Source organism: Lithobates pipiens, unplaced genomic scaffold (assembly GCF_037356315.1).
Source record: "Lithobates pipiens isolate NorthernLeopardFrog02 unplaced genomic scaffold, aLitPip1_a1.2 Scaffold_28, whole genome shotgun sequence".
NCBI lineage: Eukaryota > Metazoa > Chordata > Amphibia > Anura > Ranidae > Lithobates > Lithobates pipiens.
Window position 1 is genome coordinate 137,300,925 of NW_027507789.1, and position 72,089 is coordinate 137,373,013.

Consider the following 72,089-nt stretch of genomic DNA (forward strand, 5'->3'; position numbering starts at 1 on the left):
ACAAATAGGAAATATCATTATTTTATGCAGGTTGTTAGTATACGTGGAAGTCAGATTTTAATACGTGAATTTTTACCATAATGAGTTAATTAACGGAGACAGGCAGCAAGTTTGTTTAATTAGAATTTCAAATATATTATATCTTAGCCACATAAATATATAATGCCACATATACATGTACAATACATAAGCCACAACGTCGCATGTAAGGTAGATTGAGGATAGCGGCACTGGAAGTAGCCAATAATAGTCATAAAAAAATTTCCGTCGCATCACAAAGATTGTACCGTGTATAACCCACTCATCGTATCAGCGATGGTTTTAATGGGAGGCTCGTGATGGACGGCTCGCCTCTTTCTGCATGAAGAGCTTGGGAATATAAGTCAGTGTCAGTTGAGGCTGTTGCTTGATCTTATTATCAGAAAAAATAGGAGACAGGCCATAAAAGGTTGCGAATCCTTTTTCTTTATACATCTCCTGTATAATAAAGTTTATCGTTTAAACTTGAAGTATCTAGATCAACGTGACGGGAATCCCCTCGTTTAAAGAAACACAAGTGATTGGGATATATGCGCCGGATTTTGTAAACATCATGATTGTTAGCATATCAGCACATTATCAGAAATCCGACATGGCCATATTGGTAGAGTGTGTGAGGGTAATAAGATCGTTTGTGGTTTTTATCTGTAATTTTGTTTTCATCTCTCCTGAGGTTTTAATCTAATTTCTGGGATTTTTTAAACTTATATATTTTTCAATTTATTTTTTGAATTCTTCCAATTCTTAATATTTCGTTTGTTAAAAAAAAAATTTTTTCTGTGTAATGAAATGGTTCCCTTAAAAACATCGTTTATGAAAGCCTATGACAGGTATTCTGTCAAAGAGAGCAACGTACATAATATAGATAGATTAACCGCTATACATTTATACATGTCCACGAAGGGTTAATACCGCACGTATTTAAGTGTAGTCAGGACTGATTGCCCCCACCCTCAGATGATGTCAATACGACGAAACGCGTCAGGGTGGTAGCACACGTTCGCAGCATAGAGGAACTGACAGGAGGGAGGAAGAGTCGCACAGCTTTAACCGTGAACTACTAAGTGGTGACGGCCATTAGCGGCTGATGCTATTATTTCCCCTGAGACTGTGATTAAGAACTATGCACGCTGAGTGAACCAATGCTTTAAAGAATTAACTTTGTGTGAGTGCAACATTTTTATTTAAATAAATTGTGTTTTCATAAGACAGTATTACGCTATGTTTGTTTCCCGTAATTGCTTCTTTCGGAGATCTTGAATCACCCGGCACTTATGCAGTGGATGGGATCCAGCCGATGAGTAACATCTGAGATCCCGTGTAACCAAGCACATCCGATCGTGTATGCAGTGGATGGGATCCAGCCGATGAGGAACATCTGAGAGCCCGCGTATCTAAGCACATCCGACCGTGTATTACCTAGTGCAGACGAACCGGATGAAATCGAGCGGATGAGGAGCATTTTCGAAGAGCCTATGTAACCAGGCATATCTGGTAAGAGCATTACTAAGGGGGGGTCACCCCAGTCTTGAGATTGTACCCCAGCAAATTCGTGACCACTGTTTTTTCATATTAAGGGAGGATTGCATCGTACACTCCTCTTGATTTATACCAGGACATTCTATTTTTGTTTTGGCTATTAATTTTATTGTCTGTGGATGGACTGAAATAGACATACTGTTTCAATTCGTTTCCTGAAACTATCCTAAGTACTCAGTACAATTTAGATATATGGACAGTGTTCATGGACAATATTGTGATTGTATGGTTACATTTGGGAAGATAGAAATATTCTTTCCATAGAACAATAGGTTGCACTAGCGCAATTTGTATATTATTTCTTTTCTTTTATTTGAATATTATGCGCTGTTTTTTCTACGGGTGAATTGATTTATCCATCCACCTCGCAGATTTTTGTTTAATGTTTTTTAGTGGTTTTATTGATTTAATACCTTTTAGCGGTTTTATTGATTTAATACCTTTTAGAACAGCTGCTTAAATTCCACAACTCCCAGGTAGAAAGCATATTTTTTAATGCTAAGCGCCTTTTATTTGCGTGGTTAACGGGCGGAGGTTATCCCAAGCAAAGGCACATAAATGTAGCCTTATCAGTGTCTATCTGCAGCCTTGCCCCAGTGTCATTTGCAGCCTTGTCATTGCAGTCTTGAAGTTTAAAATGGCGCAGACGAGATACAGAGTCCTCTGTATCTCGGTGGCTCTCAGGTCCTCTCGGCGGTATAACAACATATTCATTCAGTGACCCATCGCAGTTTGCTATGATAGTGACGTTCCGTCGCCGCCATCCTGGTATACCCCACACTCCTCCACAGTAAGGCTACACTAAGAAGGGGTAAAGCAGACATGGTGTTACACCCACCGGAGTTTTTCATTTTACACATATTTATAACAGTAAAGTCAGTTTATATAGTGAAATACAGGACTTGGAACTCCATCTGACTACTTAGATCTTGAATTTTAAAAGCAGCGACAACCCTGCTCATCTCACAGGTTTCCCAATCTGACAGAAGTTCACTGCTTTTAAAATTCAACATCTAAGTAGTCAGATGGCGTAAGTACTGTATTTCACTATATACTGACTTTAATGTTATAAATATGTCTAAAATGCAAAACTCTGGCGGGTGCAACATGTCCGCTTTACCCCTTCTTAGTGTATCCTTACTGTGGACGAGTGTGGGGTGTAGCAAGATGACAGCAACGGAACGTCACTTCCGTAACAAACTGCAATGGGTTGCCAAATAGGTCGTTACAGTGGCTCTCGGGTCCTCTCACAGTCACACCTAGTCCCTGTGTTATGTCCATCATAGGGTGAGACTGGGCATGACTGAGCCAAGCACACTCGGCTAAGTATCTCGGCGGGGGGCCCCTATTGGGCAGCGCCCATGGGCTTGAGCCCAGTCAAGCCCAATGGTAAGTCCAGCCCTGGTGACATGGACCTAAAGATCAACTCCATGGCCCAAAGTGCATTCAAAATATATGGGTGTCACCACTGACCGCAGCAATTATAATGCAGACAGTTGGGGGTGTGGAAAGACTTAGGCTGCTTTCACACTGAGTGTCAGGAACCATGAAACAGACAGAGACAGAAGTACAATAAAATCACACTTGTTTATTAATAAGAAATAAAAAAGGTAAACAGGAAAAAGCATAGTCAAGCAAGCCAGAGTCCAGTAGCCAGATCGGGTAGTCAGCCAGTCCAAAGTTCATAAACCAGATCGGGTAATCGGCCAGTCCAGACGTCAGGGATCCAAGGTGAGCAACTGCAAGCAGGATGGAAGCCAGAAGGGATGTCAGCAAGCCAGTCTTGAAACAACTGCAGGAGATGGTTCCTAGTGATGTGACCAAACTTGAGAAGGCAATGGAGAAATGAGCTGGAGACTTTAAATAGGTTGGCCAGACGAGCATCATCGGAAACAGCTGGTAACAGTGGAGAGAGAAGAGAGCTGGCAAGTAGCCGACAGCTGAGTAGCCAGCCCAGAGGAGGAAGGGCTAAGCCAGCCCTGAAACTGAGGTGCTTTGCAGGCGATAAAGTGCTAAAAATAACGCCTGCAAAGCACCCTGAAACAGCTACTGCTGTGTCTCCATTGTGAAAGCCCCGAGGGCTGCAAAGCGCCGCTGTAATGGTGCTTTGTGGGCAATTTTAACCCTTTTTCGGCCGCTAGCGGGGATTAAAACTGCCCCTAAATATAGCGCTACTTTACCACCAGCGTACACAATGCCCCAGTGTGAAAGTAGCCTTAAGAATACCACTCTGCAGCATCTAAAAGGAACATTTTCTGAGAAAAGGGAAGGGAACAAACTGCATTAATGCTAAAATGCCCTAGTGGCTGAAAGATAAATATGCAGTACTGGAATGAAGAGTTTCAATTGTCTCCTATTGTATAGTTCTGTATTAATTTGAGCGGATGACTGTAAATTTATTACAATAAGGCCCCTTTCACACTGTCGGACTGTTCAGGTCAGTTTTGACGGCGGACCTGAACGGGCGCTCCATGCTAGTCTATGGATTGACGGATGTCAGCAGTGACATGTCCGCTGACATCCGGCCTGGTCTGATCTGCCAAAAGCAGACTGATGGCCCTACGTTTGGATCCATCGTGATCGGATCGGCTGAGATCTGATGAAAACGGACATGCTGTCTGTTTTCATCTAATCTCTCCATAGAAACCAGCGGCACTTAACAAGCCCTCCCTGCTCTGTGAGCAGAGAGGGACCTGTCATCCGCCAGCTCAGCGGAGAGATTTACCGCTGAGCTGGTGGACTCAGTGGAAGCTGAGTGGTTCCCTTTTTCTGTTTTAAATAGAGTAGGGGAGTTCCTATCCAGTAAATTCCACTGGAAGCGAGAGGGAATATTTTTCCTATAGAAGGGAAATGCCCTTGGACTGTTGTCATGCAGACTAGTGTTGTCCTTATACGATTTCTGTCCTATTCCTGTTCGGGTGGCAATTCAGGATTTTGCACATACACTATGCAGGTATGGCATGTTTGTAGATTAAAACAAACTGTGCAGCTCAGACTAAAGATGAATAATACCCTTTCTATAGGTGTAGAACATTTACATACCTTATGAAGCCTGACTCGAATACTCCCGGATGTTGCTAAGTGAGGCCTAGTCATCACTGCTCACCTCCACCATCACAGGAATGAGCTCTCTCTAATTCAAACCCGCTCATACGTTCTCGCTCTCCCCTCATGTAGTAGCTCTGTGCTCAGCAATGAGAGCTCTCTTGTGATGGAGGTGAGCAGTGGTGACTAGGCCTCACTTCCTGGGAGTATTGTCATTGGGCTTCATGAGGTGCATGAATGGCCTACACCTACAGCAAGGCCTTTATTCAACTTTATTTAGAGCTGCAGTTTGTTTTTATCTACAGATGCCCCTTATCTGCATAGGCAGTTTTGTGGCAAAGGTGAACTATCCCTTTAACTGGGACACTGTAATGACAACCTTGTGGTTCTAAACACCATTCAAATAAAAAAAATAAAAGTTCTGCCTTTAGTTATAACTTTAACAAGTTTGATACAAAAAGTTCCCTCACATTCTTTACTCTTCCAGTTGGCAGAAGTTCAATTCCCCATGCACACTGGGCATTTGGCTCAGCCTTTAATCGTGAGGAGAAAGGCACAGTTGTCGGCAGCCTGGAAATCTAAGAGACAAATAGAAAAAGAAACTGCGCTACGGTAAATAAATGCACTGTGAATGCAAAAACAGCTGAAAAATAGACCTTCCATAAAGACCTATTGGAAGCTGCAACTCTGATGCATAACATAACTACAGTAGGAGTAAATTGGTAAATAAAAGAGTTGCGCTAAACCAGTGACACAAATTAAATTATGTGTAAATAACCAAAAATGCACTGACCATATTCAAAGGGAACAGTGCAATTTTGCGTGACAACAAATATGTGAGGATATTGAACACGTTTGGATCCATCGTGATACATATACACACACACACACACACACACATATATATATATATATACATATACACTCTGTAAATCATATAATGAAAAAAAACTTCAAAACAGTGACATTAGAGTCCCAAATTAGTGACCATTAAAAATAAATGTGATCACATTAATAACAAACACCTGTGCAAAACTAAATTTGTAGACTTGAGAATTGAGCATGTAAAGTCCATCCATAAATTAATCAAATCTTCAAATTGTGAGCCTTATAAGATTTACTGCTTACCAGAAGACTATGACCCCCCGCTAAAGAGGGTCACAGAGAGCTTGTAATAGAAGTGTATCGCTCCTGGATCATCAGACAATCCTGCAGATCTCTTTAGTACACAGCCTCCAAAGCATAAATCAAAATACCCAGCGCTCCTCAATCCGCTTCTTAAACTAAAGACTCATCGGTGTATAACAATGGCATGAAAGATATAAGAGGCTCCAATAGTGTAAAACCCACAGTTTATTTACAAATAAAAAACAGTAATTGCACTTACAAGTGAAGATTTCCAGAGCCTTAAATCAGGTGCGCTGGCCGGCCACACACGGACAAACCTGTCCTTCCCAGAATTCCAATCGCAACCACGAGGTGATGTCAGTGCATTGCTCCTCCCTACGCGTTTCGTAATAAATGATGTCATCCAGGGGCTGGAAATCTGAAAGGATCTGGTGTTTTTCGGCATATAATTGCACATGTGCAATAGCGGTGGCTGTGCCGCCCATTGTGGGGTGTCATCTTGGCTGCTCAAGGTCCTCCCCTCTCTCCTTGCAGAGTGGCGATCTCCCTGTGTCAGGGAATTGAATTGCCCGGCCGCAGTGGGGGATCAGGAGCAGTCCATTTGCCTTTATCATTGTAATCAGTATTGCTGGAAATACTTTATAGGCTAAAGCAGCTAGAGGAGGCACCCAGTAAATCCTTTTGAGGCTGAGATGGCCTATAGAATTGCATTGAAATGAAAGTAAAAAGGCAACCACAGCTACCAAACTGGAAGTAATGCATGTTTTCAGTGATGAGGTGTGGCTGTCTAAATGCATAACACCGTTGCTTAAATGCTCCCCAGCTGCAGCTAGTGCTGTATTTGCACCACGTCCTCCCTCCGCCTAGTATGTCATCTTGTGACGTATGAACAGATGACAGAAACCACAGTGGGAGGTGGTATAACACACCACAAAGGGTGGTATAAGCACAGTGGCTGGGTGGGGGGAGCACTGAAACAACTGCAATTTCAGCACACAGGCTTACAGAAGGGTAGGTATTTAGTGCCTCTTCTTTTACAGGGCTGAAAAATGAAAACATTTACAATAAGACCCATTTCACACTGGGGGGTTTTTCAGGTACTTTTAGGCTAAAAATAGCACCTGTAAAACACCTCCCCTACAGCCCCAGTGCGAGAGCCCGAGTGCTTTCACACTGGAGCGGTGCGCTTGCAGGATGTGCCGTGCCATAAGACTCAATGGGCACGGCTTTGTGAGTGCTAGTAACCATTTGGCCGCCAGCAGGGGTTGAAAAGCGTTGCCATTACAGTACACTAAACATATTCTTACATGGATACAAGGAAGATTTGCAGACTGTATTTTAATTAGTCTTTTGAGCTCACCTTTTTTCTTTTTGGTTTTCAGTTTAACATAAAAGGTTCCATTTACAATGATCGTGACTGGTGAAATTCATCTTCTCCCTCAACCGAAACTGAACACAGAATTGCTACCAAGTGTCACCACAGCTGTATCAAAATATTAATTCTGAGCTGAAATATACAAGTACTTCTACCATCCTTTGCTGCACCCAAGAAAGAAGCATATGTGTAGATGCACTGATAATAATATAATCAATACATTGCATATTGAGCTACATTTCACATTGCTTCCAAGCATGACCTGCCTACTAAAAAATAAAAATTAGAATTTTAACCACTTGCAACCGCTGTCAGCATATATACGTGGGCAGAATGGCACGGCTTGGAAAAGTAACGTACCTGTACATTAATTAGAATTTCCCGCTGTGCACATGCGCCACAAGCTCCATGACCGTGTCTGTGGACTTGATCGCTGTCACGGAGCTGAAGTACAGGGAGATGCAGATGTAAACAGCATCTCCTCGTTCTGCCGAGTGACAGGACACTGATTGTCTGCTCCCTGTCATCGGGAGCAGCGATCAGTTTCCACGTCACACAAGCCCATCTGCCAGACCATTAGAAACACTCCCCCAGGACACACTTAACCCCTCCCTAACCACTAGTGGTTAACCCCTTCACCGTCAGTGACATTTTTACAGTAATCAATGAAAGTTTATAGCATTGATTGCTGTATTAATTCCAATGGCCCCAAAAACGTGTCAAAATTGTCCAATGTATCCGCAATAATGTTGCAGTCATGATAAAAATTGCTGATCCGCGCCATTACTGGTTAAAAAAAAAAAATGTGTATATATTTTTTTTTTTATAAAAATGCCATAAAACTATCCCGTTTTGTAGACGCTATAACGTTGGCGAAAACCAATCAATAAACGCTTATTGGGATTTTTTTTTTTACCAAAAATATGTAGAAGAATACGTATCAGCCTAAACTGAGGAAATTTTATATATAATTTTTTTGGGGGGGGGGGGGGGGGATATTATAGCAAAAAGTAAAAAATGCATTTTTTTCAAAATTGTTTATAGCACAAAAAATAAAAATCAAATACCACCAAAAGAAAGCTCTATTTGTGGGGGAAAAAAGGACGTCAATTTTGTTTGGGAACCACGTCGCACAACCGAGTAATTGTCAGTTAAATCAACGCAGTGCCGAATCGCAAAAAGTGCTCTGGTCAGGAAGGGGCTAAATCTTTCCGGGGCTGCAGAGGTTAAGCTTCTGTTATTAAAGTGTAATTACAAGCAGATATGTCAAATAAATGAAATGCGTTGTATTTTTACATCCACTTAGTATATGTAATGGATTCCGTTTTGATTATTCTCTTTTGCAGTGTACAGTGCTGTTGGCATCACATTAAAGGAAGTAAGTATCTGCACATTAGTTGGGTGAACCCCCCCTCTTCCTCCCCTCTGGCTGTCATACTGATCCTTTAGTCATTGACATATAACCAGTGTAGCTTCTGTGACTTCTCTGAATGCTTGGCCTGGGTTGGATTTTCATAAAGTAAACCAGGCCTCTAGTATTGAGTCTCAAAAATCTGATAATTTCTGCATGATTGTGTGTTTGCACTGTATACCCACTTGGGACTTAAAATTGGAAGATCTTATAGTTTTGTAATACAGGGTTATAGAGAAAAGACACACACCAAAGTAAATACAACTTTTTTTGTTTCATAGCATACAGTGCATTTTCATCATTTATTTTTTTACATAAAAATGGTCCATGGTTCAGTAAAATAAATGAAAGCATATGCGGAAGAAAAACAATGCCATTACATGGATGAATTCTGTGATTGTTTTTAAACCTTACACTTCCAAAGTGGTCATAAATCTTGTATAAGGTACAGTATAAGGCAAACATCTAGTTAGGGTAGAGCTTAAAAGGGATTGTAAAGTAAATTTTTTTATTTTTTAAAAATAACATGTTATACTTACCTCCACTGTGCAACTCGTTTTGCACAGAGTGGCCCCGAACCTGCTCTTCTGGGGTCCCTCGGCGGCTGTCTCTGCTTCTTCCCGCAGGTACTTCTCACGTTCATGTGAGCTCCCTCGCATGGTGAGAAGCACCTGCGGGCGCGCTCCCGTGATACAGCTGGCGGCTATAGCCGCTCGCTGTATCACACGGCCCCGCCCCCTGGCGCTCCGTGTCAGTGGATGTGATTGACAGCAGCGCGAGCCAATGGCTGCGCTGCTTTCCATCCATCCACTCCAGCCAATAAGCGGCCAGGTTGAGTGGGGAGGAAGGATGGCGAGGGCGAGCACGGGATTTTCGAGGGGTGAGGCAAGTAAAACGGCGGGCTGGGGGCGCAGGCACTGTCAGATGTTTTTTCACCTTAATGCATTAAGGTGAAAAAACATTTACCTTTACAACCCCTTTAACCCTTTGAGGACCATAAGACAGTCATCAATCAATATAAAAATAATTATATATTTTTCCCTTTAAGAATGTATTTGAATAAATAAAAGCCATTTCCCCACTTGTGTCATTTTGGGGGAGAAATTATGATCCAATAATATCTATCTATTTAGGTTACTTTTTATGGGAAAAAAAAAAAGCAATTTTTATTTTCGTACAGTTTTGCAAGTTCGTACACTTCAGTTGCTGTAACCAAGCCATTTGATGAAATAACTGGCAAAAAGCTAGATCCATTTGTTGATAAGGACTATTTTTATTTATTTTTTTGTCAAAATAAAAGTATTTTAAGTTCTTAATCAGATGATACAAGCAATTGAAAACATGGGACAAATACATCCCTTGGTCCTCAAAGGGTTAAAGGATAACTTGACCTTTTAAAGAAAAAATAAAACGTGCATCTTTTTGCAGGAAAAACAAAAAAGTGTGTTTATTTTTTGTAGTAGGAGCCCGTAAAGCATTGCACCAGCAGATCACTGGTCTCCTACACACTGTCAGTGTATCTGCTTGCCCATACTCGGTGACAGGAAGACTCAATGAACTATCACAGCGCCATGGTAGGTCATTGAAAACTACAGCCACTAAGGATGTCAGGGTTTGCCTTGTAGTTCAATTAGTTAAATGGCCGGCAGGGATGGTACGTGTCGCTCTGCCCACCGAAGTATGCGAGTGACCTCCTGTGCAGCGGCTGAGCTTCTCGTTTCCCCTTGGTGGATTGACCTATGCCACAGCCGTGGCATTGGCTGACTGGATCCTGATCGGACATCCCTGAATTCTCATCGACCACGTGAAGAGGCATAGCCTGATCGCTCTCAACTCAAGCAGATTGATCGGGAAATTGGATTCTTCCGTCGACCAGAGGCTCTGAGCCGACTGAACCCCCATCACTCCACTCCAGCCCGATAGGCTAGCATCCGTTGTGATCACTGTCCATTTCAGAGGCAGGAACGATTTCCCGGACTGAATCACCAGGGACCTCAGCCACCAGATCAGTGAGTCTGACTGACTGGCTCACCTGGATCTGACAATCCAGGGACAACTGAGATTTGTCCCATTTTGTCAAAATCTCCTTCTGCAGGACTCTGGTGTGGAACTAGGCATAAGGTACTGCCTCGAAGGAGGCTACCATGAGACCCAGGATTCGCATGGAAAAGCAGAGCGATGATCACTTGCGGTTCATAAGCAGTTTTACAGCGGATCTGAGAGGCTGCAGTTTGTCTGAAGGGAGAAAAACTCTCGCTTCCATGGAGTCCAGCAGCAAGCCTAGGTATTCCAGACGCTGGGTCGGTACAATCGCCGACTTCTTTAGGTTCAACAGCCACCCAAATTCTTGTAGGGTCTGAATGGTGTTCGCCACATCCTCCTCTAACTGAGGCGGAAGATGCCCTCAGGAGGAGATTGTCTAGGTATTCCACGATTGCAATGCCACGTTGCCGCAGAAAGGCCGAAGCGGTTTTTGTCTGTCTGTGGTCGTCCTGTGGGCATTTTGTCGAAGCTCCAGGCGGACGAAAAAGCTGGTTGTGAGCGGAAAAAGAGGGCCCTTGCCTACGGTGTGGCTCCTTAGCCTTCCTGACCTGTGGGGAGTAGGGTACTCTTACCACCGGTGGCATTTTTAATGTCATCCAAGGAGGCTCCAAAGAGCCAGTCGCCAAGGAAGGGAAAATCCGTCAGGGCTTTTTTGGATGCCTGGTCTGCAGACCAGCACTTTAGCCAAATCAGGTGCCTCAGCACTACAGCTGACACTGAACCCCTTGATAACAGAGGTAGTGTATCTAGGGCCGTGTCACAGACATACTTAAGGCCTTGCACTAGTTGGTCTGCTAGTTCCATGCAGACAGTAGAAGCCTGTTGCTCTCCCAATTCGCAGTGCAAACGTTTTGCCCACTCAGTATCTGAGACACAAGTGCGGATGCCAGTACTGGTTGCACGGCTGACCCCACAAGAGTAAACTTTATTTAACCTGGATACTGGGGGGTCCACGACTGGAGGATCCGACCATTTCTTGAGAAGGTTCTCCTCAAAAGGGTAACCGAATGGTCCATTGTGGGTGACCCCATTACTTGTAAATTAACTTGTCAAAATAAGTCAGAAACAGGAACACCTTAGGTGAATGTGCTGGCTTGCGCGACCAAAAGGGACCGTTACATCAGCAGAGGGATCTGCTGGCTCCTGAATCTTCAGGGTATCACGCACAGCTATGATAAGTGCTCCAACAAGCGCTTTGCAGCGCACAGACATGGACGAGGACTCATCCATACTGTCCTGGTCAGCGTCATCTGACAAGACAGAGCAGGGGTCACCAGCCTCAGCAGGACCCTGCGTCAGAGCTCTCCCCAGAAGACGGGGGGGGGGGGCAGAGGCCGCTTTAGTGCACCTCTCGTCCCATGCACCGCCTCCTTCTTGACAACGAATGAATTGAGGACTGCTGTCAGGGTGTCCATGGGTACTGCGCAGTCTGCAGGTGACCTGGTTGCAATTGCCTGGATTTCGGGGAAGAAACACCAGTTTCTGAAGCCATGCTGACCCTACCCTGTCTGCCACCTGAAGGGGACTTAGGACAGAAACAGTCCCACCCTCCTAGCTGTCGCTGGCTGAGGGGCTCTTTCCCGCTGGACTCACCACCCTGAGGAGTTCTGCGCTATCCAACAAGCAGTGCCTGTAGTCCTTGTGGGCTCCCAGGTGCAGAGGAAACAAAAGCTCTGTCAGTGGCAGCCACTGCAAATAGTGCCAAACTGCTCTGAAATGTGCTCAGGCATCAATAAAATGGCCAACCAGGGTCCAGTACAAAGACATAAAACACAGGAAAAATGGCTGTGAGAGCACATGCTGCTTCTAGAGAACACTGAAAAAAAAAAAAAAGTGTTCAGGCTTCCATAAAATGGCTGCCAGTGTACTGTATAAATAACCACTAGGAAAATGGCCACTGAAGCCCAGGAAAGCATGCTGCCCTTGCCCACACCTAAAATGGCCACTAGAGCAGCTCCATGAGGTACCGGGAGAAAACAATCGCAGTGAACACAGAGCTGTACAAGATATCAGCCAAACTTCACAGACACCTTCCAGGGGCATGAAGAACAGGACCCAGGACACCGCTAGCCAGCACAGCCCCCCCAGGTTAAAGCCCCCCCCATAGGCGCGCACACACACACACACACCGCTCAGCAGCCACATGCAGCATCTCCCCAGAGAGGGGGAGGGAAGATGGGGACAGAGGAGAGAAGAGAGGGACCCCCGAATTGACCTTCCAGGGAATGCCCAGCTGCTCAGCCCGGCCGAGGCAGGGAGAGCTGTACTTACCAGTCCTGAAGAGCTGGGAGACATTCCATCACAGACCCACTCACTGATCAGTACAGGGTGGCTGCTGGCCTGGCATACTGTGCGCAGACATCAGAAGCCCGGTCATATGTATGCCCCGGAGCATAAAAGCTCACCGACCACCTCTGGAGCTGAGGTTTCGTCGTGGCCTGCCGAGCATGTAGCACATGCCCGATGGCCGGACTGGGGAGACTACAAGGATAAGGGTATCCAGCCGGTCACCCAGCCGGCTGTTGATAGTAAATCACAGGATCATTCATCTTGCACAAAAAGTAACGCGTCTGCATAAAAAATAAAAAAAGCACGGACTGATGGGCCTGCAGGGTTCCTAGGTACTTCTCCTTCACTCGGCAAAATAAAACGGAGGTCTGCCTGGCGGGCTGTGGGGTTGTCGCCTGGGGGAGGGGGGGTGGCCCCTGGGCAGAACTGAGAGTTCGGAGTGTTGTGTTGCAACTAATGCCTAGTATCTCCTAGTAATAGGGCAAAAAACCTAATGGCTAAAAGAGGAGCTGTGTCGGTCGGTGAATATAAGAGAAATTCCTTTTATCTCTGAGTTTTATAAAGATATACATGGGACACATGGCATCTCTGTGAGACTAGTCACTTCACTGTGTATATGGAAGGGTTTCCAACCACTTTAATGTCTTGGGGGCTGACAGAAGGCACTGCAATGCGAGTTCAGGATACAGTGCTGATATAGGGGGTGGTGGAGGCAATCACAGTAGCTTAATATCTAACCTATGTGACAGGTAAAAAAAAAAAAATATATATATAAATATATAAAACACTCAAGCAGGTTGGTTGAAAAAAAAAAAAAACACAACACCCCTGTCTGCTATATTTTTCCTTTCAGTTGTATGTGAAGGCCCATGTAGCAGGAAATACATGGTAAATGTGGACTAGTGTTCTTTGTCTTCTACCCCTCAGAAGAGGATAATGTGGCAATCCAGGTCATAAATATGATACCAACTCATATTGGCATTTCCAGGCTCATAATTCTGTACAAGGCAGCTCTTCCAAGCAAGGTGTTACTGATCAGAACAACATTATGTACAATGATGAAATAGTCATCTGTGAACTTGCATGCAGGGGTCAAAGCTGTGCTATAGCTACTATGAGAAACAAGAACAATATCCTAATTCGATTCTGAACATTATTATTTTTAGCAATCTTTGGAAAGTTGTATGCATGCAATTTATGTACAGTATTTTTGCCATATTAGTCCCTTGGTAACATGCTTTCACATACACAGATTTACTGGCAGAAACACTGCACCACTAACCAGAAAACACTCTAGTCAAGTAGGTTTGGTTTACTCGTCCAGACTACTTCATATCATGTCTGCTTTTCTGTACACTATGTTCACAGTATAGTACAGACTTGTCACAAAAGCAACATATATTCATATGGGCTTCTGAAGGATCTGTTGTCCACATCAGCTGCATTATCCCATACAGTACATGCTGTTAAAGATATAAAGGAAGAAAAAAAAAAACATAGCCCCCTAATCTAAGATGAACTCTCAGATAAGAACATCTTGTTTTATGTGTATTCTTACATGAATCTGGGTGCAAACCAATCATTACTGCTCTCTCTCCTCATCTCCACCCCCTCCTGTCCTTTCCACAGATAACCTGTAAGTGGGTAAAGTCTGATAGGTCCCTCCCACAGCTCTTCTCTGTGAAGCTCAGTAATATTACTGCTCTTTTTACATGATAATCCCCAAGTTATCTGGTGCACACAAAATACCTTTATATCTATTGTGGATATTTAGGAATATAGTGATATTAAAGTTTTTATTTTTTTTAATAAAACAAAACATGTTATGCTTACCTGCTCTGTGCAAAGTTTTTTTTTTTTTTTTTTGCAGAGCATCCCCAATCCTTTTCTTCTGGGGCCTCCCACTGGTGCTCGTGGCTTTTTTCGAGTGCCCCCCATAGCCAGATGCTTCCTACGGGGGGCACTGGTGCAGGCTCACACCCAAGCTTACCTGCCCAAGTTTATTAGCAGATTGGGCAGCTCGACCCCCACTCCTCATTATAGCATTTGGTTTGCTATCAATCTTCCCAAAGAGGAGGGACAGAGCTGCATCATGAATGGGCCCAGGTAATTATAAAGGGGGTGGGGATTCTGTTACATAAGTTTTTTTTTCCATCTTAAAGTAATTGTAAATGTTACAAATAACAAACCTGTATACAAAGGTTTTGCACAGAACAGCCCCAGTCTTCTTCTGGGGTCCCCTGCCAGTGCTCTAAGCCCCTTCTGTTCAGCGGGTGCCCCCACAGAAAAATGGGATTCAGCCCTACCCCACATAGCTTTTGATTGACTGCAGCAGGAGCCAACGGTTTCTGCTGCTATCAACCTGTCCAATTGAGAGGGACCAATGGCTGGAGCCAACTTGCGCACATTGCTGGATCAGGCTAAGGTAAGGGTGAAAAAAAAAATATATATATATAAAAGGTGGGGTGGGGGGGGGGAAGGTTGGGGGGTTGCAGCACAGAAGTTTTTTAACCCTTTCATGACTAAGCCTATTTGTGGAATTTGGTGTTTACAAGTTAAAATCCATATTTTTTTGCTAGAAAATTACTTGGAACCCCCAAACATTATATATATTTTTTTAGCAGAGGCTCTAGAGAATAAAACGGCGATTGTTGCAATATTTTATGTCACACGGTATTTGCGCAGTGGTGTTTTAAACGCAACTTTTTGGGAAAAGGGACACTTTCACGAATAAAAAAAAACCAAAACAGTAAAATTAGCCCAATTTTTTTGCGTAATGTGAAAGATAATGTTACGCCGAGTAAATAGATACCAAACATGTCACACTTTATAATTGCGCGCACTTGTAGATTGACGACAAAGTACGGTACCTAAAAATCTCAATAGGCGACACTTTAAAAATTTTTTATGGTTACCAGGTTAGCGTTACAGAGGAGGTCTACTGCTAGAATTATTGCTCTCGCTCTGACGATCGCGGCGATACCTCACATGTGTGATTTGAACACCGTTTACATACGCGGGTGCGACTTCCGTATGCGTTTTCTTTGCTTCGCGAGCTCGCGGGGACGGCGGGCGCTTTGAAAATTTTTTTTTTTCTTTATTTTATTTATTTTAAAATGACTAAATTGTTTTAAAAAAATAAATAAAAATTTGATCACTTTTATTGCTGTCACAAGGAATGTAAACATCCCTTGTGACAGTAATAGGTGGTGACAGGTACTCTTTATGGAGGGATCGGGGGTCTAAAAGACCCCCCACCCCTCCTTTACACTTCAATGTATTCAGATCGCCGAAAACGGCAATTCTGAATACCGGATATTTTTTTAAAACCGGCGCCATTGGCAGCCGAGTAAACGGGAAGTGACGTCGCTTCCGTGTTTACGATGGAGACTGGAACGAAGCAGATTACGGCTTCGTTCCAGTTCCTCCCCAGCAGCCAGAGCCGACGGATCGCTAATCGGTGCTCCCGATCGAGCGGGAGCACCGGTAACAGCGGCGAGAGGGGGGGGGGACGTCCCCTCCCGCTCCTCCGGCATAACAGCCGAGCGGCTTTTAGCCGCATCGGTTGTTATGGCTGGAAAGCCAATCGCCCGCTGTAAAAAACGGTACCGGGATGATGCCTGCAGGTGCGGGCATCATCCCGGTATACCCCCCGGAAGCCGAGTACGCATATCTGCGTACGCTCGGCGGGAAGGGGTTAACCTTACCAAGGTAAAAAAAAAAAAAAACAATCTTAAAGGCTTTAAAACCACTTCAATGCATAGAATTTATTAAGGTAAAAAAACATTTACACTTTATATGAAAATGTTCCCTGCAATGAGTTCAGCTAGCTTCTTTCTGACAGCAGGAGCCTCATGTTGGGTTTATAGTCCCCTTCCTAAAATTGTAGCTGGGACTGCCTGATGGACAGCTGGCCTATGAGGCGTTCTGTGCAGAAGATTGTGAGCACTGGAGTAGGGTACCACTGTCATATAAGGGCCAACTGACACCTAGGTGGGTTGGGGATGAGAGGCTAGGGGTAAATCCAATGCTGAAATTGAGAAATAGACATTACATTTTCTTAGAACAGCCACAAGCAGTTTGTTGATATCGGACTTGCATAAGATGGCACCTGAAACTAGGCTCTGGCAGACAGTTTGGTAGAAGAAGCTTAGCGCTATATTTTAGAGCAGACTTACCCAGTACACTAGACATTCTCTACCAGCGTTCTTTGAAACCCTAGCGTTCCTCCTAACATTGCTAGGGGTTCCTTGAATTGTGGCTGACTGACCTCCCAATTGATGGAGCCTGCATGGTTCTGGGGCCAATGTCATTTGACAGAGCCAGGGGTACGACACCAATATTCATTGTAGCTGTCTGTAAGGTGCATTTTTCTCCATTCCCAGATTTATTGGTTTTAGAAAGGGTTCCCTAGAACCTGAAAATGATTTCAAGGGTTACGGGAAAAAAAAAAAAAAAAGGATTTTACGGTGAGTACAAAAAAATCCTCTGTAATTCACCGACCGACACAGCTCCTCTCTGTAACTAAATGGGTTATATAGCCTGCCATTAGGAGAAACGAGGCAAAATTGTTACACAGAACTTTAATCCCGCCCCAGGCCCGTGCTATCAACCCTTCCCACTGCTCCCAACAGCTTCAGTATGTCAACAAGCAGTATAAAGTAGAAAAAAGGAGGGGGTGGGTGCTGCGTCAGTCAGTGAATTACAGAGAAAAGGATTTTACGGTGAGCACAAAAAAAAAATCCTATTTTCTCTTATATTCACCGACCGACACAGCTCCTCTGTGTACCTAAATGGGACGTCCCCAAGCAGTGCCAAAACGAGGGGTGGGAAAAACGGCATAAAACTTCATCCACGATGGCAAGTGGGAACTAGTGAAACTAAACCCACAAAAAAACAGCAGTGTGTGGAAAAACACCACTATATAACCGGGTATCCTCAACAGGAGTGATCCCCAAGACCGCAACATTGCAGAAGTAATGCAATAGTGCATTAACCAAAACAGTACTGCGTTTTGCGGGGAATCATCCTCACTGTCCGAACGGTCCTGGTCAGCCACATCCGATAGGTCAGAGCAGGGGTCTCCAGCCGCAGCAGGGCCTGAGTCTGCATCAGAGCTTTCCCCAGAGGATGGGGGGGCAGGGGCCTCTTACATACACCTTTCCTGCCACGTGCCGCCTCTATCTTAGCAACATAGGAGTCCAGGAATGCCGTCAGGGTGTCCACGCAAGCCGCACTAAACCACAGGTGACCCGGTTGCTATAGCCTGGATTCTGGGGGAAGACACCAGTTTCTGAAGCTACGCTGACCCTATCCTGTCTGTCACCTGCAAGGGGACTTAGGACAGTGAAGGTCCCATGCCGTGTGTGGGGGGGTGAGGGGGTGCTTAGCGCTAGACTCACCACCCTGGGGCATTCTGTGAATGCCAACAGTGCCTGTAGTCCCTAGGAGGTTCCCAGATGCAGAGAGGAGAAAAAACTGTCAGCAGCAACAGCCCTAACAGCGGTGCAACGGTCTGCAGAACAGCTTCAGCATTGCACACAGATCCATCCAGTGTCCCTCAAACACAGGGAAGTGACAAGAGAAAGCCCACTGCAAGCTGTCACAAGAGGCCAGCGGTGAAGAAAGCATTTTGGCTTTCACAAAATGGCTGCCAATGTAATCCATAGGAATCCCAGGAAAAATGGCTGCTGAAGCTCCCAGGAGAATCTATAGCTTTTCCAAATCCAAGATGGCCACCGGAACGGTGCCATGAGGTGAAAAGAGCCAAAAATAAAAACGAACTGCCTGATGACACACAGACATCCTCCATCCTGCCTTTTTTTGGACCCCCAGACCTGGACCAGGATTGAACAGCAACCGCACAGAGCCACCCACACACACACACACACACACACACACACACACACACAGTGCATGCAGACACCCCCCCAGAGGGGGGGGGAAGCAGGGGTGATAGGGAGAGATGAGGTGGTGACCGAATCGACCCCCCAGGGAATGTCCAGCTGCTCTCCCCACTGAAGCAGGGAGAGCCGTACTTACCAGTCCTGAAGAGCTGGGAGACATTCCGTGGTAGCCAACTCCTGCACAGTTACAGGAAAGGTTACTGGCCCGGTATACTGTGATCGAGACATCAGTAGCCCGGTCATATGTATACCCGGAGCATTGAAGCTCACCAACCACCTCTGGAGCATGAGGTGTCGTGGCCTGCCGAGCCGTAGCTGCGGCCTGCACAAGTGCGATGGCTGGACTGGGGAGACTACAAGGATTTCATTAACCAGCCTGTAACCCAGCCGGCAGTTGATAGACGATCTCAGGATCTCTCATCTTGCGCAAATAGCAGCAAACCTGCAGCAAAAACATGGGCCGAGAGGCCCGCAGGGTTTCCTAGGTCATTCTCCTTGCTAGGGAAAATAAACTGAAGCTGCTAGGAGCAGTGGGAAGGGTTTATAGCATGGGGCCTGCCCCCCCTGGGGCGCGATTAAAGTTCTGTGTGTTTAACAATTTTGCCTAGTTTCTCCTAATGGCAGGCTATACAACCCATTTAGTTACAGAGAGGAGCTGGGTCGGTCGGTGAACATAACAGAAAAAGTATTTGATCCCCTGCTGATTTTGTATGTTTGCCCACTGACAAAAAAATGTATCAGACTATGAAATGTAATGGTCAGTTTATTTTAACAGTGAGACACAGAATAACAGAAAAACACATCTCCAAAAAGTTATATCAGATTTCAATCTCTCCACCATGGCCAAGACCAAAGAGCTGACCAAGGATGTCAGGGACAAGATTGTGGGCCTACACAAGGCTGGAATGGGGTACAAGACTTTCGCTAACCAGCTTGGTGCGATTATTCGCAAAGACAAGAAACATGAAATAACTGTCGATCTCCCTCAGTCTGGGGCTCCATGCAAGATCTCACCTCATGGAGCTTCAATGATCATGAGAACGATGAGGAATCAGCCCAGAACTACACTGGAGACTTGTCAATGATCTCAAGGCAGCTGGGACCATAGTCTCCTAGAAAACAATTGGTAACGGACGATGCTATGAAGGACTGAAATCCTGCTGTGCCCACAAGGTCCCCCTGCTCAAAAAAGCACATGTACAGGCCCATCTGAAGTTTGCTAAGGAACATCTGGATGATTCAGAGAACTGGGTGAAAGCGTTGTGGACCCCCAGAACACGAGCTTCACCATCAAACTTGGAGGTGGAAACATTATGCTTTGGGGGTGTTTTTCTGCTAAGGGGACAGGACAACTTCACTGCATCAAAAGGGACGATGGACGGGGCTATGAACTGTCAAACCTTGGGCAAGAACCTCCTTCCCTCAGCCAGGGCATTGAAAATGGGTATTCCAGCACGACAATGACCCAAAACACACAGCCAAGGCAACAAAGGAGTGGCTCATAAATAAGCACATTATGGTCCTGGAGCCCTTAATCCCATAGAAGATATGTGGAAGAAGCTGAAGGTTTGTGTTACCAAATGTCAGCCTGAAACCCTTAGTGACTTGAAGAGGATCTGCAAAGAGTAGTGGGACAAAATCCCTCCTGAGATGTGTGCAAACCTGGTGGCTAACTGCAAGAAACATCTGACCCCTGATTGCCAGCAAGGGTTTTGCCACCAAGAAGCAAGTCATGTTTTGCAAATGAATCAAATACTTATTTCACTCATTAAAATGCAAATCAATTGATAACTTTTTTGAAATGTGTTTTTCTGGCTATTTGTGTTAGTTTCGCTGTTAAAAATAAACCTACCATTTAAACGATAGACTGATCATTTCTTTGTCAGTGGGCAAACGTACAAAATCAGCAGGGGAGCAAATACTTTTTTTCCTTCACTGTATAGCCTGCAGCGCTCTTTTTCCCCCAAATGTTATCATTCATATTATAACAAGTTGTCTTTACATTGTGTTAGACAAAAAGCTGACATGAGATTGGATGTTGTAAGTAAAATTATTCTAGGCAGTCTATGCAAGTTTCATAACCAGAATGTTATTACAGGCTTAACGTAGTAATACAGTATTAAAAAAAAGCTTGTTGATTCAATCAATGGGATTGGCCAATAGTCACTGCACACATGGTGTCAACGTTAAAAAAAAAAAAAAAAATCATCAATCTTGCTAGTTTGTTAGTAATGGGCTGGGTGTCTGATACATGCTGTATTGCAATTTATCACTTACCATAACCACCTAGAAGGCGAGATTGCAAAAAGCGTACTGTCACCTGAAAAATACAAGTGGGGGGGCCTTCAATAACAAGCCATCTATAATGGACTGTTCGGATCCTTAAGAGCCTTTAAAGGGCGACTATAGTGAAAAATATTGTACTTTATTAACTGCATGGGGTAAATACCTATGATAGTATTCAGTATAGGAATTCATATTTTCTTTTCAACATGTACATGCAAGTCAGGCAGAAAGTGTCTTTCATCCATACGATTTAGACATTTTTCTCCCAAAGAAAATAAATGGTTGCCATACCTCCTGAAAGTTAGCCTTTACATTTTTTTCCCCACCTAAAGTGTATTTAAAACTACTGGTACAAACAAGACTACCCTATGAGATGTCACTGTAGAAGTAAGACTGGCCATACACCAATAGTTTATCTGCAGGTTTTCTATGGTCAGATGGAAAAAGCGGAACAGGTTCCTCCATCTACGCTGAACTGTGTGGATGAAAGAATCTCCCACTGGCCCAAGCTACCATATCTTGCTAGTCGGCCCCGCTAGCTCTCATAAAAGCTGAACATTCTGATTGGGTGCAGGCATTGTTTATGTTGAGAGCCAGTGGGGCCGACTAGCAAGATACTGAAGCTTGGCCCAGTGGGAGATTCCTCCATCCACACAAGTTAGCATACTGGAGAAATCTGTTGTACTTTTTCCATCTAACCATAAAAAATCTGCAGATAAACTATAGGTGTATGGCCAGCTTTAGTGTTGTTAACCCCCTTAAACGTAATGGAATATAGCAAAATATATTTGCAGGATCAACAGGTAATACAAACTAAGATAAGGGGGGCTCAGAAAAACAAAAAACTGCTGTGTAAATGCTAGTAGCAGATAGAAACATGTTATTTCTTGACTTTGGCAATCGTTGCACTTTGAGGAATCAAATCTTCCTGCCTACTAGCAGGTTTCTTCTAATACTACAATACCAACCAAAGTGTTCCCCATTCCAGAACATTTGGGCGATGGGGATGTTGGTGAGAGCAGGAGATATAGGTGTAGTAGTGAGAGAGTGAAAGGGGAATAGGGGACAATGGAGACCCTTGGGGGTACATTCATGGGGGAGGGATGATGTTGGTCAGGCACCGAGTGTTGGGGATAGTGGGCTGAAGGCATGCAAGCACATTGCTTAAAAAAGGGGGGCAGGCAGGTCCTAAATAAGCATTATTTTGCTGCTGACATACTCACTGCAGTCTCCTAGCCCAACCTAAACTGCCATTTTTTTCACACAAATATAGCTTTCTTTTGGTGGTATTTGAACACACCACTGGGGTTTTTTTTGTGCTATAAAAAAAAATAAAAATAAAAAAAAAAAATTAAAAAAAAGAGGATTGTCAATCACAGCCAGCGAGCCAATGAGGAGAAAGCAGGGGCTGACCTGTGCTGTGTGTGAAATGGACACCTGGAGCAGCAGCTCAGGAGCCCCTGCATGGTATGTGGACACTCATCAGGAGGGAGGGGCCAGGAACAGCGACATGAGACCCGAGAGAGAGGAGGATCCGGGCTGCTCTGTACAAAACCATTACACAGAGCAGGTAAGTAGGACAGGTTTGTTATTTAAAAACAAAAACCCAAGTTTAATATCACTTTAAGCTCTTCTGTCTCATGTCTTTGATTAACCCACTTTGCTTGTTGAAAAGTAATGTTTTTACAGACCTCAGTGAGGAAAAAGGTCTGAAAGAATAGAGTTGAAATGCTTGTCAAAAAATGCTTCCATCCATCATGCTTTTGTAAATAAACGACACCTAAAAAAAAGGGCATGTTCTTTATTACAATATTAGCAGGTCACCAACAACTGTTACATATTTTCTGTAAGAAGCATTTCCCTTCACTTGTAACTTGGAGAGTGGCCTGAAGACTCCCCATTTTACTGCTGCACATTTTCTGTATTTGCAGACACACAGGTATGAGTACACAACATAAGTGCAACTTTGGAATATGTTTGTAAAGCACAACTGTCACAAGCAGAGCGGGGACAAGGGGTGGGCTGGAGGGGCGGTTGCCCTGTGCGCAGTGGGGATTTTAGGGAGTTGTGCTAGAATGGGTAATTTGGGGGGGGGGGGGGGGGGTTAGTGGGAGATGTGATGTCTATTAGGCACTGGGATTTATGCTAGCAGGAATGATTGAAGGGATGTTTGCAGAGGGGATTTGTGCTAAAAGATGGTATTTGAGCGAGTAGGAATGATTTTTTTTGGGGGGGGGGGGGCATGCTAGGAGCGCTAGGAGACGATTTGTGCTCAGAAGGGAAGTGGATTTCTGTTAGGAGGGGGGGGTGAGATAGTAGAAATAGTGGGGGGGGGGGAATTAGTACTAGGAGGGTAAAATTTTGGGGGAGAGGTTTGGTAGGATTTCTGCTAGGAGTGTAAATTTGGAGGGGGGGGGGGTACATGCTAGGAGAGGGGAACTGGAGAGGGCATGGGTAGAGGATTTGAGGTATTAGGGATCATTGGGGGAATTTGTGCTAGGAGGCATGATTGAAGGGATGATTGGTAGGAGGGGAAGCTTGCAGGGGAGCATATGTGCTAGAAGAAGGGAAATTTGTGCTGGGAGAGGGCATTTGACCTGGGTGGGGGTGAGGAGGGGTGTAAGTGCATGGAGAGAATTTATACTCAGAAGAGGGGATTTTGTGCTAGAAGAAGAGGCGATTGTGGGGGATTTGTGCAAGTAGGGTAAATTTGGGGCAGAGGATAAGTGCTAGGACAGGGGATTTGTGCTAAGAGGTGGGGAAGGATTTGAGCCAGTAGAGATCATTGGGGGGGATTTGTGCTAGGAGGGAAAGAAAGTGCTAGGTGAAAACGATTTGTGGAAGCATGGATGATCGAGGGGCGGATAATTTATCCTAGGAGGGAAAATTTGGGAGAAGGGGTTTGTACTGAAAGAGGAGGATTTGCTTAGGGGGCAAGTGTGAAGATTACCGTAATGCTTGAATTTTTTTTTTTTGGTGGGGCAGTTCTGCCATCTACGCCCTGGGAACTAGATGACCTTGTCCCAGCACTGATCACAAGTAACCCGCCAACATTTTATTAATAAAAAAAAATTATGCCCTTTCATTAAACTCATTCTTTAAAATAGATCCATTGTCAGCAGGGTATTTATCATCACTGCTAAAATATTTTTTTTTTTTTTTTTTTTTTTTTTTTTAGTAAACAAGCATCATGTAGGTTCTCATGCATCTTACTACAATCAATTTTTTTCCATTTTTAAAAAGTAAGAAAATGCAAATAAAACTATATTATGAATGTCTTAACAGGTTTGGTTTGCTAATGCTGCATGAGGGTGTACAACCAGAGCAGTTGAATAATATAATGAGTCTGATCCCACTGGCTATTAAAGCGGGAGTCCACCGGGACTCCGCGTTTTTTTTTTTTTTTTTTTTAAAAGCCAGCAGCTACAAATACTGCAGCTGCTGACTTTTAAAATAGTGACACTTACCTGTCCAGCGCGCCCGCGATGTCGGCACCCGAAGCCGATCTCTAGGTCGCCTGTCGGGTCCTGCCGCCGCCATCTTGGGTATGGGAATCAGGAAATGGAGCCTTTCGGCTTCATTTCCCAGTTGCCTACTGCGCATGCGCGAATTGTGCTGCACAATAAGGACGCTCCCCGCTGCCTCTGTGTGTTTCCCAGAAGGCAGCGGGGCACTTGCGGGAAGGGGCGGGCACTTGCGGAAAGGGGCGTAAGTTACGCCCCTTTCCGCAGAGAGCTATCCCGGAAGTGGGTGCAGTTACCTGGATTATCCAGGTAACTGCACCCCCCTCCCCCCTGAAAGGTGCCGATTGTGGCACCGGAGGGGGGGAGGGTTCCGATGAGCGGAAGGTCCACTTTAGGGTGGACCTCCGCTTTAAACAACACCAGTGAATGAAGAAACCCAAGCAGGCTCTGAGTACTTACACCAATTTAGTAGTGCGAAAGCTTTATTAGCCCAACTACTTGTTTGGACTGAAATTTACAAAAGCAGAGACTAGACGGTTTCACACTTTAAATTGTCAGAGTAAATCCCTTTGATTTTAAAGCAAATCTTAATAAAGTGCAACAAGCAGTGACATGAAACGATATTTAGACACTATGAATGAACATACGTAACAACAAATGCTAAAAGCAGACAAAAAAAAAAAAAAGCCGAATAACGCATGAAGGAAGGGTCATAAAAGATTGACATCAGAAAATATAAAGTAGATTGTCAGTCTTCACAATGTTTGGGAAAGTGCTGCTCCCCCCCCCAATCTGTAACCACTCCACCTTGTCACAGACACATGCACAAAGCAGTGACCTACAAATGTAACAGGAATGACTAGAAGATGTTGTCTATGCTATGCGAGACAAGATGGCAGCACTCACCAGGAAAGACCTTGGTGTGTGCGACCCCACAAATATAAACAGGGGTTCGCCGAGTTGTGAGAAAAAAAATAATCCTGCTGTGCTATAAGACCTTCTGGCACAAACGGTACAGAACTGAGGATTGTACCAAAATCAGGTACAGCATAGGAGACAAACGTACTTCCCCACTGGTCCTACACTACTTATCTCTAGGGTCCTGATGACACTTGTCCATGTTCATATAAATACATGTAGAGCAGCAAGACGAGTTCTGTGCCATTACAGTCAATGGAACCAAATATGCATGAAGAAAACACATCTTCATGTTGAATTCTATGAAATGTGCCATGTATGTGGCTCTGATGGCAACACCCAGATTGGCAAAAGTAAATTTTTTTTCAAATGGGTTGTCGAGGAAATTGGGTAGAAAATGGTCAGCCAAATGGCACCTGCATCCAATTAGATGCTGGTTGGGTAGTCTACAATAGCCCACAGCATTCATTCATCCATCTGCAATATTAGGTCAAGACGAGTAATTTTTTTGATCAGCCAGTGAACCGATAGAAAAAAATAAAATAAAAAAATCATCCAAAAACATCCAAACAAGCGAGGTGGATGGAGGAATCCTCCCTGCTGCACCATTGTATTCTGACAGCTGGGATTCCTCCATTGTCAGAATACACGAATCAGTGCCTGCAGCCACCTGGTTACAGGCACTGTGTAAACAAAAACATTTTAACAGTCCCATCAGAGAAGTCAATCATTAAATGCAACTCTCTCAAATGGGATTGCCCATAGATGGATCACAATTCGACTCGTCCCTGGTGAACTGGCTTAATTTTGATTCATCTATGGCCAGCTTTAGCACAGATAGAGGCATCTGTTAGATATATCCTTTGATCTTCCACTGAACAATAAAAATCCCTTACAACACACTTTGACCTACAGGTAAGCCTAGATTAAGGCTTACCTGTAGGTCCAAGAAATATCTCCTAAACCTACACAGTTTAGGAGATATTTGCCGAAAGACAGGCACCGCTGTCTACGGCGCATGCGCCGTAGACAGCAGCGGGCGCACTGAGCGCGGCTCCGTCAACGGCGAATATGCCATGCGTGGCAGCTCCCGTGTGCATGTGCGGGAGTGACGTCATCACGGCTTCGCCGAATGACAGCGGTGGAGCAGCGAGACCCACCAAGAAGATGGATGCGCCGGACTACAGGGGACAGCGATGACATCGCTGGCTCCTGTGTCAGGTAAGTGACACATAATGGACTACTATGCAATGCATAGTAGTCCATTATGCTTTACCTTTGCAGGGAATGAAAGGAGGAAGTAAACTCATCAGGGTTTACGTCCTCTTTAAGTGTGTGTTAAAAAAAAAAAAAAAAAAAAAGATACATCTAATGATAAAGCAGAACTCTATGAAAAAATCTTTTTCTCCTTGGCAGTGGGGCTGTGCCCACACTGCATGGGTTAACTGCTTGTTTTGTCCAGGGGCGCACTGAAAGGCTATGCTCTCCCTCATGTCCAGCAGTGGACTGTTTCTGCCGTCCTCACATCCACAACCGGTGTATGGGTGGGATGACGTCAGGGACAGTCCATTCACAAGACTGCTAGTGTGCGGGGGTCAGAGCAGCAGGGACCAGCCTTGTGCTTGTAGGATCGGTAGGTTAGGCAAGTATATTTCCCACCCCTAGAAAAAAAAAACACAAGCAGTTGACCTTCGCAGTGCGGACACAGCTCAACTGCATGGGGAAAAAAAATAAAATTCTTGTCGTTGTTCTCTAAAGAATCCATACATTGGCAATTTGTAGTCATATGGGGCAAGTTCAGCATATAAAAAAAAAAAAGGAATGTTTGGATGGATGGTTTAGCCATGCCTCAAGAACATTTTAAAGCCACCAAAATGGGTTCTGAATGATAAGTAAGGGTCCAAACCATAAGTGTAAAGCTTGCTGCTTAGAAGTGTGGAATGATATATAATGGCACAGCATGGAATGAGTTGAAGATATGGAAATAAGGTGTCGGGAAAAGCCCTAATTTAGGGAAGAAATGTTTATAACCATAGGAATTTATATCAAAAAGTTAGCTGGTTCTCACACTTACGAGTCAGAATGGCTCATCGTTTAACCTCCACATCACAAATGGGCAAACCAGTTCCTATTATCTACAGCTGCCAAATAATGAGATTAAACATTACAGCAATCCCATTACAAAGTATTACTTCTTGTTAAGAATACAAATATGTGAATAAGACCTATAAGCAAGCCAAAACCAAGCACTACATTTAGTTTTTCTTTCACATATCTACAACTTGTAATAGCCTGGTTATAGATGCCAGTGTAAACTAACTGAGAATATCAGCTAGCAAGTACAAGAGGGAAAGTTATATGCAACTAACTGCCCGGTCCTGGTAGGTAAGACTAGATAAGTATGCTTCATTAGCACTTAACGTTGTGTATTAACATACACACATACCCTATACATTACATGCTTAGTAGAGTGTTTGACACTCTGCAGATAACAGTCTGTAAACACCTCGTGCTTCACTAGCGTTATTGTACAACGCCTCAAACAACTAGGAGAAAACAAAAAGGCTCTCATGTGCAAATTGCATCTATGAAAGGCTCCAAGGAGAAAAAGTGTTTTAATTAGCATTCAATCTGGGAACGTGGAGTGCGTCGCAAGTTCATTGTATGCCGATGCAACTCTTGCATCTGTCTGATCCTATCTTTCTGCCACATCAGATTAGGAGGCATGGGGTACTTCTGTGTGCCGTGAAGGTATCTGTAGGGTATTCTCACATGACAGGCAGTGGCACGACACCGAGGCTGAGGCATGGGAGGAAGCAGCATCCAGCGCTTACGCTCAGCACAATATCTGTATGCCTCTTTCCTATATTGCTTATCTATATCATCACTGTTCTTCCAACCTCCAATAATGAAGACATCATCCTTGTAGTAGCAGATAGCTGCCCCTTCTATGCCCAGGACTTCAGGAGGTAAGCTTTCAAGAATCTCATTGGAGACCTGCCTGGAGATTTTACTCTGAGCCTCTTCAACAGTTACAGAATAGCTCTTAGGACAGCAGGATGCAGTGTTGTAGAAGTTTGTGCAGGCCACTGACATCTGGAATGCACAGTAATTGTCCAGGATTGGTAAGGATTCTACATCCAGCCATCTACTGCTTTCGATATCATATCTACAGTTGATCGTTCTAAGCCCATCCTCATTATCGCTGTCCACTGGAGTACGAGCCGTTATGTAAACATAGCGATCTTCTACGCTTAAAGCTTTGACATCTCGTAAGATCTTGGGTGCAGATTCTAGGATCTGCCACTTATCTTGCTCTGGGTCATAAACAGTGACGTCTTTGAAGCCTGGGCTGAAGTTTCCATGCCCGCCAATACTATACAAGTTGCCTTTCACAGACATAAGACCGAAGGAATGCTTTCGAGTGATTAAATTGCACACTTGTTCCCATAGATTTCTGTTTGGGTTGTATCGTTCAACAGTCTTGGCAAACCCAGGTTCCATGGAGCCGGCCACATAGACATGGGTGTCTGTAGCCATAACTGCATGGCCATCAAGGTGATTGTGGATGTGAGGCAAATTTACCCATCGATCTTCATGAATAAAATACCCAACGCATTCACTTAAATAGTCACCACCTTCTGACACACCTCCAATCACCATTATTACATCCATATTTTGCCCAAAGCGTGGCAACGAGGTCATATGGGTGGCCAATGACTGATTTCCAGCTTGGAGGTTTTCTGATCGCAAAGCATGGCCTTCCACCGCTTCAGCCACCAACTGTAAACAGGCTTCATTTGTTGCCACCAATCTCTCCGCTTTCACATGTCGGGTAAGATAAGTTGGCTTCATCTGGGAGAGTCGAAGAAGCCTAAACAATTCTTCAAAATATTTTTCCCTTTCGTTAGTGTTTTTCTGAATCCATTTTAGAATTGCTTCAAAAAGTATCTCTTCAGAATCAACCGTGATCTCAGGATCGGAAAGCCAGTCCCTCACAAGATGGAATGGGAGTGTGTAGAATTCGTCATCTTCAATTACTTTGTAGAAGTTTCGGCGGATCATGTCTGCAGATTTTAAAGCTAGCTGGTTGAGTGTGTACATATGAGCCAAACTATGAATGGCAACACAGTTTGAGAGGTTCAACTTCTTCTTCAGAAACTCTCCACAGAACTCCTTCAGGCGAAGCAACAAAAACCTAAAGAATACAGAGAACAAGCATGAAGCGTTATACAGGGCAATAAAACTTGGCTCAGCTGTTAGATGAGACATTAAAGCAAACCCTATCCGAAAAATTTTACATTTGCTAGAGCACCATGCATCAAACAAAAATAGGATTTTTTGTACTCACCGTAAAATCCTTTTCTCTGTAATTCACTGACTAACAGCTCCCCTCTGTAACAAAATGGGTTGTCAGCCCCATCACTGGAGATACTAGGCAAATTTGTAATACAACACTTCAGAACTTTCAGTTCCGGTCCCTAGGCTACCGCCCCCACAGCCTGCCCTAGCAGACTCAGTACGTCAACAAGCAGTATAACATAGAAAAAGGAGGGGCGGGAGCTGTGTCGGTCGGTGAATTACAGAGAAAAGGATTTTACGGCGAGTACAAAAATCCTATTTTCTCTTATATTCACCGACCGACACAGCTCCTCTCTAACAAAATGGGACATCCCCAAGTAGTGCCAAATGAGGGGTGGGAAAAACAGCATAAAAACTTCATCCACCATGGCAAGTGGGAACTAGTGAAACTAAACCCCAAAAAAAAAAAAAAAAAAACACACAGCAGTGTGTGGAAAACACCACTATATAACCGGGTATCCGCAACAGGAGGGATCCCCAACACTGCAACATTGCGGAAGTAATGCAACAGTGCATAAACATAACAGTACTGCGTTTTTATAAAAAAAAAAAAAAAAAAAAAAAAAAAACGAGCTTGCATATCCAATTACAACTACACGGCCGTCTGCAAAACTTTGCGGCCAAAACAGGCATCAGCCGATGCACCAACATCTACCTTGTAGAGCTTGGTAAGCGTATGGACAGACGACCAGGTCGCCGCCTTACACACCTGAGCGACAGACGCTTTGTGTCGGAAGGCCCAAGACATTCCGATTGCCCTTGTAGAGTGGGCAGTGACTGGAAAGGGGGGCACCTGCCCCTTCAAGGCATAGGCTTGTACTACAATCTGTCTGATCCACCTGGAAATGGTGGCAGACGAGACCGCCATACCCTTCTTTGGAGTCTGACTTCTGAAAGGAAGCCGTGGCAGACAAATACACCTTCAGAGCCCTAACCACGTAGAGGAGCGTGAAGGGCCACCTCTTTGGGGTGCTTCGGCTTAGGACACAACGGTAATATCCTCATCGATATGAAAAAGCAGATACCACCTTCGGTAGAAAAGATGGTTGTGGACGCAACACCACCTTATCCCTGTGGATGGCCAGATAAGGCAACTTGCAAGACAAGGCCGCCAATTCCGAAACCCTCCTGGCCGAGGTAATGGCTACTAGAAAGACCACTTTCTGGGAAAGAGTCAACAGGGGAATCTCCCTGATATTTTCAAACAGCGGTTTTTGAAGCGCCGACAACACCAGGTTCAAATCCCATGGGGGTAACGGGGGCGCACCAGAGGGACTACATGTCGTACCCCCTGTACAAAAGGTACCCAACTAAGGAGTGAGATGCCAGGGGTCTCTCTGGTCTACTCCTCCTGAACAGCAGGATCCTTGCTATGGAAGAGGAATGTGGATGCCAACCATTCTCCTCACACATGGAGATGTAAGCCTTCCAGGTACGATGGTATATCTTCCTAGAAGATTTCTGTGCCCTCAACATAGTTGGAATCACCGAGTCCGACAGACCCTGGTTCCTCAACACCTGGTTCTCAACAACCATGTTGTTAAAGCCAGTGATGGTAAAGCAAGAAGAAAAAGAAAAAAAAAAAAAAAGTTATATATATATATATATAAAATCTCAACAGCAGTCACCAAGGAGCGTCTGCCACCAGACACACCAGATCTGCGTACCAAGGACGCGGAGGCCAATCTGGGGCAACCAGTATCACTGGGATCCACTCTGCGAAGCAGACGTGGTAAAAATGTCAGTGGAGGAAAGGCGTAGATCATATGATACTGATCCCACGGGGCCACCAGCGCGTCTGACACATCTGCCCACGGATCTCTTGTCCTGGACACGAATCTTGGCACCTTCCAATTGAGACGGGAGGCCAATAGATCCACATCTGGTGTTCCCCACTTCAGGCACAGCAGCCTGAATGTCTCCGGGTGCAATGCCCATTCTCCTGGGTCCAGCATCTGCCGATTCAGGTAGTCCGCCTGCCAGTTTTCCACACCAGGGATGTAAATAGCCGACAGGGCCGTGTCGCTCTGCCCGCTGAAGTATGTAAGCGACCTCCCGAGCAGCGGCTGCACTCCTCCTTATTCCCCCTTGGTGATTTATGTATACCACCGCCGTGGCATTGCCTGACCGAATCCTGATCGGACACCCTTGAAGACTCAGACCACGTGTGGAGACACAGCCTGATCGCTCTCAAATTGAACAGATAGAATACGAGTTGCCGCCGATCAACCGTCGACCAGAAGCCCCGAGTCGTCTGAACCCCCATCACTCCAGCCCAGCCGGACAGACTGGCGTCCATAGTGACCACCGTCCACTTCAGAGGAAGGAACGATTTTCCGGACTGAATCACCTCATCCACCCGATCAGAGTCCTTGACTGGTTGGCTCACCCGGATCTGCCATTCCAGGGACAAATGAGACTTGTCCCATTTTAACAAGATCTCCTTCTGCAGTACTCTGGTGTGGAACTGGGCGTAACGTACTGCCTCGAAGGAGGCTACCATGAGCCCCAGTACTCGCATGCAAAACCGGAACGACCACTTGCGATTCATCAGCAGTTTCACCGCGGACCTAAGAGTCTGCAATTTGTCTGAAGGGAGAAAAACTCTCGCTTCCCTGGAGTCCAACAGCAAACCTAGGTACTCCAGACGCTGGGTCGGCACAATCACTGACTTCTTTAGGTTCAACAGCCGCCCAAATTCTTGCAGGGTCTGCATGGTGATCGCCACATTCTCCTCCAATTCTGAGGCGGAAGATGCTCTCAGGAGGAGATCGTCCAGGTAGCCCACGATCACGATCCCACGTTGTCTCAGCAACGCCAATACCTTGGTAAAGGCTCGGGGGGCTGATGCCAGACCAAAAGGAAGAGCCACAAATTGGTAATGGTCTTCCCCGACTGCAAAACGCAGAAACTTTTGATGCCGAAGGCATATGGGTATGTGCAGATACGCATCCTGGATGTCCAAGGATGCCAGGGAGTCCCCTTGATGGAGTGCAGCGACTACTGAGCGAACCGATTCCATCCTGAACCTCTGATTAAGGGCTTTCAAGTCCAAGATTGGACGTACCCCTTCCTTCTTGGGAACCACAAACAGATTTGAGTAGAATCCCTGGAAGTGTTCCGGCTTTTTTTGAATGCCTGGTCAGCAGACCAGCATTTTAGCAAATCAGGCGCCTCAGCACCACAGCTGACACTGAAGCCCTGGATAACAGAGGGAGAGCATCCAGGGCCGCGTCACAAACGTATTTAAGGCCTTGCACCAGTTGGTCTGCTAGTTCCACGCAGACAGGGGAGGAGTTCTGCTCTCCCAATTCGCTGTGCAAAAGTTTTGCCCACTCAGTCAGTGTCTGACACCAGTGCGGATGCCAGTACAGGTCGCATAGCTGACCCCACAACCGTAAACAAGCAACAAGCCACCGCCTCTGCCTTCCTGTGGGATCCTTGAATGCAGGAGTCCCCTCAACTGGGATCGTGGTTACTTTATTTAACCTGGATACTGGGGGGTCCCCGACCGGAGGAACCGACCACTTTTTGAGAAGGCTTTCCTCAAAGGGGTAACGCACCACCATGTATTTGGGGACCACAAAAAGGTCCGATGCGGACGACCCCATTCCTTGTAAATGAACTTATCAAAATAAGTCAGATACGGGAACACCTTAGGTGAACATGCTGGCTTGCAGGACCCAAAAGGGACCGGTACATTAGCAGAGGGATCCGCTGGCTCCTGAATCTTCTGTGCTAAGTGCTGTGATAAGTGCGCAAACTAGCGCTTTGGACCCGGACGGGAATTCATCCTCACTATCTAAGCGGTCCTGGTCAGTGTCATCTGACAAGACAGAGCAGGGGTCACCGGCCTCAGCAGGATCCAAGTCTGCTTCAGAGCCCTCCCCAGAGGACGGGGGGGGCAGGGGCCGCTTTTTAGCACCTTTCTTCCCATGTACCGCCTCTATCTTGGCAACAACGAATTGAGGACCGCCGTAAGGGGGTCCATAGGGACCGCGCAATCCGCAGGTGACCCAGTTGCAATTGCCTGGATTTCAGGGGGGGGGAAGAAACACCAGTTTCTGAAGCCATGCTGACCCTACCCTGTCTGCCACCCCGAAGGGGACTTAGGACAGTGACAGTCCCACCCTCCTGCTGCCGCTGACTGAGGGGCTCTAACCAGCTGGACTCACCACCCTGGGCAGTTCCGCGCTGTATTACAGCAGTGCCCGATGATCCCCAGCGCTTTCAGATGCAGAGATAGCAAAACTGTGTCGGTGGCCGGCCGGCCAGTCACGTGACCGGTGAGCAATCTGACACGTGTCCAGAATCCCAGGATAAACCTCCCAGCGCTCTGTGATGACCAAACAGGAAGCTGAGGGCACAGGGGCTGCTGCTAGAGCACAAAAATGCGGTCTGGCTACAAGAAAATGGCCGCCAGTGTTCTAATAGAGAATCACTAGGAAAATGGCCGCTTGAAGCCAGAAGCATGTCTGACCCTTGCCCATACTTAAAATGGCTGCCAAACAGCACTATGAGAGACTAGAGAGAACATGTGGCAGGCACAGTGCTGCACCAACACAGGGCCTAGACTACACAGGCATCCAGCGTGACTAAACTGCAGGACAGCTAAACCCCCAGACGAGAGCCCAGGCACACCACTCAGCACATGTACAGCTCCCCCGTGAGGGGGGAAAGGAGGGGAGTTATGGACAGGGGAGAGAAGAGAGGGGGGTGAGGGGGCCCCCCAAATCGACCTCCCAGGGAATGCCCAGCTGCTCCACCCTGCCAAGGCAGGGAGAGCTGTACTTACCAGTCCTGAATAGCTGGGGGACATTCCATGGTAGTCAACTCCTGATCAGTACAGGGAAGACTACTGGCCCGGCATACTGTGACGCAGACATCAGTAGCCCGGTCATATGTATGCCCCAGAGCATAAAAAATCACGACCACCTCTGGAGCTGAGGTATGTCGTGGCCTGCTGAGCCATAGCTGCGACCTGCACATGCTCGATGGCCAGACTGGGGAGACTACAAGGATAAGTGAACCAGCCTGTCACCCAGCCGGCTGTTAATAGAAGATCACAGGATCATTCATCTTGCGCAAAAAGCCAAGCGTCTGCATCAAAAAAAAAAAACCACAGGCTTATGGTCCTGCAGGGTTCCTAGGTCTATCTCCTTCGCTAGGCAAGAAAAAAAACGGAGTCTGCTAGGGTAGGCTATGGGGGTTGTAGCGTAGGGACCGACCCCTGGGCGGAACTGAAAATTCTGAAATGTGTTACAACTTTGCTAGTATCTCCAGTGATGGGGCTGACAACCCATTTTGTTACAGAGGAGCCCGTGTCGGTCGGTGAATATAAGAGAAACCTTTTTTTCTATCTTTTATGGCATGCCAGGGCTGCCAATCTCCTGCAGCCCCTTTGCAACCACGTCTTGTCTACATGCAAGCACTCTATTGATGACTTGGGGTTTACTGATGGGATCTAACAGTAGAATGCAATGTGAACCTGCATCCCCAACATGCCAAAGTGCCCTTTCTCCTAATGTATCTGACATCCCACAACGATACAGCAAAGTCATGTGTGAGGTTACACCAGTTTATAGGCAAGTCTTCATACAGCACCCTGACTTCTTTATGTGCACTTCAGCAACATATCCTGTATTGATAGATGACTGTCACATTGGATTAGGGAACCCACCACAGGTGATGAGGCATGACATAAACAAACAAAGCCTTCTACCACTCTTTCCACAACTTTATTATAAAATGGCTTCTATACAGGGGCAAATCGTTTCCCCAAGTACCCCTAGTTACAAGTGGCCTAATACTACAATAGATGTGAACCCCCAATCCCCATAAGCACATCATAAACCACAGACATAAAATATTTCCCCCATCAGTGCTCCAGATCTCCTCCAGCCTCTTCCAGTCAATTCCTGTGTATATGCTCCAGCAGTGACTATATATTATCAGCTTCATTATGGTTACTGCAATGGACCAAACCTGTGCCATGGCTGTTGCTATGACCATTTGTAGGTACATGTGAGGGGCAGACAACACAGAAGTCACCATTTAAAAAGGAAGTTCCTGAACAATCTTCATAGCAGAATCAAAAAGTATCAGTTTAACAAAAGCTGCAGATTTAAAAAAAAAAAAAAAAAAAAAAAGGGAGAACCTTTGAAATTACATTAACGATGGAACATTTTTGTGATTGGGTTACAGCTACCTTGTCTTGGTTCCATTTGTTACCAATACCCATTACTGTGTCAAAGTTCACTGAAGTGGAACTAAACCCTACTAATCATTACTGCCAAGGAAGCTGCTATCTTAGGTTGGTAACACACTGCTTGACTCTCGTCTGGTTCAGCAGGAATCAGCTGAGATTCAAACCATTAACTTGGCTGAATGTACCAAGTTGATAGATCGATAAACTTGCCTGCTGGATTTTGCTTTCGATCATCACAAGCGGCTGCTATAGCCACTAGCAATAATTGCTGTCCCCACCCACCCCCCCCCCCGCCGGGAGAGGACAATTTCTGGTTCCCATGTCAGCACTGTCTGTATTGATGGGAGAAACGTATGAATCTGCAGGAAACAAATTCGCACCATCCATCCATCCAGATCTGTTTTGATCTGTGACACCAGCCACAAGTGTGGTGGAATCTGACCCATGTGCACACACTGCAAGGAAATCTCCGACAGATCCCAAAGATCTGGCAGAGCCTCATGGGGTGTCCACGCATATGCAGGGATCTCAACTAAAGATGGTGGTGCTGAAGAGGGAAAAAGGAGAGATTTTGCTTAAAGAAAGACAAACACTGGACAATTGTTTTTTTTTTTTACTACTTTAAACCCGGACATTTTCTGACATTTCTTAAATACATGTAAGGAATGTAAGGAAAAATCTGCATTTTCCTGCAAGAAAATTACTTAGAACCCCCAAAATGATATATTTTGGCAAAGGGCCTGGAGAATAAAATGGTGGCTGTTGCAATTTTTTTTTTTTTTTTTTTACATCACACAATATTTGTGCAGCCATTTTTAAAACACAAATTTTTTTAAACACTTTAAGGAATTTTAGTGCACACTAACACTATAAAATACCCAATTTTTTAAAAAAAGATAAAAGATGTTACGACGATTAAATAGATATCCAACATGTCACACTTTAACCACTTAAGGACCGGAAGATTTTGCCCCTTAATGACCAGACCATTTTTTGATATCCGGCACTGCGTCGCTTTAATGGACAATTGCGCAGTCGTGCGACACTGTAACCAAACAAAATTGATGTCCTTTTTACTAGCGCTTTCTTTTGGTGCATCTGCAGTATTTTTTTTTTTTTGCGCTATAAACAAAACCAACCATTTTGGAGAGAAAAAGAAAAAAAAAAGCAATCTTTCTCCTAGGGGGTTATCTGATGCAGGGGAGGAGATGTGAGCTGCTTGGGGACCCCAGAAGACCAGGTTCAGGCCACTCTGTGCAAAGTGAGCTGCACAGTGCAGGCAAGTACGATAGCTTTAAAAAAAAAATAAAAATAAAATAAAAACACCCTTGAAGCTTTACAACCACTTTCTGACCAGCTGCCACAGTTGTACTGTGGCAGAATAGCACTGGCAGGCGAATCACCGTTATGTTACGTCGGCTCCTAAGGCAGCCACTAGGTGAACACGTGCCTGCTACTTGCCCCTGGAGCCGATGAGTGTCTGGCGGTCTTGATGACCGCCAGGCTCCTGAGATCGCTCCTAACACAATGATAACCGGGATTTGTGTGTGTAAAACACACAGATTGTTCATACAGAGGTCAGTTAGAACACATAAGGGAACACGCTTAACCCCTTGATCACCCCCTAGCGTTATCCCCTTCCCTGCCAGTGACATTTTTATAGTAAATCAGAGCATTTTTACAGCATGGATTTCTTTATAAATAAAAGTCCCAGATCGCTGACATTACTAGAAAAAATAAAAATTATTTTATTATAATAATAAGAATGCTATAAATCTATCCCCTATTTTGTAGGCGCTATAACTTTTGTGCAAACCAATATATGCTTATTGCGATTTTTTTTAACCAAATATATGTAGAGGATTATGTATCGACCTAAACGGGGGGGGGGGGGGGGGGGTTGGGGAGTGAATAATTATTATAGTAAAAAAAGTCTAAAACTATAAGTTTATGGCGCAAAAAATAAAAAAAAAACACAGAGGTGATCAAATACCACCAAAAGAAAGCTCTATTTGTGACCTGTGTGTCATGACCGCGCAATTGTCAGTTAAAGCGACGCAGTGCCGAATCGCAAAAGTGCTCTGGTCAGGAAGGGGGTAAAATCTTGTGAAATGGTTACAACATGCAGTGGTGATTAGTAGAAATCAGCCACAGGTAGGGATTGGTGGGTGCTCAGCACATCCTGATAACAGGAAAGTGGAATGCTGGATGTTTGTCAGCAACGATGTGGTGAAATCACCTCCTGTGAAAAGTGAGGCAGGCACAGATCGCTGTTCAGAGGAGCAGGAGAGATAAACGTACCTGTCAGACAGCTCGAGCACCTCATGTACATTGCCGGTACACACCCGGATCTGTCCGGTGTACATATACTGGATGACCGCCTCCACCGTCTCCAGGTCCGGTCCAGGCTCCGAGCTCCACTTCATTTCCACCCGGCCGGAGCGGGACTCCTCGAACTGTCCGGAGAGGAGCGGGGCGAAGTAGTCTGTAGCGGCGGCCAGTACGGAGCGGTGAGCCGGGAACTCCCTCCCTCCTCCCCCGAATACCAGAGTCATGTCACAGAACAGGCCCTGCTTCCTCTGCTCGTTCTGCCGCCATGCCAACTCCGAACAATGACTCTCTGATAGAAACACCTCGGCCTCACCGTCCTCTACCGCTCCATCCCTCACCTCCCCGTCCTCAACACCACCCCCTGTGTGCTGAGGAGACGACATCCCTACAGCCGCCGCCATCTCTGTTACTAAGGAGGGGGACCGGCCTGACAACCGACACCACCCCCTTACATGAAACCTCTCACGTCTACGTCAAACGACACCGCCCCTACCGTCACTGGCCCCACACATCACACAGGCGACAAACGCCGGCCACGTCATGGCGTCATATCTATATAAACGCACCCGCCCGCGCTAGTATTCTCTGTACAAGGTAGGAGCGTTTATTTAGACGCTGGGCTGTACTTTGTAAGGTCCGACCAGGCTGTGTAGGGAGGAGACTGGGAGCGTCCCACAATATTCGAAGCCTTGATTTCTAGCAGGAGGCCCTACCTGTATATTGGATAGACAGCATGTGAGGAGGAGAGGAGACTAGGAGCTCTAATTTCTACCAGCAGACCTGGTGCTTCATCACAGCATCACAGTTGGCTACTTGCTGGACTGGGCATGCGTAACGCCGCTGTATGCGTTCCACTCCTGAGTCCAAGTTCAAGCCTCACCATCCAAGGGGACATAGAGTTTGATTATATTATGCTAAAAGAAGTGAGCCCACGAGGGGCCTTCCATAGTTGCCAACATTATAAAAAAATAATTTTTGACACTTTTTTGGCGGTAGGCGGAGTTGTGTTATAATTAGGGGCGGGGCATGCGTTTATAGGTGTGGCATAGGAAAAGGATAAAATGTGTGTGGCAAAATATGGGTGTGGTTTACGTAAAATAGTGGGCGTGGCTCAAAGGGGTGTGGTTAGTGTCTGAGATGAATGCAGGATGGAGAGGGAAAGGAGGGAAAGCAGCCCCCCCCCCAATTCCTACACCACAATAGCAATGTGTTTTCCAGAGTTTGACAATCAGCAGATAAAGATGCTCAAAATACCTGGTGTTAGCGTGTCAATCATCCCGGCGCCATGATTGTTATGGTGTCAGGATGATTGAAGCGCATTATTTCTATTATTACATTGTAATATGAAATTAAATCATTCAACTCACCATAATGCCTAATCAGTGGGAGCCATGAGCGCGTCACTAGCCACATTGCCTGCCATCAGGTGCCCCATCAGAGCAGCCTTCCTCACATCTGGTGTCCATCAGCGGAGCCCCTCCTAACATCTGGTGCCCCTCTGACATCCAGACTCACTGGCGCCCCCTCTGACATCCACAGAATGGCCCCCTCTGACATCCACAGACTGGCCCCACTGACATCCATAGACTGGCCCCCTCTGACATCCCATCCACAGACTGGCCCCTGACATCCCTTCGCTCACGTTGCAGCGCGGAGACTAAATTGAACTGTGGCGACCACAGGTTCTCTATTGAAGACCAGCTTCTGGTCTTCTTAAAAACGGCGGCCGGCGGCGAAAAACTGGAAATTTGAATTTCCTAGTACAAACCAAATTTTCCGGGGACAAATTAATTCGGGATGTCCTAATCCCAGGAATGTCCTGGGAAATTCAGGCAACTATGGCCTTCTTTTAGCGGCGGTGCACAGAGGCACTCCAGCAGGTAGCAAAATGTGATGGGTAGCTGATATGATGTCACCGGCCTGTATAATGGATATACCGGGTGTGAGGAGACTTGGAGCTAATATCATCTGATAGGGAGGGACAGCAATCACAACAAGCCCTTGTGTCAATGCAGTCTGCAGAGAGAAACTTTTTTTTGGTGTGGCTATGGTGATATATGGGGCTTGTCCATCAGTGGTTGTTTGTGTCCATGTGGATGAGTGTACCCGTATCGCATATCTGAGATACACATCATCTTATAGGCATGTCGCACTACCCCCAAAGGAGCTGCTGGTTAGATTTGGGCTTACCGTTACCTTCTCTTCTCGTTTCACGTCTAGGGGTGTCCCGTGGTAAATGGCCCAGAAAGTCGAGAGACTGATAACAGATCCACTTGAATGGATTTTATTTGCAAAACTTAGACAATAAACAGTCTCTTAAATTGGGATCAGATGGTTGGAAAGGAAGTTCAGGTACTCTTAGGCCCCATACACACGATCAAACAATCCGGTGGAAAAGTCCGGTGGACTTAAGTCCGCCAGACAATCCGCCCGTGTGTAGGCTCCGGCAGACTTTTTTTACCCAAAAGTCCAGCGGACTAAGAAAGTAGTTTTGCACTCCAATCTTTTCGGTGGACAGTATGGCCGTGTGTGTGCCAGTCCACCGTACTTTTGAAATGAACAGACTTTTCCCACCCGGTAGCCGGGACCAGCGAAGGAGGCGTCGCTGGCCCCGTTACCTGGTATGGACTTAAAGGGGAATCCCTACGCCGAAAAATCGGTGTGTGGGTCCCCCCTAGGTCCATATCAGGCCCTTATGCGAGCACGCTACCTGGCCGGCCAGGAAAGGGGGTGGGGACGAGCGACCGCCTTCCCCTACCCCAAAGCACCTTGTCCCCATGTTGATGAGGACAAGGGCCTCTTCCCGACAACCCTGGCCGTTGGTTGTCGGGGGCTGCGGGTAGGGGGCTTGTCGGAATCCGTGAGCCCCCTTTAATAAGGGGGCCCCCGGGTCCCGGCCCCCCACCCTATGTGAATGAGTAGAGGTACAATGTACCCCTACCCATTCACCTGTGAAAAAACCTCTTTTACTAGCGGAGTAGCCCGACTTTCTTCTTCGCTGCCTCTGCCCTCTTCTTCCGACTTCGGGGGTCTTGTCCCCCTCTTCGGTTCTTCTTGCCGGGCCACCACGTCTTCTTCTAGCTCTTTTACAAGCGGTGGCCCGATCTTCTGTCGCCGCTGTCTTCTGGCCTTCTGTTCTTCTCTTCTGGAAATGTTGCCTCGTCGCTGGCTCCGGTTACTATGACAGGACACGCGGCGACTTATATAGGGACATCACCGGATGATGTCCCTGCCCAATATGTCACAGTCCCAGAAGGCATGGTGGCCCAGCAAGAAGAACCAAAGAGGGGGACAAGACCCCCGAAGTCGGAAGAAGAGGGCGGCGAAGAAGAAAGCTGGGCTCCTCCGCTAGTAAAAGAGCTAGCAGAAGATAGCAGAGGAGTCCAGCGAGAAGACCCCCGAAGACGGAAGAAGACCTCAGGAGATGTGCAATAAACTATTTTAACCCTATTTGTGTTTTTTTTACTTTTTTTCGCAGGTGAATGGGTAGGGGTACATTGTACCCCATACTCATTCACATAGGGTGGGGGGCCGGGATCCGGGGGTCCCCTTATTAAAGGGGGCTCACAGATTCCGATAAGCCCCCCGCCCGCAGACCCCGACAACCAATGGCCAGGTTTGTCGAGAAGAGGCCCTTGTCTTCATCAACATGGGGACAAGGTGCTTTGGGGTGGGGGGCCGCGCGGCCCTCCCTTCCCCAAGGCACCCCCCATGTTGAGGGCACGCGGCCTGGTACGGCTCAGGAGGGGGGGGGCGCTCGCTCGTCCCCACTCCCTTTCCTGGCTGGCCGGGTAGTGTGCTCGGATAAGGGTCTGATATGGACCTAGGGGAGACCCCCACGCCAATTTTTCAGCGTAGGGATTCCCCTTTAAGTCCATACCAGGTGACGGGACCAGCGACCTGGAGCCGCGCTCAAAATGAACGGACTTTTACCTCCGTGTGTGTGGGCGAGTCCGTTCATTTCAATAGTCCGGCGGACTAAGTACGCCGTATTAGTCCGCCGCAAAAGTACCGTGTGTGGGCAGGTAGCTCGTTCGGAAAGTCCGGCGGATAGTCCGCCAGACTAAGTCTGCCGGATAGTCTGCTACTTGTGTACGCGGCATTAGTGTCAAAGTCAAAATGTTGAAGAACTTGCTTACTTTGACTGCATCCAGAGAATAGACATTTGCAACTGGATGTTCACTCAAGTTGGACAGTCCTTCTCTCACAAGGCCTAGCAGCCAACAAGGTGCTTACTCAGGAACAAGTCTCTGCCACAGACGTAGAACGTACAAGATATGTCTCTGCCACAGACGTTGTAGAACATGTAGGGAAACAAAACTTGAACACTCGTAGGATACCTGGATCTTTCAGACAGCTTGGCAATATCCACAAGACCGGATTCTCTTGGGTACTTCAGCCCTTCCAGGCTCTTACTAAGAAACCAACCCGTATGTGGTCTTCTTCTGAAGAGTCCTCCCCTGGAATGCTTGAAGTCCCTGGGTCTCTCCCAAACCGGAGACGGCACCCAACCACCTCAGAATCCTCCTTTAGTTTCCTTGCTTTGGGTTAGCCAGCCCTGTGACATCAAAATTGGGTGGATCTGCACCCCAGCCCATAGCCTTCCTGGGGGCTGGTCAGGAGGACCAGCACCATGAAGTCAGCACATCATTCTGGATCGGAACCCCGAACCACACAATGTCCGCATCCAAAATACCCTCTCCCAGAAAGCACAGCGAGAACGCTACTCCCACTGGGCGGGCTCCGAGAGAGAGAAACCTAAGCACCCAACCAGACCATAGCTCCATGCCTGCCAGAAGAGACAGTGCCCCCTGTGGCCAGGCTGAACATCTCACAGTCCAGTCAGACTGATGCTGAAGTCTAAATTTAGACAATTGTACCCAAACCAATCTGTAGTTCAGGCATAACTTTAACTTTGAAAAACGCATAGCGCGTCCTCTTCAGGAGCCGCCGCTACAGGCATAGCTATGATCATACACCTTTTACCATCTAAAATAAAAGCTTAAGACGTGGCATTTGGTGCGCAGGGCAACATACAGTACCCTTGTCTGGTTTTGGATAGGTATATAGGAGATCTCAGGGCTATTTATATGCTCAACGCTGCAGGGCATATACTACAATCAGTAATTATATTATAGTACATAGGAGATCTCAGAGCTGATATTTCTATACTGAACCATGCAGGGCCTATACTACAATCAGTAATGATATTATAGTACATCTCAGAGCCAATATTTATATACTAAACCATGAAAGGCTTATATATAGTACACGAGAAGGGATATGGGGGTGAGATAGCCCTTGTGTCAATGCAGTCTCCAGAGAGAAACTTTTTTTTTTGTGGATATGGTGATATATGGGGCTTGTCCATCAGTGGTTGTTTGTGTCCACATGGATGAGTGTACCCGTATCGCATATCTGAGATACACGTCACCTTATAGGCATATCTATGATCATACACATGCCTTTTACCATCTACAATAAAAGTTTTAGACAAGTGGCATTTGGTGTGCAGGGCAGCGTACCCTCTTCTAGTTTTGAATAGGTATATAGGAGATCGTAGGGCTGCTATTTTATATGCGGAACACTGCAGGGCCTATACTACAAACAGTAATGATATTATAGTACATAGGAGATCTCAGAGCTGATATTTATATACTGAACCATGAATGGCCTATATATAGTACACTGAGAAGGGATCTGGGGTGACATAGACCTCATGTCAATGCAGTCTCCAGAGAGAAACTGTTTTTTTTTTTGTGGCTATGGTGATATATGGGTCCCGTCCATCAGTGTTTTTTAGTGTCCACATTGATGAGTGTACCCGTATCGCATATCTCAGAGATACACATCACTTTATAGGCATAGCTATAATCATACACATACCTTTTACCATCTACAATAAAAGTTTTAGACAAGTGGCATTTGGTGCGCAGGGCAGCGTACCCTCATCTAGTTTTGAATAGGTACTGTATATAGGAGATCTCACGGCTGCTATTTATATGTGGAACACTGCAGGATTGAACTCCTTTTGAGTATCTGTAAACAACATTTATACTGTGGTGTACAATGATTTATATTTTAACCACTTCCCGACCAGCGCACGACGATGTACGTCGACAGAATGGCACAGGCAGGCATATTGGCGTACAGGTACGTCCAATATTCAATGCCGCCCTGGCATCGGGAGCGCGCCGCCGGCGGCGCGCTCCCGCGCTGGTCGGGACCCCCGTGAGTCCGGTTGCGGAACCTGCGGACTCGATCGCCGCGGGCATCCCCGCGATCGTCTCACGGAGCGGCCGAATGGAGGAAATGAAGAGTAAACAGCATTTCTCCATTCTGCCTAGCAACTAGTGACGCTGATCTCTGCTCCATGTGATTGGAGCAGAGATCAGTGTTCACTAAATGAAAGCCCAACCCCCCCACAGTTAGTAACACACCCCTAGGAACACTTAACCCCTACACTGCCACCCACTGGTTAACCCCTTCACTGCCAGTGTCATTTACACAGGAATCACTGCATTTATATAGCAGTGCTTACTGTATAAATGACAATGGTCCCAAAAATGTGTCAAAAATGTCCGATCGGTCCCCCACAATGTCGCAGTCACAATAAAAATCGCTGATCGCCGCCATTACTAGTAAAAAAAATAATAATACAAAATTATTAATAAAAATGCTATAAAACTATCCCTATTTTGTAAACGCTATAACTTTTGCGCAAACCAATCAATAATCGCTTATTGCGATTTTTTTTTACCAAAAATATGTAGAAGAATACGTATCGGCCTAAACTGAGGGAAAAATATATTTTTGGGGGATATTTATTATAACAAAAATGAAAAAATAATGCGTTTTTTTCAAAATTGTCGCTCTATTTTTGTTTATAGCGCAAAAAATAAAAACCGCAGGGGTGATCAAATACCACCAAAAAAAAGCTCTATTTGTGGGAAAAAAAGGACGTCAATTTTGTTTGGGAGCCACGTCGCACGACCGCGCAATTGTCAGTTAAAGCGACGCAGTGCCGAATCGCAAAAAGTGGTCTGGTCTTTGACCAGCAAAATGGTCCGGTCTGCAAGTGGTTAATAAGTATGTTTTGTGTATTGTCTTTCCTTTTATGTGTCTATTAAACAATAGTAAATTTTAAAATGATATATTTTTGTCTGACTTTAAGTACCGGTATAGTCCAAGCGATATTATTTTGGTTTGGGTTTTGTTTAGAGGGCTAGCGTGAGCGGCTACCCTAGCACCCCCACGCCAATCATTTTTTTGATACTAAGAATTGAGGATGATGGTACTTAGTGATTACATATTTGTACTAGAGGCGATACTCATACTTTTTGAAGTGAAACAAACAGCATGGGTACTCCCCCCCCCCCTTCCATTACCAGGCCCTTTGGATCTTGTATGGATATTAAGGGGAACCCCGCACCCAAATTAAAAAAGGAAAGGCATGGAGCCCCTAGGCCCTATATACTCTGAACAGAAGTATACAAGTGGTGCAAACAAGACAGGGACTGTAGGTTTGTTGTTAAGTAGAATCTGTAATTTTGAACTGGTACATTTTTAAAGTGTAGCTCCAGTCAAAAAATCTATTTTTAAGCTTGTTGGAAAACAGGGAAGGGTTATCACCCCTGTAACATTTTTTTTTGCTGTCTGTGAGTCTCTTCAGAAGATTTCACCTCACTTTCTGTCCCAATGACAATGTTTTCTCAAAATTTGGGGTTTTTAGTGAAACAAGGATTGGTGATAAAGCATCATGAGAGAGGAGACATGTTTTCCAATATTAACTCTTATAGGAGAGAATTCCCTTCCTAGGGGTAGGTTTCATCTCACTTCCTGTTGTCTCCTTCCGTTTGCAAGTAGGAGTGGTTTGTAAGTTGGATGTTTGAAAGTAGGGGTCTGCCCTATATGCTCTGCAGAAATTTGGGCCTAAGGTGTTGGTGTTGCCACAACACTGTAAGCCCCCACAGTTACTCTTGGTGGGTGCTGGAACGCCCTGCTGTGAACTATTATACCAAGAATTGTAATTACATGCCATTGTTGAACAGTGGTTGAAAAATTGGGCCTTTGGTGTTGGTGGTGCTGGTGCCACAACACTGTAAGTACTCATAGTTACTCTTGGTGGGCACTGGAACTGGCCCTGCTGTGAAATATTATATCAAGAATTGTAATTACATGCACCTGTTCAACAGGGGCAGAAAAATTGGGCCTTTGGTGGTGTTTCCATAACGCTGTAAGCCCTCACAGTTACTTTTGGTGGGCGCAGGAATGGGCCCTGCTTTGAAATATTAGATCAAGAATTGTAATTACATGTCCCTGTTGAACAGGGGCAGAAAAATTGGGCCTTAGGCATTGGTGCCACAACACTGCAACACCTCACAGAAACTCTAGTTGGAGCGCAGGAATGAGCCCTGCTGCAAAGTATTGCATCAAAAATTGTAATTACACGCCCCTGTTAAACGGGCTGAAAAATTGGGCCTTAGGCACTGGTGCCACAACACTGCAACCCCTCACAGATATTGTAGCTGAGCGCAGCAACGAACCCTCCTGCAAAATATTGCATCAAAAATTATAATTACAAGCCCCTGTTAAACAGGGGCTGAAAAATTGGGCCTTAGCCATGATTATTGAGGAGGAAGAGTATAGTCACTCAGCATAGGCAGTCTTGAAGGGATCTGACAGTTCAAAAAAAATTCTTCGGTTACATCAGCATCAGGTGCTTGGTAGCTGGTGGTGATCCAAGACTGATTCATTTTTATGAAGGTCAGACGATCAACCAAGTCGTGGACAGGCTCACCCTGTGATCGGTTACAAAGCCTTCAGCACCACTGAATGTGTGTTCCAAAAGAACGTTGGATGCAAGACAGGCCAGAAGCTCAATTGCATACTGTGCAATCTCTGGCCAGTGATCCATCCTCAAGACCCAGTAACCCAGAGGATTTTTGGTGGGAAAGGTGTTCAAGTCTGATCTTTCCCCTAGGTATTCCTGCAACATGTAAATCAGACGCTGGCAATGGTTGCTGGAACCGATCATACCTTGGGGCTGTGGACTAAAAAAATTGTCTGAACGCATCGGTCAGGCGTCCACCTTCTTCCCGCTCCTTCTGTGACTGACCGAAGCCTCAGCAACACGTTGTCCAGGACCAGGAATCTGTAACCTCCCAGGCTTTGGAAAGTCATTGCACAGACCTTTCTGCAAGGCCTCCCAAAGATGTTTCATCATCTGCTCTCTCTGCGACGGCAAGATAAGGTTGTTACCCTTGTAATGTGGATCAAGGAGGGTTGCCAGCCAGTAATAATCCCTCTCCTTGATCTGACGAATACGAGGATCCTTCCATAGGCTTTACAGGATCAGGGAGACCATGCAGGCTAGGTTAGCTGAGGCATTTGGTCCGGAGTCCTCTGGGTCACTAAGGACGACATGATCCGCAGCCACCTCCTCCCAGCCAGGTACAAGTCCATAGGTTTCTTGGGACTGTAAATGATACCTTAAAGACTGATGCTGAGTGCTAGGCTCCGCCTCCATGCTGACACAATCCTCCTTCTCCTTGTCCTCTTCCTGTGTGATTGGCAGGCCAGCAGGAACACTGTCTGGATAAAGGGGTCCTTGAGAGGTAAGGAAGTCCTCCTCTTCCTGCCTCTGTTCTGCCTCAAGCACCCTGTCCATTATGCCACACAGCATGTGCTCCAACAGGTGGACAAGCAAGAGGGACAGTGTCACTGAGGCATGCACTGTCAATGCTCACTATCCTCGTGGCCTCCTCAAATGGTGACAGGACAGTGCTTGCATCCCTGATCATGGCCCACTGGCGTGGGGAAAAACAAGCTCCCCTGACCCTGTCCTGGTGCCATAGTCACACAGGTACTCATTGATGGCCCTCTGCTGTGTGTGCAGCCGTTGCAGCATGGCCAATGTTGAGCTCCACCTGGTGGGCATGTCATAGATTAGGCGGTCCTTGGGCAGGTTAAATTCCTTTTGGAGGTCAGCCAGCCGAGCATTGGCATTATATGACCAGCGGAAATGCACACAGACTTTCCTGGCCTGCCTCAGGACATCCTGTAAACCTGGGTACCTGCCCAAGAACCGCTGCACCACCAAGTTAAGGATGTGAGCCAAACAGGGCACATGGATCAGTTGTCCCTGTCAGAGGGCGGAGAGGAGGTTGGTGCCATTGTCGCAAACCACCATTCCTGACTTAAGCTGGCATGGCGTCAACCACCTCTCAGCCTGACCCTGCAGAGCTGACAGAATCTCTGCCCCAGTGTGGCTCCTGTCCCCCAAGCACCGCATGGCATCTTTTTGCCTGCGTACTTGCGTAGTCCCTTGAATGCGTATGGCACACTACTGGTTCCGAGGACAAAGCACAGGAAGAGGCCATGGAGGAAGAAGAAAAGGAGGGGGTGAGGAAAGAGGTGTGTCAGAATCACCAGTAGTAGCATTTTGGAGGTGTGATGGCGGAACAACCTCCAACACTACTGCACCTTGTCCTGCATCCTTCCCAGCTGCCAGCAGAGTCACCCAATGCACCGTGAAAGATAGGTAATGTCCCTGTCCATACCTGCTGGACCATGAGTCAGCCGTAATATGTACCTTACCTCTGACTGCCCTGTCCAGCGAGGCCAAGACATTGCCTTCCACATGCTGATAGAGAGCCAGAATCGCCTTCCGTGAGAAAAAGTGGCATTTGGGGAACTGCCACTGAGGAACCACACATTGCACAAACTAACGGAAGGGGGCAGAGTCTACCAACTGAAAAGGCAGCAGTTGAAGTGCTAGCAATTAAGCCATGCTAGCATTCAACCGCTGGGCATGTGGATGGCTGGGAGTGAACTTCTTTCAGCGGTGCAACAGCTGGAGCAGGGAAATGTGCCTGGTACGCCAGACGTTGGTGTACCACTAGCAGATTGCCCGCAAGTACTTGACTGTGACACACCTAATTCTACACCTTCATTCCTCTCAGTGCAGGTTTCAGAGAGGACTGAAGGTATAGTGGGGTTGGAGATCCCAGCTGATGAGGAGCAAGGAATGGTGGTGTGGGTCTTTTAGGTATGCTTGCCAACGTACTGCATGGCAGTTCGACATATGTCTGGTCACGCATGTGGTGCCCAAGCGGCTGATGTTTTGGCCATGCGAGATATGCTTGAGACATATGTTGCAAATAGCAGTGGTGCGATCTGATGCACTCGTCTCAAAAAAGGCCTACACCAAATAACTTTTGGAATAACGCGCAGAGACAGCGCCCTGCACATGCGGAGCTCTGCGGTGTGATGTAGTCGGTGTGCTGCCCTTAATCTGGCCCCTGGCAGGCATCCTGTCTCATTGGAGATGTGCCTCCTCCTCCTCTCTCCTTTCAGGCACCCACGTGGAGTCAGTCACCTCATCATTCCCTCCCTCCTCATCACTGGAGCAAACCTGGCAGTATGCTACAGCTGGGGGAACATGACTGCCAGATTTCTGTCCTTCTTGGGAACCCCCCCTCGCTAGGCTCACGTTACTGCCTTCCTATAGCTGGGTATCATCATCAGAGCCTTCAAAACGCTGGACATCCTCCTGGAGCATGTACCCAACACTGTACTCAAACAGTTCGGGGGACTCCTCAGGTGGACATGGTGGGGCTAGGGAAGGAGTGACTGATGCCATTGAGCCAAGGGAAGAGGCAGAGTTGGCAGCTGCTTTGCCAGTTCCCTGAGCCTGGGTGAGAGAGGATGAGGAGGGCTTGGTCATCCACTCTACCAAGTCTTCGGCATGTTGCGGCTCAACACGGCCAGCACCAAAAAAAAGGACAAGCGTGTCCCATGGCCGCGTGCCAACGAGGATGCACCGTGTCCACGACCATCACTGTTGCCTCTAGACACAGAGCCTGCTTGCCCTCTTTTATTGGCTCGTTACTGTCTGCCTTTCCTTGTTGGCCTTCCAGACATACTAATGGCCTGCAGGGAGATGTAGCTGCATAAAGCTGGAATGTATATACTGCAGCTAGCAGAATCAACTGCCTGCCTGTAGTATTATTAGTATAAGAACACCAGCAATTGGGGTAGCTTTATGTTCACATTGTGCAGAGTACACAGTACACCAACTGTAATTACTGCAGCTGCCTGCGGTATAGGATCAGAAGAGTACCAGCAATTGGAGTAGCTTTAGGTGCACACTGTGCAGATGACACAATACACCAACTGTAATTACTACAGCTGCCTGTAGTATAGGATCAGAAGAACACCGGCAATTGGGGTAGCTTTAGATGACACAATACACCAACTATAATTACTGCAGCTGCCTGTAGTATAGGATCAGAAGAACACCAGCAATTGGGGTAGCTTTAAGTGCACACTGCACAGAGTACACAATACACCAACTGTAATTACTACAGCTGCCTGCGGTATAGGATCAGCAGAACACCAGCAATTCAGGTAGCTTTAAGTGCACACTGTGCAGATGACACAATACACCAACTTTAATTACTACAGATGCCTGTAGTATAGGATCAGAAGAACACCAGCAATTGGGGTAGTTTTAGGTGCACACTGTGCAGATGACACAATACACAAACTGTAAGTTCTGCAGCTGCCTGTAGTATAGGATCAGAAGAACACCAGCAGTTGGGGTAGCTTTAGTTGCACACTGAAGATGACACAATACACCAACTGTAATTACTGCAGCTGCCTGTAGTATAGGATCAGAAGAACGCCAGCAATAGGGGTAGCTTTAGGTGCACACTGTGCAGATGACACAATACACCAACTGTAATTACTACAGCTGCCTGCGGCTGTAAAGAACGATAGCAAGATAGACTCCATTTTGTTCAAGATTTTATGTTTTACTATGACAACTCTTAAATTCAAATATGAGTTTAAGTTGAAACTCGCACATGTTTAAAGTGTTATCTATAGAAATGTTCTCTTAGTTATTTTTACATATATATTAAGACTGTGGAGTTTGACCAAGCTCAGGCTTGCGTTTGTTTTAGATAAGATAACGACATCTGTTCAAGAATACATATATTTTGTAGTAAAAATGATGTGAATTTTGGCTCATGGCACCAGCTAATAAGTAAAATATTGACTGAAGCTATTTCTTCTGTATACGTGTAACACTTCAGAAACTCCTCCCTTGTTATCCCAAGACTGCATATAAGTGCAACTTTGGAATTGTTTCAGCAGATATCTATAAAGTGAATGAATGCAAACCTGTCTCATGTCACATTATTGATATCTCCGGGCCTGGGGGTCTACGGAAGTCTTCCTGCATTACCTGAACCTATCTGGGTGGTCCTAGAAGCTGAATTTCCCTACAGCGGCTAGGATCAGCAATTGGGGTAGCTTTAGGTGCACACTGTGCAGATGACACAATACACCAACTGTAATTACTGCAGCTCCCTGTAGTATAGGATCAGAAGAACACCAGCAATTGGGGTAGCTTTAGGTGCACACTGTGCAGATGACACAATACACAAACTGTAAGTACTGCAGCTGCCTGTAGTATAGGATCAGAAGAACACCAGCAATTGGGGTAACTTTAGGTACACACTGTGCAGATGACACAATACACCAACTGTAATTACTGCAGCTGCCTGTAGTATAGGATCAGAAGAACACTAGCAATTGGGGTAGCTTTAGGTGCACACTGTGCAGATCACACAGTACACAGGAACGAATCTAGCTAGACTGAATCCAGTGTGTATTGTAGGGGATCAGAGGGGTGAAGAGCTGGCTCAGAGGCAGTTCAGTAAAATAAAATTGGCTTTTATTCAGCAAAACACAACATAAGATCAGACATGCTTGTCTTATCACACGGATGTGCACACAGGTACAGCTCACAGTTCATCAGCCCACAAGCTTAGAGGTAACAGTTCATAGCTCCAAACGCAGCTAAAGTCTTTTTGTGGTTTAAGCTCACCCAGCAGGTACACCTTCCAGCAATGGACGTTTCCACACAACGTGCTGCTGTGTCTCTCTCTCCTACTCAACAACTCCACACTGACACTTTCAGCACACCTGATAATAAGCAGGCCTGAAGGGGAAGTACCTGCGTTCTTCAATAAACCCCCTCTTAACCCTGCCCCAGGCTGACCCTCTACATATCCCCCCCTCTGTTCCAGGCCAGGGGTCTGGACACCACAACTCCAGTGGCAGTAGACCCTGGAAAGGGCATCCGCATTCTGATGTACCTTTCCCGGTCTATGTACCACTACAAACCTGAAGTCCTGTAGAGCAAGGAACCACCGGGTGATTCTGGAGTTTTTATCTTTATTTTGGGCCATCCACTTAAGGGGTGCATGATCTGAAACTAATTTGAAGTGTCGGCCCAACAAGTAGTAGCGGAGTGTCCCCAAAGCCCATTTTATTGCGAGACACTCCCTTTCCACAATGGAATAGTTCCTCTCAGCTGGTGTGAGCTTCCGGCTCAAGTACACAACAGGGTGCTCATCGCCCCCAATCATCTGGGACAGTACTACACCCAGACCCAATTTTGAGGCATCTGTTTGTACCAGGAACTCTTTTTGGAAGTCGGGAGCTACCAACACTGGTTCCTGGCACAAAGCTTGCTTCAACCAGCAGAAAGTTGCTTCTGCACTCCACTGAACAACAGTTGCGTTCTTTCCCTTGGTGAGATCAGTCAGAGGTGCTGCTAGACTGGCAAAGTTGGGGACAAACCTCCTATAATAGCCCACAATGCCAAGGAAAGAACGCACTTGTTTCTTTGTAAATGGACAGGGCCATTTCTGACTAGCCTCCACCTTGTTTAGTTGGGGCTTAATCGCACCCCTGACTACAACATACCCTAGGTAGCGGGCCTCCTCCAACCCAACCTTGCTCTTTTCTGGGTTCATTGTGAAACCCGCCCTTCAGAGGGCATCCAAGACCAACTGGACCTTCGGTAAGTGGCTCTCCCAGTCCTTACTAATGATGACAATGTTATCAAGATAGGCTCCTGAGAATTCCTTATGAGGTCTCAGTACGAAGTCCATGGCCCTCTGGAAAGTGGCTGGGGCCCCATGTAACCCGAATGGCATTCGAGCATACTGCCATAAGCCCTCAGGTGTGGCAAATGCAGTTTTTTCTTTAGCCTCTGGGGAAAGTGGGATCTGCCAGTATCCCTTGGTCAAGTCAAGAGTGGTGATGTACCAGGCGGGTCCTAATCTCTCGATTAATTCATCGACCCAGGGCATGGGATATGCGTCTGGCTTGGAGACTTCATTTAACTTGCAAAAGTCATTGCAGTACCACCAGGTTCCATTCAGTTTGGGTACAAGGACTATAGGGCTAGACCAGCTACTTGAAGACTCTTCAATGACCCCAAGGTCCAACATGCTCTTAAGCTCGGCCAAGACAATATTCCGGCGAGCTTCAGGTATGCGGTAGGGTTTGAGGTTTACTCGAACGGCAGGGTCTGTAATGACATTGTGTTCAATTACCAAGATGAGGCCCGGTAGGTTTGAAAAAATGTCTTGATTTCTCTGCAAAAACTCCCAGGACTCCTGTTTTTGAGAAGGGTAGAGAGCCTCTGCAATCCCTACCTTCTTAATCTGAGCATCAGGGTCTTCCGGGACTTTCAGACTGGCTGTCAAAACCTGTCTATCTTTCCATGGTTTGATCAAGTTGACGTGGTAAATCTGGTAGGGTTTACGTTTGGTGGGCTGATGGACTTTATAGTTGACCTTGCCCATCCTCTCAACTATCTCAAAGGGTCCTTGCCACTTGGCGAGAAACTTACTCTCGATGGTAGGCACTAAGACCAGCACACGATCCCTAGGTTTAAACTCTCTAATCTTGGCAGATCGGTTGTATACACGACTCTGGACCTTTTGCGCAGCCTGCAAATGTTTCCGTACTATGGGCATAACTTTTGTTATTCGGTCCTGCATTTGAGACACGTGTTCTACCACACTCCGATACAGGGAAGCTTCTTGTTCCCACGTCTCTTTCATTATATCCAGTAGTCCACAGGGTTGTCTCCCATAAACCAGCTCAAAGGGGAGAACCCCGTGGAGGCCTGGGGTACCTCTCTTATGGCAAACAACAAGGGAGGCAACAAGCAATCCCAATCCCTACCATCCTCCTCAACTGCTTTCTTTAGCATTCCTTTTAAGGTTTTGTTGAACCACTCCACTAACCCATCAGTTTGTGGGTGATACACTGAAGTCCACAAGTGTTTCATCTTAAACAGGTTACAGAGTTCCTTCATCACTTTTGATATGAACGGGGTACCTTGGTCGGTCAAGATCTCGGATGGGAGCCCTGTTCTCATGAACATCTGAAACAACTCCCGTGCGTTGACCTTGGATGAGCAATTTCTTAAAGGGACCACTTCTGGATACCTGGTGGCATAGTCAAGGACAACTAAAATGTATTGGTGTCCCCTAGCTGACTTAGGTAAGGGGCCCACCAAGTCCATGGCTATGCGATCAAAGGGAACCTCGAAAATTGAAAGCGGTACCAACGGACTGCGAAAATCGGGTATTGGAGCGGTTCTTTGACAGGTAGGGCAGGACTCACAGTAGTCCTTCATTTCTCGATATACACCGGGCCAAAAAAAAATGCTGTAAAACCCGTTCCTGAGTTTTAGCCACTCCAAGGTGACCCCCAAGTACATGGCTATGAGCCAAATGCAACACCTTAGACCTAAAAGGTTTGGGTACCACCAGTTGTTCCAACACTTCTTGATTGACCTTAGTTACTCAGTACAACAAGTCACGATTCACAGCAAAATGGGGGAACTTCACATCCACCCCAGGGTGCTGTGATTCACCGTTTAGGACCGTGGCCTGTTCCCTGGCGGGGATCAAAGTGGGGTCCCTCATCTGAGCACTAAGGAAATCTTCCCGGGAGCCCCCAAGATCTGACATGTCTGGCTCAGAGGAGGTACTTTCCGCTTCCAATCCCGCAAACACCTCCAGGAGACTGGACTCACCTTCTGCAGGTTCAGCAACCTGGTACTGATCCTTAGTAACAACCTCCTGCAACACAGTATTATTCACCACCTTTGTGGGTTCTTGCTTTTTGGGGGAAACCCCCAAACCTTTGAGCTTTTTCTCATACAAGTCCCAAAACATGGGGCAGTCTCGCCCAATTAGTAAATCACGAGGTAGCCCCGGGACCACCCCCACTTTTAGTTTAGCCGTTCCTGCTGGTGTACACAGGGACACACAGGCCACCGGATAGTTTTTAACATCACCATGCACACAGATGACCCCAACCTGTTCCCTTGGAACCATCTTTCTTGGCAACCCGTCCGATCGAGTCAAAGAGTGCTACCACCTCCTGTCCATTGACTCACACCATACACTCATGCGGATTTAGGTTGGTTGCAGAACATAATGCATGGATATACATGGATCGATGGCGACCCATGTCGCACTCCATTGGTTATTCCCGACTTGGGCACTGAGCCGCCAGATGACCCAGTTGATGGCAGGACCAACAGCGAACCTCACAGGGTTCCCCCTGTCAGTTCCCTGGAAGCTTAGGTCCTGTGGTGCTCTTGGTAGTTGTATTATCCCTCCAAGCAGCCACTATGCGATTACTGGGAGGCACACTGGTGCTGGAACGCACTTCTTTGAAATGGGCCCGCTCTCTTGTGACAGAGGGACTCTCCTGGAACTTTTCCGCACAACTGTAGCACTCAACAGCTGTAGCCATCTCATCCAGTGACTGAGGCTCAGACTGAGCCACCCATCGGTGGAGCTCCCTGGGTAGTCCATGCAGGAAACGATCGAGTGTGACGCTTTCCACAATCTGAGTGGGTGTATTTTCCTCAGGTCTCAGCCAATCTTGCAACAAATGCATCAGGTGGTAGAGTTGTGCACGGGCAGGCTTAGCCTTGTCAAAGCGCCAGCCATGGACACGGTTCGCCCTTAAAGTGACAGTCACTCCCAGCCTTGCTAGGATTTCTGCTTTCAGGAGCTTATAATCGTGTGCTGATTCCGGGGCCAAGTCACAGTACGCTTGTTGGGGGTCTGCAGTCAGGAAATGAGCCAGTACATCTGCCCAGTCTTTATTAGGCAGACCCTCCCTTGCTGCAACCCGTATGGTATGCTTCTACATTGTCTAAGGCTGTCATCTTTTGCAGGGTCCGCTGCACTGCCTTCGGGGGGTCACTCTTTACAGCGGGGTCATCTTTCGTCATTTCAGCCTGCTGGTTCACCATCTTTTGTAATCCTGCTATCTGTTCACTCAGTAAGCGATTTGTTTCCTGTTGTACAGCGACTGTCTGCAACAGGATCTGCTCCTGCCGAACCTGTGCTTCCCGATGGCGGGCCTGTGCTTGTAACAGGGCCTCCTGATGGTGGGCCTGTGCCTCCTGATGGCGGGCCTGTGCCTCCTGATGGCGGGCCTGCGCTTGTGTATTAGCCAGTACCAGCTGCTTAACCACATCCTCCATGGCTTGTTCAGAAGATTTCACTGTCTGTGCAGCTTTAACCCAGGACATGGGATTAGACTGGACCCCTCAAATTGCCCGATGCACGCTCCACCAATTGTAGGGGATCAGAGGGGTGAAGAGCTGGCTCAGAGGCAGTCCAGTAAAATAAAATTGGCTTTTATTCAGCAAAACAGCAAAACAAAACATAAGATCAGACAGGCTTGTCTTATCACACGGATGTGCACACAGGTACAGCTCACAGTTCATCAGCCCACAGGCTTAGAGGTAACAGTTCATAGCTCCAAACACAGCTAAAGTCTTTTTGTGGTTTAAGCTCACTCAGCAGGTACACCTTCCAGCAATGGACGTTTCCACACAGCATGCTGCTGTGTCTCTCTCTCCTAATCAACAACTCCACACTGACACTTTCAGCACACCTGATAATAAGCAGGCCTGAAGGGGAAGTACATTCCTTCTTCAATTAACCCCCTCTTAACCCTGCCCCAGGTTGACCCTCTACAGTATATATATATATATATATATATATATATATATATATATACACATACATATACAATACCTAGGATGTGTAGGATGTGTATATATATATATATATATATATATATATATATATATATATATATATATATATATATATATATATATATATATATTGTATAGTATTCCGCCCTGGTGATAGAGAGAGTGATTTCATTTCACCTAGGATGCGTATATATATATATATATATATATATATATATATATATATATATACACAATACACTGACTGCAGCTAACTGACTAGCCTCCTGCCTGCTCTATGTAACTCAAATTAAATTAAATCACACTCTATCACCAGGGGGGAACACACTACACAAAGCCGACTTCCAGACGTGTACTAAACAAAAGAGAAAAACCCCTGAGCCATAATTGGCCAAAGCCAGCCTGGCTTTGGCCAATTACAGCTCGCTAGACAGACGGCGCTGTGATTGGCCAAGGATGCGGGTCATAGTGCATGCTTGGCCAGTCATCAGCCAGCAATGCACTGTGATTCTGCAGTGAATTATGGGCCGTGACAAGCCACTCGAATTTGGTGTGAACAGCCCATATTGTTCGCAATTCTGCGAATGGTCACACAGCCGATGTTCGAGACGAACATGGGTTCGACACGAACACGAAGCTCATCCCTATTCCTGACATGACTGCCGCCTGACTACTTTTTCTCCTAGTGAATAATAGGAACCTCATATTGAAATTGCACAGTTTTAATTGTCTTCTCTTGTCTATTAAACTTGCATCAGTTGCATCTTCAAAGCTGTGTTTTTATTGTTGTGAAACCAATTAAAACTTAATTGTGCAAACTCCGCGCCATGTGCAAAAAATATTAAGAATATAACAAATCTATAAAGAAAATATATAATAAAAATAAAAAATAAATAAAAAGCTGCACCCTGTATACAAGAGGTAGGAAAAAAGAACCTTCTCAATAATGGAACAATAACGGATTTAGGGGCGCTCCTATTACCTCAATCAATTAGTGAAATTCTTTAACCACTTCCCACCCAGCCAATGCACATATACGGCCGGGTGGGAGCCGTCTACTTCTGATAGGACGTTCAGGAACATCCATCAGAAGGAGCGGGATGTGCCCATGTCACCCAGACACGGCGCATCTCAGATCGGCAGGAGGGCTCTGTGATTGGCCCTCCTGATCACATGACGGCCGTGTCCAATCACGGCCGTCATGTGATGTAAACAAACAGCCGGTTGCTAGGCAATCGGCTCCTCCTCTCCTCACACAGAAGTCATCTCTGAGGAGAGGAGAGCAGATCGCTGCAGCCGGCTGATGATCAGTGAGTATGAGCTGTTTTTTACAGCTTTTTACTCATTGATCACCAGTCTAGTGTAATACACAACACACCACACAGTGTAAACACACCACACAGTATAAACACAATATCCCCACACATGTCCCCAAAACATACATGTCCCCAAATAATAAATACACATGTCCCTAATAATAAAAACATGTCCCCCACATATGTCCCACTAAAATCACATGTCCCAATGATTATCTGCACACATATGTACGTGATCATTTGCGTACATATGTCCGTGATCACACAAACCAATTATTATACACTTAACTGAATTTTTTTTACCAAAAACATGTAGCAGAATACATTTTGGCTTAAATTTATGACAAAATTAGATTTTATTGGATTTCTTTTAAAATAGAAAAAAAGGTGGAGTGGATGGACGGCCCTCCTCCTTACGTCCAGGCTGGAGGACCCATGACCCGCACGGGTGGTGGGTCTCAGGGCTGTGTTATGGGCAGAGAGGGTCCCCGCTCCCATTGGAGGAAGAGGCTGGCGAGACACTGGTTCTGGAGCTTACGTACCACAGCTGACATCATGACCTGTTTGAACTGCTGAACTAGAGCATCGAAGGCAATCTGTTTTTCTTCGGTTTTTCTTTTCTATCCTTTTGTTGGGTTTTCTTTTTCTTTGTTTCTTCTCATGTTGGTTGTTTTATGACCCTATTTGCTCCCAGAGATGCCTCATGGAGGTCTTTTTGATGATGCCTCTGCACTCCACCTGGCCTGCAGTGTTCTTTCTGAAATAACATTTTTCTGCCTGTTGGATGGGTAAACTTGGGTGTTCCTCTGTTAGGTCACCTACTGCAGTATATCTATTGACCTTGTATCCATTAATGCTATGTTTGTATCTGGTATTCTCTGTGACAAATTGCCTGTACCTTTGCAATAAAAACGTTTGAAAACAAAAAAATAGAAAAAAAGAAAATATCGTTTTTTTTCCAAATTTCCGCTTTTTTTGCGCTTATATCGCAAAAAATAAAAAATGGAGTCGTGAATAAATACCACCAAAATAAAGCTCTATTTGTGCGAACAAAATGATAAAAATTTCATTTGGGTACAGTGTAGCATGACCGCGCAATTGTCACTGAAAGCGCTAGAGCGATGAAAGCTGAAAATTGGGCTGGGAAGGAAGGGGGCGAAAGTGTCCTGTATTGAAGTGGTTAAAAAATAAAAAAATCCCACTATTCAACAGTTAGTAACAAATACGTGTAACACCAATACCACAAATTAGTGATTAATAACAAACATTATTAAATTCCCACTTGTGATCCAATAACAATTAATTAATTCAATCAAAAAAGTCTCATAAATGTGCCACTCCAGCTTCTTTGATATATAATCCTAAATCCACTCCGTGCAAAATCTTGCAAACTGTGATAAATCCAGAGAACTTGCATGTACCTCCACCAAAGGACACCGGCACCCAATCGTGATATGCAAATAAAATCTGCTTACCAGATTTACTTGACCACTTTAATTAAAAAGTAAGTCAAAAAACGCCTGTACAGGTATGTGCCTGTTCACATATGACATGGATACATAGGATAGTACGTCCCCTTTCAGACTTTCAGGCAGTATGTAGAAAAAAAGCATAGAAGATCCATAACGTAATACTGATTTTATTATTAAAAAAATTTAATAAAAAAACACAGCCAAATGGCTCCTTACATTCGTATGTGCCTGACCCGGCACTGGGGCTGCTCGCCTTCAGAATAGAACAATCCAGTAGGTGCAATGAATTCCCTCCGTATTGTCAATGCGCTGTGCATTCCAAGCCGTGAAGCCGACAACCAAGTTACCGGATATGGCGTTAAGAGCGTGACCAGGTACCACTTTGACGTACGTTTCGTCATCAACATCTTCAGGAAGCGTACCTGGTCACTATAGTCACCGCTTTTAAGCTTATTCTTACGTAGCTAGGGCCAATAGAAAAGGCAGATTGTGCGCAGCCTCAGTCCCGCTCAGAGTGGTAAATATAGACATACACTTTAACTCCTACCATTTCTCCCTAAATCTATAGACATTTTACAACAATGGAAGAAAAGCAATAATTGTTACATAAAACATGATACAAATGAATAATATTATAGTATCGTATATAGACTAGCACCAAAAACAGGTTCACAGCAAACCAGTATTGACGGCAGAAAGATCACAGAAGGCAACACTTATAGAAATCGCCATCATATATATTGAATTAATCCAATGTTCCAGATAATTCATAATAGCACTTTTGTTCATAAATTGGACTCAATCATTTAAACCCATATTTCAATCCACCCCTCCTATTCATAAAATTTTGTAGGGGAGGGGACAGATGTTCCCATGCAAAGAAAGCTCCCTCTCCTCCACCCCATAGTGGCCAACCATAGCCATACTTCAAAGACAAAAATATTCTTAAATACAAAATATATAATACCAAGCAACACTCCATAACGGAAATAGAGCAAGGGCACTAACATCTCAAAATACTTCCTCCTCTTTCATCATTACAAAAGTGGAGAAAACATTGAGGGAAAGTGAACTAATATAAAAATATATACCTAGTACACAAAATAAAAATATAAAAAAAATATATATAAAAAAATATATATAAAAAAACAGGACAAATGAAGAAAGGAGATATGCGTATATACAGAGAAAGGCCTGAGGATACACCTCAACCATCCCCATTCAATTAATCATTGGACAAAAAACAATTGAGATCAAGTTCCCAATTCATTCCCAATGGTTGTAATGTTTTTAATTTATAAATCCATCTCGTTTCATTTTTAGAGATTTCCCTTTTCATGTGTGTCCCTCTCCAATGTTTGGTAACTTTATCAATACCATAAAACCTACACAATGAGGGATCACTATTGTGGTATTGTTTAAAGTGTCTTGACACACTATGATTGGAAAATCCTTTTTTAATATTTGCCATATGTTCATTGATTCTGATTTTCAATTGTCTCGTTGTACGGCCTACATATTGCATAGAGCACAGACATTCTAGAACATATGTCACATGATCTGTATTCCAAGTAATAAGAGGTTTGATCTTAAATTCTTCTTTTGTTACACATGAGCAAAAGTTTGACACCTTCCTGGGTGTGCCAGGTCTTCTCATAAATCTACACGCACGACATCTCGTGCAAAAATGGAAACCGGATACATCCAGAAAGGTAGTCAAATTCTTCGGGGGGTCTGGTACATTCCGAGCTATCTGATTTCTTAGGCCCGGGGCCCTCCTATATATGAATCTGGGTTTTTTGGGGATTACGGATGCAAGGTCTCTATCTTTTAAAAGGATAGGCCAGTATTTAAAAAAAAATACCTTCTACTTGTTTAAATTGTCTATTAAACCCAGTTATAAAGGCTAATTCGCCCTTGAATTTGGATTTGGGTTTAGGAACCAATAAAGATTGCCTCTCCATCTTATCTACCTTCTCTAGATCCCTACTTAGTATCTCTGGCCTATAGCCTTTTTCCAGAAATCTCTCTGTCAAAATTCCCGCTTGTACATGAAAATCAACTTCATTAGCACAGTTTCGCTTGAGTCTCATATACTGCCCTTTGGGGACTGCTCTAATCCACTGGGGATGATTACAGCTGTACGTTGGTACATACCCATTTCTGTCAGTGGTCTTGAAGTAAGTTTTAGTTTGGAACCCTCCATCTTTAATCATGATAGTAAGGTCCAAATAATTTACTTCTTCAGTGCCCAGTTCTGCTGTAAACTTCAGACCATATTTGTTCCTATTAATTTTTCCCAAGAAAAGGTCAAAGCTGATCCTATCCCCTTTCCAAAACAGAATTACATCATCGATGTATCTTTTGTAGAACACCAATGATTCACTTCTGTTATGGAAAATATTCTCAGATTCCCATTTATTAAGTACAATGTTAGCTACGCTCAGGGCGTAGCGTGCCCCCATGGCCACTCCTCCTATCTGGTTATAATAATTATTGTTGGCCCAGAAGAAGTTGTTGTTCATAGCTAACTTTAGACCTTTAATTAGAAAATGTATTTGTACTTTTTTAAATTTAGACTTCTTATTTAATTCCCATCTGAGTGCATCCAATGCATCATGATGTTTTATATTTGTATAAAGGGACTTGATATCCACTGTTATCATAATAGTATCCTTTACAGCAACCAGCCCCTGTAGGGAGATTATCAAATCTCTACTATCTTTAAGATATGAGGGGCTCTGGGGGACCAGTGGTTTAAAAAAACATCTAGATACTCCCCTAGTCTAGAAAAAAGGGAATCTATCCCACTGATTATTGGTCGGCCTTGGGGAAAATCTTTATTTTTATGTACTTTAGGTAATGTATACATCACCGGAATTTTAGGGGCATTTAAAATGAGATACTCAGCTTCTTTATGGTTTAAAATTTGCTTATTTTTTCCTTCTATCACCCAGTTGGTAAGTTGACTTTTTAATTCTAAAGTGGGATCCCCTTAAGTTTTAAATAGGTGCTAGTGATTGGCCAAGCATGCAGGTCATAGTGCATGCTTGGCCAGTCATCAGCCAGCATTGCGCTGTGATGCCGCAGTGAATTATGGGTCGTGACAAGCCACTCGAATTTGGCGTGAACGGCCCATAATGTTCGCAGTTCTGCAAATAGTCAAACAGCCGATGTTCGAGTCGAACATGGGTTTGACACGAAGACGAAGCTCATCCCTATTCCTGACATGACTGCCGCCTGACTACTTTTTGTCCTAGTGAATAATAGGAACCTCATATTGAAATTGCACAGTTTGAATTGTCTTATCTTGTCTATTAAACTTGTTGCATCTTCAAAGCTATGTTTTTATTGTGCTATGGCTAATGAAGTTGGGTCTAAATATTTTTACATTTCTTAAACTTAATGGCTGAATTCTCCTAATTTTCTACTCCAAATATTTTTTACCTTGATTTTATTTTAAACTCAAAATGGTATTTTTGGCAAAGTCTCCATCATGCTTAGCAACTGTTGCAGACTGTGTAACGGTCTCATACACCCTCCGTTCATCAATGTCAGGTGACTTTAGTGTTAATTTGTCTGGCGAAGTAGATGAATGTGTTTTTTTTTTTTTTCATTAGTTGGTCATGTATTTGCAAAGTTAGCTTTGCAGTTTTACATAATATTTCTTTAATTCCTGTTTTGTCAGCTAAGTTTTTTTTCGATTTTCAAAACATTCAGGAGTGAGAAGTTGTGGCTTTGATTTTGAATCACTTGGTTTGTCACCTGACTGTTATCACTGCGATCTGTCTGCCGTCATCCTGTATGTTTAACAAGGTTTTGTGTGAAATTAAATCTGTTCCACAGGATCCTCTATGTAATTACAAAAATCTGTTTGGACAATTAGGGGCAAATTTTTCATGTATTTCTGTATTCTGTACTGCTTTAGTTGTGCAAACAGGTAAATCAATATAAATCTTGTTAAATATTACTAACTTTAAGGTTTGTGTAATGTACAGTATTTATATGTATGTGTAATCTACAATCTAGATTTGTCTCTGTGCATTGACCTGTAAGCATTTATGTAATGTTCATATATTTCCATAAGCGGCAGAATAATTGGATTTATTTTTTAAATTCTAGCTTGCTTTTTCTTGCTAATCAATAAATTCATGGCTCACCATCATCCTATGATTTTCTCATTCAAGCTGGCTGCCAAGTGCAATCAGCATTTTTGATTCCTGGTTCATGATCATTCTTTTTACCAAGACTTGATTAGTTACTACATTTTGTTGGTCTCCCTCCCTCCCTCCCCACGATCAAGGGCCAAGAAACCATAGAAAAATTATCCAGGAGGCTGGCTTGCTGCCTATCTAGAATTTTGCCACACTTTTCTTTATAATGGTGTCTTAGGTGCTTATGGTTAGGAGTTTGAAATGGGCAGCAAAATAAAAATTAGTGTATCTTTTGTTGTATCACACCAATGGCATCAATTCAAAATGAATACAAATGGTAAAATTAAAAATCCGTTCAGTGTAAGGTAAATAAAAAAAACAAAAAAACTAATTCTAATGTAATATCTTATAGAAGCATGTGTGTGCCACCATGTGTTTGTCTGCACTATGCATTGTCTGAGCCTACCGAGTGCAAAGGAAATGTTCTTGGGCTAAAAGAGTGCACCTGTTTACGCTTGTCAAATATGGAGGGAAAAGTGTAGGAATGTCTCTTCATGCTTCCTTATGTGTCGGTATGAATGAATCCCTGGTAGTCTCAAGATGTTACATGTAGAAGTGCTAATTTGAACATCTTAGAACCTTGTATGGCAAACTTTGAATACGGTTTACTACAGCTATTTTCTTGATGGGAGGTGGAACTGAACTCAGTCAGATGTGTGCTTTGACAAGCTCACATGTATGTATTTTTTGTTCTGAAGTGTCCCTACAACTAAGTCTCTTAATGTATTGTCAATCTTGTGTAACAAATATTACTAATTTGTACAACATAAAGAAAATTGAGTACTGTCTGTGATACTTTTTTTATTTGCACTTTTATTTGTTAGTGCAAATAAAAAATGATCATGAACAGTACCCAATTTTCTGTCACAATTGCACTAATACGGGCTACAATCACCTCAAGTACAACATAAAGTAAACGCAGATACTACTAGAATATGTACTTTTTCACACAATTTTCTAACTGTTGTAGACATGTCACTGGAGAAGTGATCGAGGGGGTGTACATCTCACCTAGGTTGCTACACAGTGTGAGATGGTAAATCCAGGATGGATCAGTTTCTCAGCAGCGATATGCTGCTGAGTTGTTATTTAATTTTGCCGGGCCTGGGTTTATATGGAATGGCAGGTAGGTTTGGTAGAGGGACCTGTCATTCCACATCCCCCGATCCAGTTCTGGGTTTGGGATCAGGTGAGCTTGGATCCTAATTAGCCTGGGAAGCTAAAGGCTCTGTAGGGTCTGCAGGTGATTGCTCTCAGCCAGGGAATGAACAATCTGTGTGTTGAAGGAAGCTGCAAGCACAGCCACTGCTGGAGCTAAAACTCACCCTGCGATATCCAGGCGAAAGACGCTGTGTTTGTAAGTGTCAGATAGGTGAGCAGAACCTGTTAGTAAGCGCCCAGCCGGGCTAGGACTTTTATTTTTGTTATACTTAGAAAGCACGGTGTTGCTGTATATTTTGTTTGCTGGACTGTTTGTACCACGAATAAATGCCAAGATCTGCTTTATAAATTCCAAGTCTGCTGTGAACTGTGTCCAAACACACCCTACCCCGGAAAGATCCCTTACAATTGGTGTTCGAATGCGGGCAAAGTCGGTTGCTAGGGGCAACGGTGTGGACAGACTTGGCTACAGCTGCTTATGTCTTGGGTGAAAGCTGCAATGACACTCCAGGAACAGTCCAGCAACATGGAGGAGATGCTGAAGCAGTTTATGCAAGTGAGTTTGCAACAACAGCAACGACATGAACAGTCCATGGCTGCACAACAGCAGGCTCAGATAGAGGCCAATAGACGACATGAACAGTCCATGGCTGCACAACAACAACTTATTGAGCACCTGATAGCAAATCGAGAGGCGCCTGTGGTGATGGGAGCCGCTCCAGAGATTTTTTCTGGGAGAAGGACTGTGCAGAAAGCGCTGCAAAAGATGACTGCTGAGGACGATGTTGAGGCCTATCTAACAGTATTTGAGCGCGTGGCTGAGCGAGAGAAGTTACCAGCCGCTGAGTGGGCAGAGGTAATTGCGCCCTATTTAACAGGTGAACCTCAAAAAGCCTACTATGACCTCAGTGAGCAAGAGGTTAAGAACTATACTCAGCTAAAAGAGGAGATGCTTGCCAGACTAGGAGTTACTACTGCAGTCCGTGCCCGGAGGGTACGCAACTGGAGCTACAGTCTGGACAAATCAGCGAGGTCCCAGATGTATGACCTAATCCATTTGGCAAGAAAGTGGTTGGAGCCAGACACTTCTACTCCTGCACAAATCCTAGAGAAGGTCGTGATGGATCGCTACCTCCGAGCCCTTCCTACTGACTTGCAACGCTGGGTGGGACAAGGTGATCCTAAGAATGCAAACGAACTTGTCAACCTTGTGGAGAGGTTCCAGGCGACTGAGGACTACCTCCGTGATGTTCCTGCAGCATCTTCACCTCCCCGGAGCGCCAGATCTGTAACGTCAGCTGGTAAGAGACTTCCATCTATTGGGGGAGTGTGGAGGGGTGCTGATGGGGGGAAAAGGGCTCAAGTGGTGTCTCAGGGACAAAAGACTGGTGATGGTCCCGGGTGGCTAAGGGGCTCTGAAAAGGACTCCTTGCCAAAGAGACCAGGCCCTATCCAGTGTTGGAGATGCCATGAGGCGGGACACGTGTCGGCCCATTGCCCTCTTACCTCTGAACCCATGGAATGTGACGCTAGCCGGCGTCAGTCGCTATTTGCGGAACCATCTTGTGCTGCAGTTCCTGGACTAGAGACTGAACCGCAAATCTGCGATATTACAATCAATGACTTTCCTGTTAAAGCGTTAATGGACTCAGGAAGCCTTGTAACCTTGGTGCATGCTAGCCTGGTGACTGGGGACTTAGAGTCTAAAAAGCATATGAGTGTTGTGTGCATACATGGTGATACAAAAATGTACCCTATAGTGCTGGCTAAAGTCGGGACTGAACAAGGCACCGTACAATATGAAGTGGGTGTGGTTAAAAACCTCATGCATAATGTAATATTGGGGCGCGATTTTCCATTATTCTGGGCTCTCTGGGAAAAAAGAAAAATCCCCAAAAGGAGTGAGGATACCTCTAAGGGGGTTGCCTTGTCCACTGTGAATGATAAAAGTATGCAGGATGAAAATGATTGTTTTCCTTTACAGGTCCTGGCTGGGGAGGAGGAGGCTCCTCCCACTGAGCAAAATATACTAGACTTAGAGGTGTCTAGAGATAATTTTGGGGCTGCACAATTACAGGACCCCACTCTCAAAAATGCGAGAGAGCAGGTTGCTGTAATGAATGGGGTACCTCAGGAACCAGATGCTGAAAAAAGATTTCCACATTTTTCGGTGACTAATGATCTTTTCTATAGGGTTAATAAGGTTAAGGATGAGATTGTGGAACAGCTTCTGGTACCTAAGCCGTACCGGCGTCAGGTGCTTGACATGGCACATAACCATGTTCTTGGGGGACACTTGGGGACTGACAAAACGCGAGAGAGGGTTCTCCAGAGGTTTTTTTGGCCGGCCATATATGATGACATTAAAAAATACTGTGAGTCGTGCCCCACATGTCAGGTTAGTGCCCCAGTGTCACATTTTCGCAGTCCTTTGGTTTCGCTCCCTATTATAGAGGTGCCTTTTGAGCGTATTGCCATGGATTTAGTGGGTCCCATTGTAAAGTCAGCTAGAGGACACCAGTATATTTTGGTAGTCCTGGATTATGCGACCCGCTATCCTGAGGTTGTACCCTTAAGAAACACTGCATCTAAAACAATTGCACGTGAGTTGTTTTATATGTTCTCTAGGACTGGGATCCCCAAAGAAATCCTAACTGACCAAGGTACGCCATTTATGTCGAAAGTAATGAAGGAATTATGCAGACTATTTAAAATCTCACACATCCGTACCTCTGTGTACCACCCCCAGACGGACGGATTGGTGGAGAGATTTAATAAAACTTTGAAACATATGTTGAAGAAAGTGGTGGCAAAAGATGGTCGTGACTGGGATCATTTATTACCCTACCTCATGTTTGCTATTAGGGAGGTGCCCCAAGCGTCCACAGGGTTCTCACCATTCGAGTTGGTCTATGGTCATCACCCTAGGGGTCTACTAGACATTGCAAAAGAGACATGGGAGAATGAGTCCACCCCATACAAGAGTGTTATTGAGCATGTAGCACAAATGCAGGACCGTATAGCCACTGTAATGCCCCTGGTAAGGGAACACCTCCAGAGAGCTCAAGAGGCCCAAAGTAGAATTTACAACCGGTCCGCAAGAATCAGGACATTCAACCCAGGCGATAGGGTCCTTATACTAGTCCCCACTGTTGAGAGTAAATTCTTGGCGAAGTGGCAAGGTCCTTATGAAATTGTTGAAAAGATCAGTGAGGTGAACTACAAGGTGCACCAACCAGGTAGAAGGAAGCCTTTCCAAGTTTATCACATAAACTTGATCAAGCCCTGGAAAGACAGGGAATCCTTGGGGGCGACAAATACTGTTAATAATTTGTCACAACCAATCCCTCCAGTCAAGGTAGGTGATACTCTATCAGTGTCACAGAAACAGGAGGCTCAGGAATTTTTACAGAAAAACAAAAACAAGTTCTCTGACCTCCCAGGGCGTACACACCTCATCCATCATCACATTGAAACTGAGCCTAGAAGCAGAGTAAACCTTAAGCCCTATAGGATACCGGAGGCACGTAGGGAAGCCGTATCTGCCGAGGTAAAACGTATGCTTGATCTGGGGGTAATTGAGGTGTCACAGAGTGAATGGTCCAGCCCAATTGTGCTAATCCCAAAGCCCAATGGAACTTGGAGGTTCTGTAACGATTTCAGAAAGTTGAATGAGATCTCCAAGTTCGATGCGTATCCTATGCCCAGGGTAGATGAGTTGATTGAGAAGTTGGGTAACGCCAGGTACATAACCACCCTCGATCTCACAAAGGGCTACTGGCAGATTCCACTTTCTGGTGAGGCTAAAGAGAAAACTGCATTCTCCACCCCTGATGGGCTATTCCAGTATGTAGTGATGCCATTCGGGTTACATGGAGCGCCTGCAACTTTCCAGAGGTTGATGGACTTGATTCTGCGACCACATCGTGATTACTCAGCTGCCTACCTCGATGATGTGGTCATTTTCAGCCCTGATTGGGAAAGTCACCTCTGTAAGGTACAGGCCGTGTTGGATGCCATAAGTGATGCGGGGTTGACCATAAATGCCGAGAAGTGTGCTCTAGCCCTAGAAGAGGCCAAATATCTGGGCTACATTATTGGGAGAGGGTTGATTAAGCCACGGCTAAATAAAATTGAGGCAATACAGAATTGGCCTAGACCCCTGACAAGGAAACAGGTTAGAGCTTTCCTGGGTATTACGGGGTATTACCGTAGATTTGTGCCGAACTTTGCCTCAGTTGCTGCTCCACTAACTGACTTGACAAAGGGCGGAAAGACAGCAATGGTCACGTGGACCCCAGAGGCCGAGAAGGCTTTCCAAAGCCTTAAGTCTGCCTTGTGCCAACCACCTGTCTTAGTTACCCCCGATTTCAGGCGAGAATTTCTGGTCCAGACAGATGCCTCTAACACAGGTTTAGGTGCAGTACTCTCACAAGTAGTGAATGGTGAGGAGCATCCAGTGACGTACTTGAGTAGAAAACTAACCCCGGCCGAGAAAAATTATGCCATTGTGGAGCGAGAATGTTTGGCAGTAAAGTGGGCCCTAGAATCGTTAAAGTATTACTTGCTAGGCAGGAAATTCAAGTTGGTGACAGACCATGCCCCCCTAACATGGATGAAGTTAAACAAGGAGAGAAATGCAAGAGTGACTAGATGGTTTCTCTCCCTACAAAACTTTAATTTCACTGTGGAACACAGGCCAGGGAAATTACAGGCAAATGCTGACGCATTGTCAAGGGTAAGTTGTCTGTGGGGACAAAAGGCTCAGCCCTCCGGTCTGAAAAAGAGGGGGGGGATATGTAGACATGTCACTGGAGAAGTGATCGAGGGGGTGTACATCTCACCTAGGTTGCTACACAGTGTGAGATGGTAAATCCAGGATGGATCAGTTTCTCAGCAGCGATATGCTGCTGAGTTGTTATTTAATTTTGCCGGGCCTGGGTTTATATGGAATGGCAGGTAGGTTTGGTAGAGGGACCTGTCATTCCACATCCCCCGATCCAGTTCTGGGTTTGGGATCAGGTGAGCTTGGATCCTAATTAGCCTGGGAAGCTAAAGGCTCTGTAGGGTCTGCAGGTGATTGCTCTCAGCCAGGGAATGAACAATCTGTGTGTTGAAGGAAGCTGCAAGCACAGCCACTGCTGGAGCTAAAACTCACCCTGCGATATCCAGGCGAAAGACGCTGTGTTTGTAAGTGTCAGATAGGTGAGCAGAACCTGTTAGTAAGCGCCCAGCCGGGCTAGGACTTTTATTTTTGTTATACTTAGAAAGCACGGTGTTGCTGTATATTTTGTTTGCTGGACTGTTTGTACCACGAATAAATGCCAAGATCTGCTTTATAAATTCCAAGTCTGCTGTGAACTGTGTCCAAACACACCCTACCCCGGAAAGATCCCTTACACTGTATATAAAAAAATGTTTTTCTCTGTTAAAATGATCCTGCTCTCCCAAGACATGAAAAACAAAGACAGAACATACCATAGCTCAACTTACCAAGCAGTCTGCTAACTGACCAAATTAACCCGTCCAACAGTCTGTGTTAAAAACAGGGGTTTAGTTAGCACACAAAATGATCCTGCTCTCCCAAGACACCCTACACCAGAGAGATCTTCTAACCAATGTTACACGTGTACTATATTTAAGATTTAATATCTCTCAGCTATGATTTGGGTTAAATGAGAGTTCTTTGACCATGAGTGAAAGCTTTAATACAATAACATTTATCGGTGAGTAGTTGAAAGTCAATCTAATACACAACCATCTATCTATAGTCTACACCAAGGAAAAAAATATTAGGTTAAAATAAGAGAATTACATGAAAGAATACAGAGTATATTCCTTAAAACATTAATCTACAAAAATATTTAGTTACAAGTAAAATGCAGACCTTTCCCATAATTACCCTTTTCACCAATTTTCCATTCTGATGGCTGCTCTCCTATAAAGCGTGTCTTTTCCTCCCAATCTAGTTTGTGTATATCATTACAGGCTGATGCTTCATTGGTTGGCATAGTGTGACTGATCGGTGAGCTTCTCTATGCCTGGTTAAGGACTGGCTACATCTCCAATCTCTATACTTTGCATAAGTCATCCCCTTTTTAATACAAATCCTTGTGACTCTTCTGAGCAGGAGATTAACTTGAATGTTCCCGGGAAGTTTAGTATTGATTACGGGTTGTCCTTCCTTCATTGCATATCCCAGCATGGGATACTTTGAAGTGAGTATGTGTAAAACTATGAGGTTTGGATCCCATTGTTTGTATACACAAGCCTAGGTGTCGACTTGTCTGGTCTACCAGAGATATATGTGAATATAATATGTTCCAGCCTGCATAGATACAAGCTAAATTAAATATATTCCTAATTACAATATTTTACAGCTATTAATGGAGATTTCATATAAACTCATAAGACAACACCAGTTATGCCTATCTCCAAATATTTTTCGAAATACTTTTATGTCCAGCTAGTTGCTCTCACATAAAGTGCGTTTTCTAGTTTGTGCCTCATTTTACCTCATCTGAGTTTTTAAAGCTTGGCAATGATTCTTGTGACTTTGGCCCCTCAGGGGTTAAAGCCAACTCTGTGTGCCGTTTCCTGGGTTATAAGCCCTTGTGAAAAAAATCATTTGTGATAGATCAATTTTGTCTGTCCACCAGTCACCACCGTGGCCTGGTG

The 72,089-nt window shown here is 45.3% G+C and overlaps 1 protein-coding gene across 1 annotated transcript; it reads right to left on the reverse strand.

Annotated features, from left to right (window-relative positions):
- Window positions 1-22,846: 22,846 nt before the first annotated feature.
- Window positions 22,847-38,818, reverse strand: KLHL11 (kelch like family member 11). Its single transcript, XM_077459597.1, has 2 exons — window positions 38,315-38,818; window positions 22,847-29,641 (listed from the first exon to the last, which is right to left on the reverse strand). Exons 1-2 carry the CDS (start codon window positions 38,743-38,745, stop codon window positions 28,063-28,065), a joined length of 2,010 nt encoding a protein of 669 aa, XP_077315723.1. The 5' UTR covers window positions 38,746-38,818; the 3' UTR covers window positions 22,847-28,062.
- Window positions 38,819-72,089: the final 33,271 nt, after the last annotated feature.

Bases quoted from the DNA above. Each gene is read 5' to 3' on its own strand.
- KLHL11 (XM_077459597.1), bottom strand. From the start codon at position 38,745: ATGGCGGCGGCTGTAGGGATGTCGTCTCCTCAGCACACAGGGGGTGGT. The intron at 29,642-38,314 runs GTACGTTTATCT...TGTATTCTTTAG, and splicing joins GTGCTCGAGCTGTCTGACAG to GTTTTTGTTGCTTCGCCTGA.